Source organism: Schistocerca americana, chromosome 2, assembly GCF_021461395.2.
Source record: "Schistocerca americana isolate TAMUIC-IGC-003095 chromosome 2, iqSchAmer2.1, whole genome shotgun sequence".
Lineage (NCBI taxonomy): Eukaryota > Metazoa > Arthropoda > Insecta > Orthoptera > Acrididae > Schistocerca > Schistocerca americana.
The window spans coordinates 896,876,527-896,948,615 of NC_060120.1; the positions used below are offsets into that span (position 1 = coordinate 896,876,527).

Consider the following 72,089-nt stretch of genomic DNA (forward strand, 5'->3'; position numbering starts at 1 on the left):
ATCCGTTAAGGGGGTTTCTTACATCAAAGTCTTGATGTAACCACAGAGAAATCCAATTCCAGAGGTGTGAGGTCTGGCGCCTGCGCTTGCCATGAGAGAGGACTTTTGTTCCAATCCAACGATGAAGGTATGTGTTGTTCAGCTTCTTGCGGATATTAACGTTGAAGTTGGGTGGTGTACCGTTGTGCTGAAACCTCATCCTTCCGCGGACAGCAAGGGGTCCAGTTTCCAAGAACTGTGGCAACACATCTCGCAGGAACATCAGGTAACGTGGAGCAGCCAAACGGGGAAGCAGCAAGTAAGTTCCTATTAGGGGATCTTGGACAATGTCCGCCAATCCTTTGGTGGTGGCCACCGATGTGGGTGCCCTGGGGATTGTCCTCACTCCAGTCGTGGCTGTTGCAGCTGTTGTAAACACCATCACGGCCGAATGATGCTTCATCCGTGAACAATACAAACTGTACGAAGTTCGGCACTACAGCACTAAAGTGGATAATCCATTGGCAGAAGTGAACCGAGTAGTGAAATCCGCTGCTCCCAGTTCTTGCATACGTTCTTTACGGTAGCAGCGTATTACCTGTTCCACCAGTACCCTCTAGACTGTATCCTTCGAAGTATGCGTTTCAGGGACTTGTTTACGTGTGCTTACTGCTGGGTGATGGACCACAGGATCCAACACCATCTCATCAAAGTCTGATGTTTGCACATATCTTTGGCGGCAGTCTTGGCCGGCTCTCTGTGCTGTGGACGACCCCATCTCTCGTAATCTGGTATCCATGGAGATAAACTTCATCCAGTTAGAATGAGGCCTGTGGAGAAAGCGTTTTCTTTACATTCTTGCTGCTTTAAGGGCATTACATCCTTCCACACCGTAGGTTAAAAGTATATCTGCCAAGTCTCGTGACGAGTAACGTTCCATTTTGACTAAGCGTTACGCACTGTACACAGTAACACACCTCACCATGGACACAAGCTGTCCGATGCAATGGACAATTGGCACAAGCGATAGTGCGGTGTGCGTGCGGCAGAGGTTAATGCGCCAGTACTGTGCATGTGGTCATCATATGATAAGTTGTGTACAAATGTCTGTCTGGTGGTGAGGTGTGTACGCTGCTTATTACCGCTGCATGTTCCAGTGTACAACATACACCCGGGATATTAGCGAGAGTGCGGCAGATCTGCATGCGCCGTTACAATACCAGCAGCGAGACTGTCGGTTGGCGCTTTGAGCACGTACTGTGAACTACGTTACTATTACTCGGTGTGCGCTGTGTATGTCCTTAAGACAATAACTATGCATTTCCCAACATTGGTTCCTTATCTCAATATAATCGGTTGTGGACCCACAATCACCAGATTCAATTTGACCCAAAATGCTTGAGACACCCTGGAAGATGAGTTAGACTTTCCTAGCATTCTCACCATAAACCGAAGTCGGCCATTCGCCTTCGCTACTACTGAAGTCGTATTAATTTACATTTTTCTGTCTTAAGGGCAAGCTGCTACCCACCACACGAACAAGAAATTTTGTCTAAGCCAACCTGTATGCTCCTACAATCTATCAACGACGATACCATACTGTACTGTACGTTGTCCTCGTTGGTGAGTGTTCATCGTAGGTGAGGGTATCATCTGGAGTGCCCCAGGGAAGTCTGGTAGGTCCGCTGTTGTTTTCTATCTACATAAATGATCTTTTGGATAGGGAAGATAGCAATGTACGGCTGTTTGCTGATGATGCTGTAGTGTACGGGAAGGTGTCGTCGTTGAGTGACTGTAGGAGGATACAAGATGACTTGGACAGGATTTGTGATTGGTGTAAAGAATGGCAGCTAACTCTAGATATAGATAAATGTGAATTAAGGCAGATGAATAGGAAAAAGAATCCGGTAATGTTTGAATACTCCATTAGTAGTGTACCGCTTGACAAGTCACGTCGATTAAATATTTGGGCGTAACGTTGCAGAGCGATATGAGGTGGGATAAGCATGTAATGGCAGTTGTGGGGAAGGCAGATAGTAGTCTTCGGTTCATTGGTAGAATTTTGGGAAGATGTGGTTCATCTGTAAAGGAGACCGCCTATAAAACACTAATATGACCTACTCGTGGGTACTAGTCGAGCGTTTGGGATCCCTATCAGGTCGGATTGAGGGAGGACATAGAAGCAATTCAGAGGCGGGCTGCTAGATTTGTTACTGGTAGGTTTGATCATCACGCGAGTGTTACGGAAATGCTTCAGGAACTCGGGTGGGAGTCTCTAGAGGAAAGGAGGCGTTCTTTTCGTGAATCGCAACTGAGGAAATTTTATAGATCCAGCATTTGAGGCTGACTGCAGTACAATTTTACTTCCGCCAACTTACATTTCGAGGAAAGACCACAAAGATAAGATAAGAGAGATTAGGGCTCGTACAGAGGCATGCAGGCAATCATTTTTCCCTCGTTCTGTTTGGGAGTGGAACAGGGAGAGAAGATGCTAGTTGTGGTACGAGGTACCCTCCGCCATGCACCGTATGGTGGATTGCGGAGTATGTATGTAGATGTAGATGTAGATGTACACTACAGTGTTAACAGCGAACAGTCGCAGATTGCCGTTCACTTTATGTGTCAGTTTAATTACATATACAGAGAACAAGACCTGTCCGAAAACATTTCCCTGGGGCACTCCGACGATATTTTTGTCTCTTATGGAACACCGCCGTCCAGGACAACGAAGTGGGTTCTATTAGTTTTCGAGACACAAATCTAGGAACGTGTTCCGTACGCTCGGATCTCCGTTAACAACCTGCAGCTCAACACTGTGTCGGAATCATTCCGAAATAAAGATTATCGATGGAATTCAAGGCATTTTGGCTGTGTTAAAATGTTTATGAAAATTGTCCAACGAAAACATCCTAGTGAAATTTCAATTTTTTCACAACACTCTTTCGCTAAAAGCTCACTGTACACAAACTTCTCGGACATTTTCTGAGTGGTCTTTGTTTTAACAGCAATCCCAGCGTCTCAACACTCCCTTCATTCGTACAAATTCAAAAGCGACTACCGTATTAATCCAAGTGACTGCGTTACCGTTGTTGCATACGTGTTGTCCGTAATAAAAAAATCTTTATTCTGCCTTGTTCTTCTTATTCTTCAGAAGAACTGTCGCGTACGCGATTAAGCCGCCTCTTCGGCCTTTGCACCTGAGTCACGCTTCCTCACAGCTAATTGGGTATTCACATGCGTGCGCCACTATCACTGAGCGGATTCAAATTCACTGCAGGTGTGCAGATTAGCGTATCAGATATCAAGAGACAAATGGGGGCACTCAAAGCCTATTTCCTTTTGTACCAATTTTTAAATAGCTGTCATTCGACACTATAGGCCACAATTACGCCTTTGCGTAAGTGAGCGACCCAGTCTTTAGCAGGCGGTAATGTATGCCTCGCTGCAAAGTGGACAGATATAAAAGCACCTCCGAACTGGACGGACGGGTTCCGGGCCAAAACGAAAATGAGCGCGATCAACTCGTTAGCTGACTTACAAATAATTATACTGTAATGTTTCGGCCAACAGTCCGCCGGCACAAGCAGCCCTCGGTTTTTCTTTTCTCTTTCATTTAGTGCGGAAGTGAGCTGCTATTTGTGCACAACGATTATGTTATTGAGACATAATGTTTCATCACACCGACTAACAGACTTGTAACCGGATAACTGTGACACTCGATCAATCATTTGCATCGATATAAAAAAGGATCAAATATGTTTCACAGTGGGTCTGCACTATTACCGTATGTTGCTCATGAAATTCCAACTGATTTTTGCAAGACGAGTTGTCAATCAAGATCATTACAGTAATATTTTCTGGAGCACTGTCTTTGCGTCTACCATGCGCTGGACATCAAAATTTTATTGCCTCACACGACAAAATATACTGTAGTACAAACAGATATATTATAGTACAAACATGAGGAACCGAGAGAGAGAGAGAGAGAGAGAGAGAGAGAGAGAGAGAGAGAGAATAAGATACCGAAGTTATATCTTTACGATAAATAAATGTGTGACTAGGGCCTCCCGTCGGGTAGACCGTTCGCCGGGTGCAAGTCTTTCGATTTGACGCCACTTCGGCGACTCGCTCACCGATGGGGATGAAATGATGATGTTGACAACACAACACCCAGTCCCCGAGCGGAGAAAATCTCCGACCCAGCCGGGAATCGAACGCGGGCCTTTACGATTGACCTTCTGCTACGGGGGGGTGGACTACTTTACGATAAAATGCATAGAACAATATTTGATTCTTTTTATTTTACGAAACAATAACCAACGGGAGTTCGTATCTCCCAAATTTTCTCCGAATTTTTTATCCTATGACTTTGAAACAATGTCTGTCAAATACACTGACGGAAAAAATTGCAACATCAAAAAATAATTAATGTAAAGTGATGAAACTTCGGGAATACATTTGTCTAAGGTACAATATGTAAGTAATTAACCTTGCAAGAGTTCAGGTTAATGGAAGCTCGATATAAACCATTGCAGATCTGAAATTCTGGTTTATTAATAACCGGTGTAATCACCAGACTGTTAAATACAATCGTAAAAACTTGCATAGGTGCCGGACGTCAGTTTGAGCGATGGAGTTCCATACCTGTTGCACTTTCTGGAGCGATACAAGGACGGTTATTGCTGTTGGTGGATGACACCTGGAGTTGCCGTTTGATGAGGTCCCATATGTGCTCGATTGGAGACAGATCTGATGATCGAGCAGGTCAAGGAAACATTTCAACGCTCTGTAGAACATTTTGGGTTACTGCAGCGGTATGCGGGCGAGCGTTATCCTGTTGGAAAACATCCCACCGGCCGAAGTGGCCGTGCGGTTAAAGGCGCTGCAGTCTGGAATCGCAAGACCGCTACGGTCGCAGGTTCGAATCCTGCCTCGGGCATGGATGTTTGTGATGTCCTTAGGTTAGTTAGGTTTAACTAGTTCTAAGTTCTAGGGGACTAATGACCTCAGCAGTTGAGTCCCATAATGCTCAGAGCCATTTGAACCATTTTTTGAAAACATCCCCTGGAGTGCTGTTCATGAATGGCAGCATAACAGGTCGAATCACCAGATTGAGGTACAGATTTTCAGTCGCAAAACTTCGAGAAGGCTCCTGCTACCATACGAAATTGCATCCGAGACCATAACTCCAGGTGTAGGTCCAGTGTGTCTAGCATGCAGACAGGTCGGTTACAGGCCCTCAAATACCCTCCTTCTTACGAACACATCGCCATCACTGGCACCAAGGCAGAACCAGCTTTCATCAGAAAACCCAACAGACCCCCGCCTGGTCTTCCGACGACCTCTCGCTTGACGTCATTGAAGTCGCAGATGGCCGTGGTTTGGAGTTTGTGGAATGCATGCAACAGAGCGTCGGGCTCGGAGCCGTCCTTGAAGAACCTATTTGTAACAGTTCGTTGTGCCAACTGCCCCTAAAGTTGCTCCTGCAGATCCAGTAAAATGCGACAGAGCCATAGGCCGAACACGATGGTCTTCCTTCTCGGTAGTGCCATGTGGCCGTCCGGAGCACGGTCTTCTTGCGACCGTACATTCTCGTGATCACCACTGCCAGCAGTCACGTACAGTGGCTACATTGCTGTCAAATCTTTCTGCAGTATGCAGAAGGATCATGCAGCTTCTTGTAGCCCTATTACACGACCTCGTTCAAACTCAATGATGTCTTCACAACAGCATCTTTGTCACCTTAAAGGCATTCTTGACTGACATCAACTCGCCACTTTCAGTGTCAAAAGTAACTAACGCTCAATACCGTTACAGTGCATACTTAAAGCAAACCTTATTTGCACCCTCATAGGGAAGCTACTAGTGCCACTCTCATGCGACCGGTGTGAAATTTCAGTAGACAACATGTTTCAGATGTAGACACAAGCCTACCAACTTTAGCGTATGTCGCAAACTCCTTCCTGGTGTTGCGATTTTTTTCCGTCAATGTACAGGGCTATTACAAATGATTGAAGCGATTTCATAAATTCACTGTAGCTCCATTCATTGACATATGGTCACGACACACTACAGATACGTAGAAAAACTCATAAAGTTTTGTTCGGCTGAAGCCGCACTTCAGGTTTCTGCCGACAGAGCGCTCGAGAGCGCAGTGAGACAAAATGGCGACAGGAGCCGAGAGAGCGTATGTCGTGCTTCAAATGCACTCACATCAGTCAGTCATAACAGTGCAACGACACTTCGGGACGAATTTCAACAAAGATCCACCAACTGCTAACTCCATTCGGCGATGGTATGCGCAGTTTAAAGCTTCTGGATGCCTCTGTAAGGGGAAATCAACGGGTCGGCCTGCAGTGAGCGAAGAAACGGTTGAACGCGTGCGGGCAAGTTTCACGCGTAGCCCGCGGAAGTCGACGAATAAAGCAAGCAGGGAGCTAAACGTACCACAGCTGACGGTCTGGAAAATCTTACGGAAAAGGCTAAAGCAGAAGTCTTACTGTTTACAATTGCTACAAGCCCTGACACCCGATGACAAAGTCAAACGCTTTGAATTTTCGGCGCGGTTGCAACAGCTCATGGAAGAGGATGCGTTCAGTGCGAAACTTGTTTTCAGTGATGAAGCAACATTTTTTCTTAACGGTGAAGTGAACAGACACAATGTGCGAATCTGAGCGGTAGAGAATCCTCACGCATTCGTGCAGCAAATTCGCAATTCACCAAAAGTTAACGTGTTTTGTGCAATCTCACGGTTTAAAGTTTACGGCCCCTTTTTCTTCTGCGAAAAAAAAAAAAAAAACGTTACAGGACACGTGTATCTGGACATGCTGGAAAATTGGCTCATGCCACAACTGAAGACCGTCAGCGCCGACTTCATCTTTCAACAGGATGGTGCTCCACCGCACTTCCATCATGATGTTCGGCATTTCTTAAACAGCAGATTGGAAAACCGATGGATCGGTCGTGGTGGAGATCATGATCAGCAATTCATGTCATGGCCTGCACGCTCTCCCGACTTAACCCCATGCGATTTCTTTCTGTGGGGTTATGTGAAAGATTCAGTGTTTAAACCTCCTCTACCAAGAAACGTGCCAGAACTGCGAGCTCGCATCAACGATGCTTTCGAACTCATTGATGGGGACATGCTGCGCCGAGTGCGGGAGGAACTTGATTATCGGCTTGATGTCTGCCGAATCAGTAAAGGGGCACTTATCGAACATTTCTGAATGCCTAAAAAAACTTTTTGAGTTTTTGTATGTGTGTGCAAGACATTGTGAAAATATCTCAAATAATAAAGTTATTGTAGAGCTGTGAAATCGCTTCAATCATTTGTAATAACCCTGTATATTTGACACATTGCAAAGAAACATTTATGGTCATATGGCAATGAACGTGCATCCTTATTCCATATTCTTCTTTGCACAATGGGGAATAAGTCTGTCATCATCAGTAGCAGTCACTATTCTGATGAACCCGACTCCGTAGCCGAGGTCGCTAACGCACATCTATGTGGGGATTTTCGAATCGGAGGTAAACCTTTTAGAAGCTAGAGCTGGATGAAACTGTCACTGACAAATACACACACGGCGCAACTCTCACATACGTGATAGGAAAGGGGCCAATGCGAGCAGAAGAAGAACAGCGCTACCGACAGGTGGCAGAACTCAGCCCGGGGGATACAATACAACTGATAGGCGACACTGAATGTGCAGACAGAAGGACACAACAACTGGTCCCTTTTACCCACAAGAGAGCGTCGCATAAATGATAAAGATAGTGACTTGGCAGGCACCTGAAGACAGATGCAACACTCACGCGAAAGTTCATTTACAAAGGACCAGTGTCAAATAAAGAATGTAGAAATATGCTTCCGTCACACATGTATCGGTCACGCAGGGCCGCAGAAGACTTTATTAGGGTATTTGGAACAAGCACAAAGGCATTGAAGAAGTCATTCTTCCCGCCATCCATACCGTGAAACGAATCTATAAACAACTCTAAGGGCTATCAAGCACTCAAATGGTTGGTTCAAATGGCTCTGAGCACTATGGGACTTAACTTCTAAGGTCATCAGTCCCCTAGAACTTAGAACTACTTAAACCTAACTAACCTAAGGACATCAAACACATCCATGCCCGAGGCAGGATTCGAACCTGCGACCGTAGCGGTCGCGCGGTTCCAGACTGTAGCGCCTAGAACCGCTCGGCCACCCCGGCGGGTATCAAGCACTCATAAACAGTATTTAAACACCTGTTTGTAGCATTATTTTTTTCCCTCTTTTCTACACTTATTTCTGATTCGCAAGATATGCTAATGTGCAAGTACTATAGCCTGGTCTTCAAGCACAAATACACTCACAGTTCGAAAACAACAGAACACCTTGAACGAATAGTGCTAGGAGGTTCACATTCACAGCACATGCATATTAGTATGTTCTGTAGAAAGATTAGCATTTGAACTATGTCCGCCCGCAGGTTCGAGGTCAACATCGATATCACGGCACAACAAACCCTACCGGTAAAATGTGCCAGCGGCCCTCGTTGTGGCTATAGGCCGAAGTAATGGATCAGTGTGACTTGAGCAGACGTCCAGGATGCCTCGCAGTCTTGTGCGCGAACCGTACCGTCAAATCAGTGAGTTTGAAAGAGGGCGCATTATTGACATGAGAGAATGTGATGCACCCACCCAGTAAATTGCTACTCGCGTGGGACGAAGTGTTTCGGCACAGGAACGTGTGTGTGCAGAATGGTTCACGGGAGACCGTAGAACACAAGGTCGCAGCGCCCAACTCTCTTCCCTCCCCAATCGACCTCATCCGAATGGCATTGCAGGATGATCCGCGCCCTCCTCGGCTCTGGCGCAACAGTGGAACAGTGTAACACGTGGTAAAGTAACAGGGACGACAGTGCGTCGTCGTTTATTGCGCCGTGGGTTACGTGCGTGTCGTCCATTTCTCCGCCTACCTTTGACGAATGTGCGGAAACATGCTAGGCGACAATGGTATTTGGAACGAAGTGACTGGTGAGAGGAATGGCATCAGATAGTGTTATCGGACGAATCCAGCTTCTCTTTTGTTTGAAAATGATGGCCGCAGAATGGGTCGCCACAAACAGGGGGAGCGGCATCACAGTGACTGCATTTGCACAAGACACACAGCGCCAACTCAAGGCCTTGTGGTGTGGGGTGCTATTGGTCACACTCACAAATCACAGTTGGTGCGTGTCCAGGGCACTGTGACCTACGAGAATGACATCCTGCGACCTGTAGCCATACCTTTCCTGCACCACACCCCAGATGCCCTTTTTCATCAAGATAATGCCCGACCACATGTTGCTGCACGAACACGTGCCTTCTCGTTGACACAGAATTCAAGCGTTTTGCCATGGCCTGCCAGATCACCAGACTTGTCGCCAATTGAAAGTATGCGTTGCTGCACGAACACGTGCCTTCTCGTTGACACAGAATTCAAGCGTTTTGCCATGGCCTGCCAGATCACCAGACTTGTCGCCAATTGAAAGTATGCGTGATATGGTGAAACGACGGGTGAAGCGCTGTGACTCAGTGCCAATCACCATAGACGAACTTCGGAACCGGGTGAATGCAATTTGAATGGCTATACCACTGAACGCCGTTCACCCATCATAAGCGGCGATGTCGTCACGCATGGAACAAGTTATCCGGGCTCATGGGCGACCCTGTGCCTGGTAAAAAACTTGACACATGCTGAACCGAAGTGACTGAAATGCTTATCGTATCTGCAGAACGTACTAATCTAAATGTCCTGTGAATATGAGCGTCCTAACTCTAGTCGTTCAAGTGTTCTGGTTTTTTGTTCTGAACATGAGTGCATGTAGTGCATTTGCAAGCTGATGTTGATGAAGATGACAACTTCACACACGATGGAGAAGGAAAAATTTATAATTTTCAAGTAGGTAAACCTTAGCCTGGAAAGACTCAGTCTAAATATTTCTTTATACGCTGTAATGAATAAATTAATTAACCACGTAGTTGCAGGGCACGCGCAGGACTGCGTGGAAATCATGACAACAGCAACTACAACTTTCTCATTTGGTGCTGCATTTCTGTTAGGCTGATCCTCTGTTTGTAGCATGTTATCTTTTCCCAGATAAAGCGTGTTCCACCAGGCTCGGAATTCACGGGACTGGGTGTTTGTGTTGTCTTCATCATTTCATCATCATTATCATTCGTGACAGTGGCTAGATTGGACTGCGAAAAAAATGGACTGCTTTAAAATTTGGACTTTGTACGGTCGGTGATGACCACACAGTTGTGCGCCCCACAAACCAAACATCATCATCATCATCTTCTTCTTCTTCATCATCATCTTCATCATCATCATCAACATCTTCATCATCGGAATTCACAATGGACGGCGTTGTTACGTATGGGCCGTTGAGAAACCCCAGACAGTAACGCAGGTAGGCTGTGAACGTGTGGGCAGGCATAATCAGTGAATGATTAATGGATCAGTATTTGCTCCTTCCCCGCTTCACTGTACGCTGTGTTTCTGAACTGTATACGCCAATGTTGTTAGAAGGTAGCCTGTTTGACTTTCGTACTCGCGTGCGGCACCAGTACAATATAATGGAGCCATGCCATATTTACATTTGTTCCTTGTGAACATCTGCTTCAGACTTTCCTTACAGGGTTGACAGTTCGCGGTTCGCTAGTTCACCTGATCGACACATGTCGAACTCCTGTTTGAATAAGACCGTCCACTGCCTATGACATTGTTCGAACAGCGTGACGGTTGACCAGTGGCGGATACAGAAAAACCTCAAGGAGGGGGCGCTGAAGATATTGAAACCTCCCATTAGAAAAATTTATGAATTACTGAGCTGATAAACCTCTTACGTTATTTGATTTTCAAACAGCTGAGCAAAATTGGACGTACTCAGACATTTCTCTCTTTACTTATTCTGGTCACTGGAAATGGAAATGAGCGTTTGGCGTCATTGGCCGGGAGGCCCCTCGCGGGGCAAGCCCGGCCGCCATATCGCAGGTCTTATTACATTCGGCGCCACATTGGGCGACCTGCACGCCGGATGGGGATGAAATGATGATGAACACAACACAACACCCAGTCCCTGAGCGGAGAAAATCTCCGACCCAGCCGGGAATCGAACCCGGGCCCAGAGGACGGCAATCCGTCACGCTGACCACTCAGCTACTGGGGCGGACATTCTGGTCACTAAACTGACACACAATATTTTAGCGCAACGCAATCTTTCAATAATCCGTACAAAAGAATGACCGTGACTGACAATAACCTATACGTTTCACGAATCACTTACCTAATAAAAATCTTCGTTACTCGAACTACTGCAACACAGCGAGCGCCAATACTGCCAGCTAAATAAAGGATTCTAACTACTGAAGGCACTAACTACTGATAGGCATAGTTAGCAAATGAAAGATTTTGATAGATAACAAACAATGTATTTACCTTAATAGTGTTCAAAAGTCATAATATATATAGCAGTTCATGACATCCATTCTTACAAATATACTGTTTCTGATGGACACACGTCCAGATCATCCGCTCTCAAAACTCCGCCATTTCTCTCCCCACATCCACCATTGCTGGCGGCTCACCTCCAGCTGCACAACGCTACGCACCTTTCACATCCAACTGCCCAACACTACGCACTGTTCACATCCAACTGCCCAACACTACAATGGCAAAATTGCAACAATGCCACCCAGCCACAGACTGCACACAGCACAGCCAGTGATTTTCATACAGAGCGCTACGTGACGTTTCCAACATAAAAACCGAAAAAGCCTACTTACAATATCTTGAGCTACCTTTACTTTTACCGTAACAAAAAATAATCAAGTCACATACAAAGTTTAAGAAAGTTTTATGTAAACTGATTACACACCTATACAAGACGTTGAATTACTGCTGTTAATACTTCACAATCAACTGATCACTCTCACTCTTAACTAATCTTCACACTTGCACTTGCTACAACTAAGACTTTTTACTTATCCACTCTTCAGTCTTAATATTTCTGCTTCTGAACGTAAACTAGATTTCTAAGCGGTGATTAATACGTATTGATAACGCTACGTATCGAAGGTTCTCTGTAGAAGAAAACAGTAGAATATTTGCGACATTTCTCGAACAAATGCCAGACAGAATAACGTATCGAGATCACTATAATATCCGCGATTTTTCTCGTATGTATGTGTTAGCTATCTATGTGCCAGACAGAAACGTATAAAATACGATGACGCGGACACGCGTGCTCCATACGAGATTACAACTACTCGATAACTCGATTCAGTCGAGTCGACTGACGAAAGAAACGAACGAACAGCGTGCGGGCCGACTGGCGGGGGGCGGTGCGGGTGGCAATGCGCGCGACCCCATATGTATCCGTCACTGCGGTTGGCAGAGCTTCATGTAACGATTGCATGCCCACACAGAAGCCGTGGGTGTCACACTAAACAACGGTTGTGAACGTATCACCATGTGCAGTTTTCGCAGATAAACAGAACTATCTTAAAAACGCACTAACCTGGATTTTTATCGTCAGCAGACCACGGGCATCTTTGAAATTTCTCATTTTCACTTATCATTTCAATTCTGTCCCTTCTAGATCAGGGTTACAAACTGTCACCCCCAAAAGACTGTATCCTCGTGAGGGAAACCCCTGAATTTATTCAGAACTAAAATTAGAAGCAAGTAATCCAACAGATATGCAAAATTTAGGTCGATTTTACGAGCAGACGCAAATAACTGCGAAACGATAGCGAAAGCATATTGAACACATTTCTGTGAGTATAATGATGTAGATGACCAGCCGAATTATGTTCAAAAGACACGTCCATTGATCTAAATGGTACTCTATAACTAACCATACTCCCACGATTCCAGTTTAATAACAGATTTTGTTCTTCACCTTAGTGCTACTCGTCAAATGAATGAGTGTTCCACAATGAATTTTATAAAGAACGCACTAGTACGAGAACAGTAATTTATAGGAACATGAACGGTATTGTGTTTGTTCGTTTCTTACCCGGCGCCCAACCATGTTTCCCAAAAAGCGCGACGCACTGTGAGCTACAACTAAAACGTTTCACTCTAAAATTCTAATCGTGTGCCTTCTTCCGACGCGGGAGCGCTACGTCATTTTACAATCCAGTTCTCTAGCGTTCTATTCAAATATTGATCGAATCACGAGGATAACTTTTCTGCACGACTGCACCGCAACGCACCGCATCACTGCTCGTAACAAAGAGCTATGAAAGCGGGCGGCCTTAATGCTGCTTCCCTGTAGCCTGTTTTTGGAGGTCAGCGATAACGTTTCTTATTCTTTCATCAGTGGGTGTACTTTGACTTGTTATCGCGTATCTATCGTCGATAGCCATCCAGACTCCATATGAAACAATAACAAAAATATGTAAATAATTGAAGTAGAATACCACAACTTTAGGAATTTAAAACTCTGCAACGACAAAAGGCAGAGCTAAGCACTATCTGTCGGCGAATTAAGGGAGCTATAAAGTTTCATTTAGTTGTACATTTGTTCGCTTGAAGCGCTGTTGACTAGGCGTCAGCGTCAGTTGATGCTAAGATGGCGACCGCTCAACAGAAAGCTTTTTGTGTTATTGAGTACGGCAGAAGTGAATCGACGACAGTTGTTCAGCGTGCATTTCGAACGAAGTATGGTGTTAAACCTCCTGATAGGTGGTGTATTAAATGTTGGTATAAACAGTTTACAGAGAATGGGTGTTTGTGCAAAGGGAAAAGTTCTGGACGGCCGAGAACGAGTGATGGAAATGTAGCACGCATCCAGCAAGCATTTGTTCGCAGCCCATGAAAATCGACTCGCAGAGCTAGCAGAGAGCTGCAAATTCCACAATCAACTGTATGGAGAGTCCTACGAAAAAGGTTAGTTATGAAACCTTATCGTCTGAAATTGGTTCAAGCACTGTCTGCAGCTGATAAGATTAAAAGAATCGATTTCTGTGATTTTATCCTTGCTCAAATGGAAACAGATGAATCTTTCGTTTCAAAGATTGTGTTTAGTGATGAAGCAACTTTCCACACTAACGGGAAAGTCAACCGCCACAATGTCTGTATATGGGGCACTGAGAATCCGCGGGAAACAACTCAGTATGAACGTGACTCGCCTAAGGTGAACGTTTTCTGTGCCATTTCAGCCAATAAAGTTTTTGGTCCCTTTTTCTTCGAAGGTGCTACTGTAACTGGACTACAGTATCTGGAGATGTTAGAGAATTGGCTGTTCCCTCAGCTCGAACAAGAAGCACAACAATTCATATTTCAGCAGGATGGAGCGCCACCACATTGGCAATTATCTGTCCGTAACTACCTGAACGTCAACTACCCGAGGCGATGGATCGGCCGCCAGGCAGCCCGTGACAGAGCACTTCATCACTGGCCTCCAAGAAGCCCTGATCTCACCCCCTGCGATTTTTTCTTATGGGGGTATGTTAAGGATATGGTGTTTCGGCCACCTCTCCCAGTCACCATTGATGATTTGAAACGAGAAATAACAGCAGCTATCCAAACTGTTACGCCTGATATGCTACAGAGAGTGTGGAACGAGTTGGAGTATCGGGTGTGATATTGCTCGAGTGTCTGGAGGGGGCCATATTGAACATCTCTGAACTTGTTTTTGAGTGAAAAAGCCTTTTTAAATACTCTTTGTAATGATGTATAACAGAAGGTTATATTATGTTTCTTTCATTAAATACACATTTTTAAAGTTATGGTATTCTTTTTGAATCACCCTGTATTATGGTTAGGGACTGGCACTTGACTAACGTGACCATTAAGTCCCGATTTCAGGCTGTCTGTTCCGTTGTCCCCAGCCAGAGAAAAAATGTCCCGCTTTTGCAAAGAGACATACCCCTACCTCCCTACATTCACTACTCTCGAAACGCGCGAGTGACGGCGTAAACGTTGGAGGCAAGGAGAAGAGAGAGCTAAGTAGCGCACCTGTCGAAAGAGCCTTTTGTCTAATGGTTAAGATATGGACAAGTGACAAAACATCTTTAAGTGTCGCAGTTTTGAAAGCCATTCTGATTACCAAGACTAACATCAACAAATCATGTGATGAGCTTCATTCCTACTCAACTTTTTCAGTTGATTTGCTCCGCCAACCAATATAAAACAAATTCGTCTGCAACTCCAGTCTAATGTCGATTAATTCAAATTGTATATAATTAATACGTTGTTAGCATGTCCTTGTTTTTGAATAAATTATAAATAGTGAAATTAAAAATTTTTTTACTGATTCTGCAGCCAACACGCTCCGACAATAACAAGGTCGCCTTAGGGATGACCGTTCAACACCGGTTATCAAGATGCGTAGTGGTCATGTCTGTAGCACTGTTCAAGTTATACTCGTACAAATGAAGAGTAGAGGTATTTTAAATCAAATTTTTTGGTTTATTTTATGCGAGTCACATGCTAATTGAAGTCAATTTTCAAGGATACTGCAGACATGAAGTTTCAAGTCTGTTTTACATAAGATTGAGCCGTGTGCGGCTCGCAGTCATGCCGTTTGTTCTTTGGCATTTTGTCACATCGAGTGGCGTCTTGTTTCTTCCTTACTTACTGGCGTAACGAAGTTGCTGGCTTGCCTCCCTGAGTGGCAGCAGCAGCCCTTATCAATACTAGTACTGTCGTACTTTGGTGTGACCGCTAGTATTTCCGGGTGGTGGTGGTGTGCGTGGTGGTCAGCAAGGAAGTCTCCACGGCGCCAGGCCAGGCCAGGCCTGGCGGCATGCATGTGCTGTCGGATCGTGAGGCGCTAGCTGCGAGAGCGACTAAGTTCGTTGCCTACCGAACCTGGACACTGAAGTTGAGTGATCAGTTAACCTGCTATGAAACCTCAACTATTGTGACATCTCTTCGTTCATTTGTGGGTTGTTGCTTCCTGGGCCATTCGGAATAGCAGCAACATATGATGTGTTGGAATCACTGAAATCTTGCAGCCGTCTTCCTATATTGTGATTAATTATTAAATTGACTGTTACTTACCAGTGAAGTGCACCAGCGGTATTTTCTGCCCTGTGGGCATTAACGCCCCAGTTACTTGGCCTGGTCGTTAGCGTAGTTTTCCGGCAGTGTGCCTTTCCTCGTCTGTTGATACTGTCTGGCACGGCGTGTCGTTCCACAGCCTTTTAAGTTGTTTGGTTCATATTTTGCTTAGAGTGGTTGTTGTTCCCTTGGCTGTTATTAGACGCCAACTTCTGAAGGCGTATCGTTGTTGGTATCCTCATCCTCAGCCGATATTTTCCACTGTTGTGCCATTGGTCGAACAGAAGGGAATTGGTTGAATTGTTGGTTGGTTGCTGGGCCGTCCCTAGTTTGGGTTGCCATCTGATTACTTAACTTCAATTCTTGGCTGCCTGCCTCACCTCACCTTACGTTTGAGCTACCTTCTCAAATGGTTCAAATGGCTCTGAGCACTATGGGACTTAACTTCTGAGGTCATCAGTCCTCTAGAACTGAGAACTACTTAAACCTAACTAACCTAAGGACATCACACACACCCATGCCCGCGGTCGCGCGGTTCCAGACTGTAGCGCCTAGAACCGCCCGGCCTGCCCGGACGGCCTACCTTCTCAGGCAGACCGTTGGAACACTTCTGAGCACCATTTGTTCTGCTTGTTTTAGATTGTGATTTTCGTTTTAGTTTGAAGTACTGTGCAAGGGCCTTCGGCCGTGTATTAATTCAGTTTTTTCATATTTTACATAAAGGCCTTCAGCCCTGATAAATTAAAATTTGAAGATTGATTTTATTTTTAAAATATATTTTTTCCTTAAAACTTTGTTCTGTCTGTAATTGTTTGTAATTCAAGCCCTAAGCCGTTAGTTGTTCGATCTGTTATGTGTGGCCTTCAGCCGAGGATTTACGTGAACCCCTTTTAATAAGGCCTGCAGCCCTGTGTATTCTTTAAAGGAGAATTTTTTATATGAAGGAAGGGGTTTATTTTAAATTGGTTGTCTGACTTGGTGTTCAGGCCTTCAGCCGTTGTTCCAAATTTGTTTGTGGCTTTCAGCCATGCAATAAGTTAATATTTCATTAGTTAGGCTTTCGGCCGTTCTGTTGTAAGCTTAAAAAGAAATTTCTTGGTTAGAAAAAAATTGTTTATTAATGTGTTTTTAATTATAGTTGTCTTTCAGTCGTATAGTGTAGGTCTTCAGCCGCAAATTGTTTTCAACTGCATGTTTTTTAAAGATTTTTTTTTACCTTCCATTTTTAATTGCTTTTGATTTCTAAGTTAAGCCTTAGCCGTTTTTGTTTTGATGTAGTTTTGGGCCTTCAGCCCAGAAAGCATCTCAAGTTTTCTTGAACTAGGCCTTCAGTATTATTGTCTAATTGTGATCTTTAGAAGCAATGTGTAATTAAGTAGTTCTTAGAAAAAATAAAGTTGTGTGTTTGACTGTGCAACTCGCAGTAAGTGTTTACAGCCCCATCCAAAATCATAACCTTATCCTGTGAGCTCTCTGAGTACTTACCAACCAGGTTTCAAAGATACTTATAACATTAAAATAATCGTCGTTTTTTGCGATTAAATGCTGTTTAAGGCGTGACTATTCCAAACGGAGAGAGATACCTGCGAGGAAATTGTGATACAGTACGAAGGTCAGAATGACGCTGGCGAGAGATCTGCATGTATACCTCGAAGTGGGAGGCTGGAGTGTCATCTGAAATTGATTTTAGTGTTAACTTTTTATCGTCACAAGAAACACAGTGCTGTATCAAGACAGGCTCACGGGGAAGAACAGCAAGGACAACATTATATCTAGCGACGTATTTATACGAAGCAACGGCAGAATTGGATTTTATACTCTGCTTCTAAAAATGGCAGCGGCGTGGGTTCCCTTTCTGGCTCCTTTGACTGCGACTGGTACCGTCCCTGTTCCACAGGCGTGAACGGTACGCCTGCGGCCTCTCACCACCTTACAAGCTGCGGTTCTCACCTTTCTGGAGCGGCTCCACTTTGTCGGGAAACAAAGAGCCGCCCCCAGTTTTACAGCTGATCCATCCTCGTTAGGCGGCGCTAGAGCATCTCGCAGACTGTCCGACACGTTTACACCTCCCTCCTGCCAAAGGCCATACGGTAATCATCACACCTCTTTACCTGTTGCCTGCTGGCGGAAGGGTCTTGGATACTGCCGCACCAATGCCCAATGAAGGCCTCGTGTCGAAGCAGGCATAGGTCCTTTTTTATTATCCCAGACAGGGGGCTCAAAGCACGTTTAGAAATTCATATCACATACTCTAAAGGCTCGTTTAAGGAGGGAGGGGCTGTGTGATGGACACTACCGCCATCTCCTTGACCAAAAGGAACACGGACGTCCGCAGGAGCCCGTTCAGGTCTACTATGAGCAGTGGGCGGGATGGATTTCCAACAGAGCCCATGCAGGGTAAATTCCAAACACAAAATGACACATATCGAGATGCTATCTGTTTTTTCACACATGTCAGAAAGAACACATACCATCTTCATATAGTTACGGCTAACCGGCTATTGACCTTCTTCTTCTGTGCGGATGCACACGTATTTCCCGAACTCTCACGGGACTCGGCAAGATTGTCTGCCGCGAGTAATGAGTGTAATGGGCAGGGGCACTACGGATGTAGTGTTTGGACATTAAGTTGGGAATGTGGGTCTCACGGGGAGCGTGCCAGGGGTAAATCACTGCAGTCGCACTATCCTCTGAGCCCTCGGTGGCTCAGATGGATAGAGCGTCTGTCATATAAACAGGAGATCCCGAGCTCGAGTCCCGGTCGGGGCACACATTTTCAATTGTCCCCGTTGATGTATATCAACGCCTGTCGACAGCGTAGGGTCTTGATTTAATTATCATTTCAAATGACATATTGTTTATTTGTGACTTGGAAAGTATTTAATAGTACACCAGCCGCGCAGAGGGCAGAAACGTGTTGAAGAAGCCAACAATGTGATGAACTCTACATCAATGCCCGCCCAGCTAGGGGCGCGGTTTAACGCGTTGCTTCCCGAACGGGAAGGCGTGCCGGTCCCCAGCACGAATCCGCCCAGCGGATTAGTGTCGAGGTCCGGTGTCCGGCCAGCCTGTGGATGGTTTATATGGAGGTTTTCCATCTGCCTCGGCGAATGCGGGCTGGTTCCCCTTAATCCCTCAGTTATACTATGTCCTATATCGGCGATTGGTGCGCAAACACTGTCTCCATGTACGCGTACACCATACTTACTCTACCACGCAAACATTAGAAATTTGGGATTACACTAGTCTGGTATGAGACTTTCCCTGGAGGGGTCCACTGGGGGCCGAACCGCACAGTAACCCTGGGGGTTCGGTGTGGGGCGGCGGTGGGGCGTGTGGACTGCTGTAGCCTGTTGTGGGGCTCTGAACCACTGAGGGCTGCGGTGGGACCGAAGTCTCTCCGTCGTTTCTAGGTCCCCGTTTCAATACACAATACACACACTCTACATCAAATTTATTTAAATTATTTATAAATAAACTCATATTTGCATGTCATATCTACCATGGCAAATAGAAAATTTATCGGATTGCCAGTGAAAGATTGTGTTTTCAAAAAGGAAAAAAAATTACTTAACTTCCGACAAAATCACAAAACATATCACCGCAATTTCTCCAACGTCCTTCGAGTGGCTAGGTTTCACCTTTGTCCTGTTCTGGAAGCTCTTTAAAAAACCTATCTAGAGCGACTATAAGCAGTTCAAAATGGTTCAAATGGCTCTGAGCACTATGGGAGTCTAGAGGACTGATGACCTCAGATGTTGAGGTCATCAGTCCTCTAGAAGTTAGAACTACTTAAACCTAACTAACAATAAGGACATCACACACATCCATGCCCGAGGCAGGATTCGTACCTGCGACCGTAGCGATCGCGTGGTTCCAGACTGAAGCCCCTAGAACCGCTCGGCCACAATGGCCGGCTATAGTCAGTTCTTTGGACACTAAACATTCCCTGCCAGAAGCATCCTTATACATGGGAAATCAGATGGTGCCGAATCAGGTGAACAGGATTGATATTGCAACAGTTCGTTCTTCAAATCCCTCAGTATCACCTGTGCCAAAGCAGTTTTTTGGGCAGGTGGACCGCCTTTGTGAAATATGACTAGGAGTAGTAGCAGTAATAATAATAATAGTGGCTACATTTATCTGTAGATCTCCTTTACAAAGCTATTGGACATACCTTGGTATAACCATTTAAGAACAATAAAAATATAGTAATTCAAATATGGAGACATTTACATACTTATAGGTCTAGTACAACAAGGATGACACAGGTAGTCGGTCAAGGCCTTACAACAGCAGTCATTCTGGCTTTTCGCCTGAAGTAATTTAGGGCAACTAAGGAAAAACTAAATCAGGATGGCCAGAATACAAGGGCTGCATTATTCGGTTGGTCCCTAATGTACAATTCTGTTTTAGAAATAAGTTATTCAGTACTGTAAAAGACTAATGCTACAATGTTCGTTCGTTTCCCACTACCAGTAATTTTCATGTCATTTGTAATCCATCCGTCTTCTCATGAAATTTTTCGTGCCTCACGACAGGAAGAGATGCATAAGTGGACTCTTTACAACGTAATTAACCTCTTTTATATTCCAGAAATCACTGGAAAACCTTTTGAATGACTGAAACAGATTTTGCATTGTGACATTTTAAGAAGTCTTATAAATTAATTTTAGTACCGCATCTTAATGATGACATATCTTCAGGCTAAATATTAATCAAGGATTCAAACAAGAATGTGCGCTTTTTCCTACACTTTACAACAACTACACAGATAAAATACTTCATAAATGGATACAGAATAACCTGTAAATTACAAATCTGTCAAACAATAAAAAATTTTTGTGTTGATATGTGTGATTAACTGCTTCAGAAGATTTATTGCAGGAAACAGAACATTTAAAGGTTACAATATGAAAACTTGAATAAAATGAAAGCTCTGGCAATAATAATCAACTACAGTAGAGAAGTTGTTACCGATAATGACACAGTGGAACGAACAAGTGCATCAAAGTGTTTGGGGAGTGACACGGGTCGTAACACATCTGAAATGTAACGTCCACTGTTCAAAGTGCCGTCAATGTGAACAAGAGGTGACAGTCGTGTAACCAATGGCACCCCATACCATCACGCCGGGTGATACGCCAGTATGGCGATGATGAATACGCCCTTCCAATGTGCGTTCACCGCGATGTCGCCAAACACGGATGCGACCATCATGGTGCAGTAAACAGAACTTAGATTCATCCGAAAAAATTACGTTTTGCCATTAGTGCACCCAGGTTCGTCGTTGAGTACACCATCGCAGGCGCTCTTGTCTGTGATGCAGCGTCAAGGGCAGCCATGGTCTCCGAGCTGATAGTCCATGCTGCTGCAAACGTCGTCGAACTGTTCGTGCAGATGGTTGTTGTCTTGCAAACGTCCCCACCTGTTGACTCAGGGATCGAGACGTGGCTGCACGATCCGTTACAGCCATGCGGATAAGATGCCTGTCATCTCGACTGCTAGTGATACGAGGCCGTTGGGATCTAGCACGGCGTTCCGTATTACCCTCCTGAACCTACCGATTCCATATTCTGCTAACAGTCATTGGATCTCCACCAACGTGAGCAGCAATGTCGCGATACGATAAACCGCAATCGCGATAGGCTACAATCCGACGTTTATCAAAGTCGGAAACGTGATGGTACGCATTTCTCCTCCTTACACGAGGCATCACAACAACGTTTCACCAGACAACGGCGCTCAAGTGATGTTTGTTTATGAGAAATCGGTTGGAAACTTTCCTCATGTCAGCACGTTGTAGGTGTCGCCACCGGCGCCAACCTTGTGTGAATATTCTGAAAAGCTAATCATTTGCATATCACAGCATCTTCTTCCTGTCGGTTAAATTTCGCGTCTGTAGCACGTCATCTTCGTGGTGTGGCAATTTTAATGGCCAGTAGTGTACTTGCTGTGGAAACTGAGTTCGATTCTTGTAACGCCCACTAAATTAAATTAGCGTCATAACTGCACTCATGTGCTACAAGAAAGAGTGCGTATTTTCCCTGTCTCGTTACATTGCTCATTAACGCCACAGTAAGAAGCGCGCCGAGTGAATGCACGCTACAACTGGAGGGCTTAATGTGGCTGTAGCCTTGACGGCCGCTGAGTCCCGCAGCGAATGACCGTAACACGGAATTGGGGAGCGCCTCACCGCTGACAACCAGTCCTGGGAGTCGCCGGCTCGCTGATCGCGCAGCGACATTGTAAACAGGTTAGGCCGACTCGTCTCAGCAGATGATATCAAAAATAAGCTCTTGTCGAAGCTCGAGATTAGTGCCTGGACCCGAGCGAGCGATCCCGTCTCTCACATGTCGTAAAAGATGCTATCGTGCGTCGCAATTAACACAGAATTTTACGGCGTCCTATTCACAGTTGTACAAAGGAAAGGAAAACGCCCTTCAGTCCCGTGTGTCAACGAAGCTAATAGAATACAAACTCTGTCCTGTTCTCTCATTCATTACGTCCAATATATCTTAAAAGTGAGAGAGATTAACAATATTCAAATTAAACGCATATAAATTATGGTAATTCAACAGCACACAATTTCGTATCATCGCTTTGATACATCGACGTACGAAATATGTCATCTTGTGAGCATACTTTCTGTAGTTATTCCGAGGATCCAATATTTTAATGATTTCACGGAAATGTAGCCTACTTCCTTTTTTTCAAATTGTTTTTAGTAGAAAAAACTTCATTCATAATTTACATTCTATTCGTTCCCCGTTAGAAAATTCTGGTGTCTACAAAATTGTCTGCGATACTTGTTCCTCTTACTATATAGGATAAACTGGACGTGCCTTCACTACCAGACATAAAGAACACTTGCTAAGAAAAAATGGCACTATCCTCCAAAATTTGTCTTTTGCCGACCATCTTCTAATTACAGGTCATTCACCTAAAGCTATCTGTGATAGCAACATTTTGCGCACCGAAAATAAAGGGCGAAGACTAGATATTCTAGAAGAATTAGAGATTTTCAAACATCTTGCTCGAAAGGATAGCCTCATCCTTAACGAACAGCTACAGTTACGTAACAAAATTTTTTCAACGGTATAAAGCCGTTGCTCGATATTTGACTTCGGGTCTCCTTGTGCAGGTTGCCGAAATATTCTTTGCCTTCTAAGGTAGTCCTATGTTTTCTAATTATCAAGTGTATTTCACGTCAATATTGCTTTCTACAAGTTGTCATTCAGTCCTATCTACATTTTCATAATGATTTTTTCATGTTTTATCTTTCTGTTATAAGCTTCGACGCGGGTTCCCGGGTTCGATTCCCGGCGGGGTCAGGGATATTCTCTGCCTCGTGATGGCTGGGTGTTGTGTGATGTCCTTAGGTTAGTTAGGTTTAAGTAGTTCTAAGTTCTAGGGGACTGATGACCTCAGATGTTAAGTCCCATAGTGCTCATAGCCATTTGAACAATTTTTTATAAGCTTCGATTTTGACACCATGTTATGTTGTACGCTACTATCAAACAAACATTGCTTTCCATTATGTACCAACTATTGTTCATTTATAATCATTTCTGCCTATATTTCAGTGTGAAGTAGCCTAATTGTATCTACGGCTACTAGATGGCGCGCTCGTTGCAGTGCCATGTTCACCTGGCTGCATTTGTTAAAGCGGGCACCTCAGTCCGTTTCCAACCTGTAACTGTATAAGTAACGAGCAGGCCTAAGTGGCTTGCCATCACAATTTTTGTGTCTTAAATATCTTTGTGACCAATGTCCATTCGACATATTTATTATTTTATAAATGACATATAAGTACTGCCAGTCTTTCACGATGATTCTGTACTTATACTCTGTATCATATGTTTTTAGTCATAATTCTGTGACCATGTTATAGACCATTATCTGATTTAAATTCTGAGGAAGACACTCCTAGCAGTGTTGAAACCCGGTTAATTCGTTAAAAATAGTAACCGAGGGCTGTTTTCTTTCAGTTGTAACTATTCATGGTCTCTGAACGTGCAGCTATGTACAGGGTGTTTCAAAAATGACCGGTATATTTGAAACGGCAATAAAAACTAAACGAGCAGCGATATAAATACACCGTTTGCTGCAATATGCTTGGGACAACAGTACATTTTCAGGCAGACAAACTTTAGAAATTACAGTAGTTACAATTTTCAACAACAGATGGCGCTGCGGTCTGGGAAACTCTATAGTACGATATTTTCCATATATCCACCATGCGTAGCAATAATATGGCGTAGTCTCTGAATGAAATTACCCGAAACCTTTGACAACGTGTCTGGCGGAATGTCTTCACATGCAGATGAGATGTACTGCTTCAGCTGTTCAATTGTTTCTGGATTCTGGCGGTACACCTGGTCTTTCAAGTGTCCCCACAGAAAGAAGTCACAGGGGTTCATGTCTGGCGAATAGGGAGGCCAATCCACGCCGCCTCCTGTATGTTTCGGATAGCCCAAAGCAATCACACGATCATCGAAATATTCATTCAGGAAATTAAAGACGTCGGCCGTGCGATGTGGCCGGGCACCATCTTGCATAAACCACGAGGTGTTCGCAGTGTCGTCTAAGGCAGTTTGTACCGCCACAAATTCACGAAGAATGTCCAGATAGCGTGATGCAGTAATCGTTTCGGATCTGAAAAATGGGCCAATGATTCCTTTGGAAGAAATGGCGGCCCAGACCAGTACTTTTTGAGGATGCAGGGACGATGGGACTGCAACATGGGGCTTTTCGGTTCCCCATATGCGCCAGTTCTGTTTATTGACGAAGCCGTCCAGGTAAAAATAAGCTTCGTCAGTAAACCAAATTCTGCCCACATGCATATCGCCGTCATCAATCCTGTGCACTATATCGTTAGCGAATGTCTCTCGTGCAGCAATGGTAGCGGCACTGAGGGGTTGCCGCGTTTGAATTTTGTATGGACAGAGGTGTAAACTCTGGCGCATGAGACGATACGTGGACGTTGGCGTCATTTGGACCGCAGCTGCAACCCGGCGAACGGAAACCCGAGGCCGCTGTTGGATCACCTGCTGCACTAGCTGCGCGTTGCCGTCTGTGGTTGCCATACGCGGTCGCCCTACCTTTCCAGCACGTTCATCCGCCACGTTCCCAGTCCGTTGAAATTTTTCAAACAGATCCTTTATTGTATCGCTTTTCGGTCCTTTGGTTACATTAAACCTCCGTTGAAAACTTCGTCTTGTTGCAACAACACTGAGTTCTAGGCGGTGGAATTCCAACACCAGAGAAATCCTCTGTTCTAAGGAATAAACCATGTTGTCTACAGCACACTTGCACGTTGTGAACAGCACACGCTTACAACAGAAAGACGACGTACAGAATGGCGCACCCACAGACTGCATTGTCTTCTATATCTTTCACATCACTTGCAGCGACATCTGTTGTTGAAAATTGTAACTACTGTAATTTCGAAAGTTTGTCCGCCTGAAAATGTACTGTTGTCCCAAGCATATTGCAACAAACGGTGTATTTATATCGCTGCTCGTTTAGTTTTTATTGCCGTTTCAAATATACCGGTCATTTTTGAAACACCCTGTACAAATCCTTAGAGTGTGACCGTAGTGCAACGACAGAGACATTCAGGTGCTGTTACTCGACGCCAGTGCTACAACTGGCTGCTGCAGTCGGTCCACAATGGGTAGTTGATCGTAAACGCTCTGTTTGTCTGATGAAGCATGGCTGCATTTAAGGGAATGTCTGAGCTCGAAGAATTAATCATCATTGGAGTCCTGAAAATGCTCATCGTCTGCATCAAAAGCCTCTATAACATTTCAGAACCATAAAATCAAACCAGTCTCAGGACTGAAGACCACAACAACAACAACAGCACGATTTTGGCCTTGTGACAAGAGCAGGGGAGATACCAGACATGAAGAGATGCAGGAGGTCTGCAGTAATGTTCACGTGACCCACAGCTGTCCTGGCGTCTTCGGGTTACTACCGCATGTCCCGTGGAAGCCCAGGTGAACATCATACGTAGCATAACAATGCCCCCCACCACGACCTGCGTCTGTGTTGCGGTGCTTGGTTCGAGCAGTCGTTGGCTTGGATGACGGCCTATCCAGACACGACCATCGACCTGTTGTAACGAGAAATGTAATTCATTCGACCAGGTGACACGATCCCGTACTAATTGCAACCGTAATTGACGAACTCGAGTCGACATGGGAAAAGATAAGCTTCGTCTGGTGGTGCTGCCCTGTGTTCGACAGTGAGCGCAGAGCAGTGTGCATCGAAACACTTTTGCGTGCACAAGCATTGTTTTCTGTTCTTAGATCTACCACAGATCGCTGACTATCCCGCTTTACAGAGCGAGCAAGCCTCCGACTTTCACGTGGAGTGATGAGGCCTGCACGTTCTACAACTTGTCATCTACTTCTCTCATGACGTGAACAGCGGACTGGCTTCGCCGTTTCTGAAACGTTCCTTCCCAGGCGTCGGCTTATAATAGCATATCCACCGTCAAAGACGCAGTACTTACCATCGCTCGAATGGTTCCACATTCGTCGCTGCTCTGCTTATATGCCTTGTGAATTAACGTGCTGCTACTGACAGGGGCGGGCTAGGCTAGCACTTGGATGGGTGACCATCCGGTCTGCCGAACGCTCTTGGCAAACGTGGTGCACTCAGCCCTTGTGAGGCAAACTGAGGAGCTACTTGAATGAGAAGTAGCGGCTCCGGTCTCGGAAACTGACATATGGCCGCGAGAGCGGTGTGCTGACCACGTGCCCCTCCATATTCCCATCGAGTGATGCCTATGGGCTGAGGATGACACGACGGCGGTCGGTACCATTGGGCTTTCGTGACCTGTTCGGGAGGAGAGAGTTTACTGACAGGGGACCAATACGTGCTTTAGTTATCGTGTGGCAGCAAAACTTGCTAGATATTCCAATACATTAAAGAGGAACCGATTTACGCTAAAAGCATTGGTTCCAGTTTTGGCTAACAGTTGGAAATCGGGCGCTGTGAATGCAAGAAAGTCGTACAGGAACGTTTCCATATGTAATGGATTAGGAACGGGGCGTGGGCAGATAAGGTAAAGCAAGTGAGAAAGGAATAATGTAGATTTTATTACTAACCGCCGATTACGAAATTTGTTCAGTACGAGCGCCGAAGACGTCGACAAGATGCTGTACAGTTCAAGATTTACGCATGATGACAAAAACTGGAACTAATTTTTTTTCAGTATAAATCGGTTCGGCTTGAAGGCATTAATGTCTGCACATAGTTTCGCTGCCGTAAGGTAATTACAGCCCACACCGGACCTTAGTGAGAACCAGGACTTTTATTATAACCACCCGGTACTTTCCTTGCCGTTTCACGTGCCCACAATGGCTTCATATGGCATTCAGTGTCCCGGTGGGCTGTGGTCATGTTTTGGCTCATCATTGTGTATAGAATGTGCCACGACTGTTAAAAGTAAATTGATCCTATTATCGGAAAAGTTGTAATGGACTGGCGAGCATGAAATAGTGCTATGTTACAACATCAACACAAGGAGCAAAGACTTGTAACTACATTGATATCAGGACTTCCTCACTGCTTTGATCAGATAATGAGTACTCTCTCTGGAAACACCCAGAGCAGCCAGCGCGGAGTTTTTGAGGCGTATCCGCTTGCAGCAGCTCATAAAATGTAGCGCCTTCAGGTGTCTGAGACATCCGAGAGAGTTCTTGCGAGAGGTCGCGTAAATTCTCCGATCGCAGTTCCATCGGGAGCCGGTCACGATCTGCCAACAGACAGTCTGCTCACTTATTGCCCACGTCCTTGTGTCCATCGCCGAGGGTCGGCTACTACAATTTTTGCAGTTGACAGTAAGTGGATAATATTTCACTCGCTAATCTGTTAAATACGATGACGTTATTTTATTCTGAAAATTTAAAATGGCGCAAGCCACTTTAAAAGCACCATACAGGTCTTGTGGGAACCCGCACACCACAAAACACACACACACACACACACACACACACACTCCTAACGGAATGACACGTTCGCCAGTAAAGATTCCACCTTTTCGACGTCCGCTTCGTGATAGTGAAAAGAAATACCATGCAGCATTTTGAAGAGTCTACGGGTGGACTTTAGATGTAAGTTATACATGTCATCTCATGTTAAGATCACTTCAAAGCTCTGCTGTGGCACACGTAACAGGTGCATCTCAGTATGCTAGTGAAACTGCACGGCAATTCGAAACGTACTCCAGCGTTGAAGTGCGCGGGACAGTACGATGCTTGTGGTCAAACCGTCCAACTAAAATGCAGACCGATTCACTGTGAAATTCAGGTTATATATATATATATATATATATATATATATATATATATATATATATATATATATATAATGTCCAGCCTTAGTGGAATGGTGCTGACAGTTTGACAAAGGCAGACAGACGTGAACTGTAAAACGATGATCGGAAGTAAGGCCAATGACATCGACCATAGACGACAATGCCCAGGCAATCGAGGAACTGATTCGTACAATCGCAGATTTTCCGACGATAATTATGTTTACACGGCTGTTCTCGAATGTTTCCTTGACCCAAGGAGCGGATTTCTAAAGACGAGGAATTGAAGGATTGGTAGAAATTTCCGAACACTGCTTACAAAGATTTGGTGACTGTGATGAAAAATAGTGTCATTATGAAGTGTAGTGGAGCATTCAATGAAAGTTACTTGGTCTGCCGTAATAATGTGTATCTTATTTTATCTTCAGTTATCCCTTATCTCTTTTATGTGGATAACCAGTGACTAGGAAATCTTACCATACCAACAAACAAATACCGTCCGAAAAGGCCGTGAAGGCCCAAACGTACCGCATGACACGGCAGCCGGTCGGTACATTTTGGCCTTCAAGACCTGTTCGGGCGGTATTTGTTTGTTTGTGTGGTAAGATTTCCTAGACACTGGTTATCCACATAAAAGAGATAAGGGATAACTGAAGATAAAGTAAGATACAGCCCTTAAGTGTCCCCGGATGCGGATTCGAAGTTGCATGTGATCAGCACTCTGTTCTCTCAGCCGGAGCTTCGAGTCCTTCCTGGGCCATGGGTGTGTGTGTTGTTCTTAGCATAAGTTAGTTTAAGTTAGTTTAAGTAGTGTGGAAACCTAGGGACCGATGACCTCAGCAGTTTGGTCCCTTAGAAATTCACACACACTTTTCCCTTGAAGGAAATTTGAATTGCGTAAAAAGCAGTCTTCTTGAATGATACCGTCCATTACGAAATGAAGACTTCAGATTAATATATCTCAATGTGGACAGCTGAAAATGTGTGCCCCGACCGGGACTCTAACCCAGGTTCTTCTGCTTACATGGCAGACGCTCTATCCATCTGAGTCACCGAGGGCACAGAAGATAGCGCGACTGCAGGGACTTATCCCTTGCATGCTTCCCGCGAGACCAACATTCCCAACTGTCCACAACCTACATTCCTTTAGGAACATTACGAATGTAGGTTGTGGACAGTTGGGAATGTGAGTCTCACGGGAAGCGTGCAAGGGATAAGTCCCTGCAGTCGCGCTATCTTCTGTGCCCTCGGTGGCTCAGATGGATAGAGCGACTGCCATGTAAGCAGGCGATCCCGGGTTCGAGTCCCGGTCGGGGCACACATTGTCAGGAGTCCCCATTGAGGTATATCAACAACACCAGTTGGCAGCTGTGGGTTTCGATTAATTATCATTTCTTTCTAGAGAAGCTGCATGGTCATCATTGGTATCTATTCTTTAGGAACAGATACTATCTTCATATACTTCAGATTACCTTAGCAGACAAAATGACGTGCATGGGAGGTTTCTCTACGTGCACAAGGTAAAGGACTTTACAAGCTTGTGGGTGATCCAACACGCTGCAACAGAGATAAGCGTTGCTGAAGGCAAAGAGTATGAGAGAAAGTTGCTCTTACTCATTCACAGAAATTCGTGGGCTGATAAACTTACAGTTTCGTTAACCGATTTGCACTTGATAGAGAAGAGCGAGAGAAAAATGGATATGAGTTTCAGTTACTGAAGCAAGAGAACGAACATACTGGTAAACCTGAAACAGTACAGTACAATGAATTTAAGTTATGACACACGTGGCAAAGATTTCAGAAATTCGGAAATATTTTGGTACAAAGAACTGTGACTATGAACAAGCTCTGATCGCGATCTAACTAGCACTACGCCAATAAGCAGTTAGATTGCGTGTCGCCAGCATTGCCTCGTTGTACAGTTGCACAACGTGTCCCCACCGTCTCATAACATCTCCAACACGTCCAGACGCAGCTCGCCCTGTATTCAACTGCCCATCGTTTGCTTGTATACACCCCGGAGAGGACGCACTTTATGACTCACATTACGGCCAATCATGGGCCTAGCTTCAAGGCTCAACGCAATGGTCCAGTCAGCTCACCTCAGAAAGCGCGCCCTAGGATTCGCGTGTTCGTCCGTTTAACTGACAGATTTTCAAGATAGAACTCGAATCTTCTACGTCGAACTTCCAGCACTTCCAGCAACCAATGGACATACTCGCCTAAGAATTCGGCGGGGAAGACAGTTCCACCTACGCGATCCCAGTCATACGTATGCCAAGACAGAGAGGGCTGGGGTCCTCTGTCACCATTTCCCTCCTTGTACCTCGATTTTCTCTTGTTACTGTCCTGTCCATTTCATCGATTCAGCCGTCCTTTTCTAAGCTCAGAGAGAGCAGAAAATTGGCTTTAGCCCACAGCCAAACTAACGGATTTCATGCATGATAGGGAGTGTTCATGAAAGAGAGGCGGTCGACCATAAATGGAGGCAAAATGAAGTCTCTCACGGTCTGGTGACATTTCTGCTGGTTAACCTTTCGGGTATAGGCCTAAAGTCGTCGTTCACGAAACTCTGTTGTTCCTAACGTTTTGTCCAGAACTGCGCTGGACATCTTCAGAGGCATTATTCCTCCGTTGAGTCCTGCCGACTGATGGGTCGAAGTCTGAGAGCGACATATATACTGCAGAAAAAGGGGGAGTGGTTGGAGTTACACGTGCTAAGCGGAGATGATCCTTGTCAAAGATAAAAATTAACTATCAGTTGTCGTCTTGTCAAAGATGAAAAATTGTTTAGCGATTCTGTAGAGCTACTGTCCACATGTCGCAACGCTTCATGGTCTCTTCTTTGCCATTAAAGTTATCGCTATACATATAAATACAGAGATAATTTTTATAGGAAAGAAGAGACCATGAAACGTAATGATATATGGATAGTAGCTCTGCAAAATCGCTAAACAGATTTTTATCTTTGACAAGACGATAATTAAGTTTTACCTTTGACAAGGATCATCTCTGCTCATCACGTGCAACTGCAGCCACGTCCCCTTTTTCTGCAGTATATATGTCGCTCTCAGACTTCCGACCCGTCAGTTGGCAAGACTCAGTGAAGGAGCAACGCCTCTGAAGACGCCTAGCGCAGTTCTGGACGAAACTTTAGGAACGGAATATTTTCTTGGAAGACGATTTTATGCCCTGAAAGGTTTACTAGCATAAATGGAGAGTTACGATTAAATAAAACGCATTCCCCATAGATCGCTTCCTATAGGCAATGGTCCGAGTAGAAAATGATAAAGATGGCATATAAAAATGATAAAAGGATGATTATTTCAGCTCTCTCGGATACCAGATTTTGCCCTTTCTTCTACAATATGAGTGTCCTATCGACGCTCCCGTCTTGCAACGATAAGTGAGTTCACAAGACTACATGCGTACGTTCCTAGTTTGGCGAACATTCAGGCACTGTATATCACTTCACCTGGCCAGTTAATCCACCTGACGTTAATCACGCTGAAAATGTCTGGGACTATTTGGAACAGTGCGTGAAACACAGCAATAAAAATCTCTTAAGTTTGGTAGCTCTGCACGACCTACTCATTGCTGACTCGCTTCATCTAGGTATGGGACAACTGAGGAAACTTGCGCTTCCTCGCCGGACTGATTCCATTATCACGGATATAGGTGGTGTTACGCGGTGTTAGCGTGATGTCTGCTGGGGAGCGACTAATTTTTGACCAATATATTTGTATAGCAATGGATATCCATTACACGGTTAATGGCACATTATCACGTCGTTCACTCCAGTACAAGAAACCCTCCTTGACCGTTCCTCATCCGACAAAATATTTATTTCATTTGATCAAAATGGGAAAGGTTGAAAACTGCACCAAACAGGAAGAGTCATTATTTACAATTGCGATTCGAAAGTACCGTTGCTTCGCTGTAAGCCTGAGTTTGATTGCTGCTGGATATGCTCTCCCTTTTAAGCTGGACAGGCTATGAAAACGGACATTCATAGATATAGGTGCTGATGAAACAAAATGTGAAGGAAGAATAAGCAATTAAAAACTTTTAAAAATGAATTATACTGTAATTCTTTTCATTTGCGGTTAATGTCCCTTTAGATGAGCTTTCTTTAATTAGGGTGGTTGAGAACAGTAGTGAGTGCTACAAATAAAGGAAATAAAGGAATATACATGGCATTCAAACTGATGGAGCACAGCAATCAGTCGTTCTTTCTTTTCAGGCTTTATTAAAGCAAATCTAGATTTCGACTAGTGCGTAGCCATTATCAGTCCACTATTTGCTAGTTTCAGTGCGTGTCCTAGTACGTCAGTCCCCTTTCGTCTGAGCTTCTGTCACAGTTCATTTAAGACTCACAGCAATCGGTCTTGAATGAACTGTGACAGAAGCCGGAACAACAGGGGCTGATGTACTGGGACATACACTGAAACTCTGAAACAGTGCACTGATAATGGCTAGGCACTAGTCGAAGTCTAGATTTGCTTTAATAAAGCCAGGAAAGAAAGAACGACTGACTGCTATTCTCCATAATTTTGAAATTCATATCACAGTCGTTTAGTGCATTCCATATTCCTAGCGGAAGGTAATTTGATGAATATACATGGCCTAGATTACTTTTGGTAAAATAAATAGGATTAAGTTTGTAATGTGTTTGGAAATGAAAGTTTCAATGGCTTACGGTACTGACGTGCAAGACTATGAGACAGTCTTTGACTGCATTAGAACTGAGAGCAATCGAGAGGTGCATAATAAGCACGCAGAAAAACAAAAAGTGAAGCAAATAATAGAATGGACCGAGAACATAATTATGACTGATGACAATGAAGTGGAGTTGTCAGGACACATAGCCAGACAATGAATGGAAAATAAACCAAGGAGATTATTTGCGGCTTTCAAAGATAAGAAGCCACCGAGATGACGTCGTAATGGAAAGTGGATAGCTGTTACAGTAAAATTTAGGAAGAATATTGACAATTTTGTCTGAAGACGATGAGGCATGACAAGGTATAGAGAAGTCGAATCTGGAATCCTTAATGACAGCGATCAATTTTTATGAAAATGAAAAATTTGGGGAAAAGGAAAGGTTTCTTTTGTCTTCTGTTGTACGAGATAAAGATCAAAAGCAGAAGTAACAACGCTTCGCCATAAGAAACATCAGAATGACAACTAAAATACGCGAAGAACCCCAATAACACTAAGTCGCAATAAATTCGCAAAGTAACTACAAAACGCTTCTGAGTTACGTACACGTCGCAGCGTTTTTTAAATCCGAAATCCTGTGTTTCGCAAATTTTTTTGGTACATTTCTGTTTATCTATAGACTGGTACAATACTACTCATGCTGTAAAGAAATAATAGGTGAAGTATTAGGGATAACGCATCATTATAAACAAAGAAAGAGAAGTACCTGAATGTAAACTGGAGGCCTTCAACATATCCCTTTTGTGAAGCTTGCAGTGTGCGGAAGGTTGTGCTTAACTGTGTGAAAGATGTTCATTTATGTGAAAAATTTCTTGCAGTGTTTGGGCCTAGTGAACTTGGAATTGTAGTTTATATACATACACCGGAATCAAATTAGTATCCATATATCGTCGGTTAATGAAATACGCTTTTTCTACGACAGAAATTCCTCAAAAATTTTAACTGAAGATGGGGGCTGCGACTTCTAGATGAGTGCAAGGAAAATATTTTACTATGGGACGAGTAACGTTTCTGCCTCAGTTGTCGTCCACGTCATACCTTAAAGACGTCTTCTCAGAGGACTGAGTTTCAGGTAACAAAACGAAGCACAACATAGACGCTTACGACTTGCAAAAAATGGTGACGTCCGCACACGAACGATGTTACGACGTTCTGTTCAAACTAGTGAACAGGCAAACTGTGATTTCCTTCAAGACAGCAAATGCCTGGAACAAGACACGTTCGTGTTGGCAGGCGTGGGTCAGCTTGAAGGTAAACAGAATTGGGTCGCATGGATGGGCACAGAGCTTTTATAGCTTTGAACTTACCGTTCCATAGCGAACTTCCGACCAAAAAATTGGGCTGTTGCCAACTACAGGAAAGAGCAGCGACCTACAACTACCTGCTGTGACGTAGGTAAGCCACTAAGTCTTGTGGTAACGCCATTAACACGTTCTGGCTCAGTTCCAATTATCGAAAAGCGGTCCTTACTGTCTCCCTTCTCCACCACGAGGAAGGAGAAAAAAATCGTTTAACACTTCGAGAGTTTTCAACGGTTGCCACCTATTCTCAGCAACAATCGATATTTTGCCGAAAATACGTGTTTAAAGTCGATGGTAGGCATAAAATATCGTCCGAAGTCGTACTAAATGCTTGCTTTGAAAATTATTTTATACAGTTAGTTCAGAAGCCCACTCGCAGAGTAAATGATTGAGAAATCATGCTCGGCCTCTTGGCAACAAATAATCCCGAGGAAATGGGGACCATTATGACGGATACATGGATTAGTGAACGCATGGTCGTTGTAGCGAAACTGAATACTATAACACCCAAACCCACCAGAAATGAACACAAGATACACCTATTTAAAAAACTGACATAAATTCGTTTGACGTCATCCTAAGAGACAGCCTCTATTTGTTCTGATCTGTCTATGAAGCAATAGACCAAATGTGGCTTGGATTCACGGAAATAGTATCGACAGCAATGGTGAGGTTTATACCAAATAAATCCCTCCCGTGATGCACAAAAGAGATCAAAATATTGATGCAGAAGCAAAGAAAAACATGCCAAATTGAAAGGAAAATTTCCAAGATTGGCGAAGTTTTACATAAGCTCCAAATTTAGCGCGAACTTCATTGCGATGTGCTTTTAACAGTTCCCGCAACGAAAGTCTGCCTCTGGACGAAAAGCCAAAGATATTCTTGTCGTTAGTGAGTATACTAGCGGCAAGATGTGATCAATACCATCACTGCGCGAAACCGGTGACGTGCCACGGAAGTGGAGTTACTAAATACGGTTTTTCGAAATTCCTTGACCAAAAAAGACAACGTAAGTATTCTAGAATTCGAACCAAGAACTGGTTCTGGCGCTGCAGTCCGGAACCGCGGGACTGCTACGGTCGCAGGTTCGAATCCTGCCTCGGGCATGGGTGTGTGTGATGTCCTTAGGTTAGTTAGGTTTAAGTAGTTCTAAGTTCTAGGGGACTTATGACCTAAGATGTTGAGTCCCATAGTGCTCAGAGCCATTTGAACCATTATGAACCAAGAACTAACGGAAGTATTCTAGAATTCGAACCAAGAACTAACGGAAGTATTCTAGAATTCGAACCAAGAACTGCTGCCAACAAGGTGTGACTTAGAAGCAGATATCCTCGATGTAGCAAAGCTGCTTAAAACACTCAATAAAGGGCAGTCCTCCGGTCCCGACTGTGTACCAATTAGACTCCTTTCAGAGAATGCTAACATAACAGCTCAGTACTTAACAATCATATAAAACATCTCGCTCCACGAAAAATCTGTATTTAAAAGACTGGATAGCTACTCAAGTCACACCAGTACCCAAGAAAGCAAATGGGAATAATTCGATAAATTACGGACCCATATCACTGACGTCGATTTGCAGTAGGATTTCGGAGCATATACTGTGTTCGAACATTAAGAATTACATCTAGAAAAACGATCTGTTGATGTACAGGGAGCACGGATTCAGAAAATATCGTTTTTGTGAAACACAATTAGGTCCTTATTCGCACGAAATAGTGAGTTCTGTCGACAGTAGATCTCAATCTGGTTCGATATTTCGAGATTTCGAAAAGGCTTTTAATACTATTCCTCACAAGCGGCTTATAATCACATTGCGTGTCTATGCAGTTTCGTTTCAGTTATGTGACTAGATTCGTGATTCCCTGTCGGAAAGATCACAGTTCGTAGTAGGTTGACGGAAGGTCATCGAGTAAAACAGAAGCGATATTTCGTGTTCCCCATGGATGTTTTATCTGCCCTCTGGCGTTCTCAATCTACATAATTGATTTAGGAGACAATATGGGCATTCCTCATAGAATGTTTGTAGGTAAGCTGTCATTTACCGTCTAGGACAGTCATCAGAAGCTCAAAACCAATTGCAGAATCATTTAGACAAGATACCTGTATGGTACGAAAAGTGGCAACTGACCTTAAATAACGACAAGTGTTAGGTCATCCACATGAGTACTAAAAGGAATCCTTTAAACTTCGATTACACGATAAATCACAAAAATGTAAATTTGTCAGTTCAACTAAATAGCTAATAATTACTATTAGAAACAACTTAAAATGGATCGATAGTAAAGATGATATTGTGGGGAAGGCAAACCAAAGACTGCGATTTATTGGAAGAACAGTTAGAAGATGCAACAGGTCTACTAAAGAGACTGTCTACTCTATGCTTGTTCATACTCTGCTAAAGTCTTGCTGTAAAGTATGAGACCATTACCAGAATGGATTGACAGAGGACACCGCAAAAGTTCAAAGAAGGGCAGCTCGTTTTGCATTATCGCGGAATAGTGGAGAGAGCGTCATGGATATGAGACGCGATCTGGGGTGGTAGTCATTAAAACAGATCTGTTCACGACATTTCAATCTCCAGCGTTCTCCTCCGAATGCAAAAATACTTTGTTGACATGCACCGGGAGAGAGAGAAATAATCATTGTAATAAAATAAATCAGAGCTCACACGGAAAGATTTAAACGTTCGTTTTTGCCGCTCGTTTTTAGAGAATAGAACGGTAAGGAAATAGTGTGAAAGTGGTATGACGAACTGGAAAGCATTTAAATGTGAATTGCAGAGTAGTCACGTGCATGTAGAAGAAATCAGTTTAAGAGAATTCTGGAAACATGAACAGCCGAACGGTATTTGAAACCAGACCCTCCACAGAGGGAGTCCCGTGCCATTACAATTGCACTGCCTCATTCTGTCTTGGAGTAAGTGTTTCCATAAAACTTATTGATTAACCTTCACTTACTTCCCGACAATGGACAGTGCTCAGTGTATGTTAATCTCTTTCTTCTGTACTGGATTTCTTTGGCTGGAATGCTACTATTATTGAAGTTCGGATTACTGTGTCTCATTTCTTTAGAAATCTGACAGCAGACGGTGGAATCTATGATATTGGTATTGCTACCTAACATGCGTAAAGATGACAAGATGGCGCTCTATCACGCGATGCCTGTTGCTCAACCGGAATTAGGAAAACATGACATAGAACCTCTTCACATGAACCAGCTATCGCAGACAGACTGCTTGTTCTCCACACTAGTAATCAGGGGAGAAGGAAGATGTGTATCGTCATGATTTCATGCAAATTTCATGCAAAGAATTATATAAAACAGCAGTTGAGACTATTTCAAACTTGCACGTTTAAGGCTTTGTGGCGCTTTTCAATAAATTTATAGAAATGGGAAAATTTGTCTGGTTCCAAAACATAGCGTCAGAACCATTGTATAGCAACTTGTTGTACATACTCTTGGAATAAATGGTAAAACTACATTTAATCATGGATTCTCTCAAGATTGTTATTTCTTGTGGTGAAATGTCACTGCACAGACTTAGATATACGGCGCCATTTAATGTCAGGCGTCTCCTTTACTGAAAAATGCTGTGCCCACTGCCGTTAAGTTCTGGATTACAACTTTACTTAACTAAAAAAAAGCTGTTTTGACATAAATTTTAACGTAAAAATATCGACATTAAAGCTTCAATAATAAATCAAAGCACTTTGAATGTTTGGGGTCTTTGATAACATTTCAGGTTTTCATAAAGTTCTCTGAGTTTGGGTCCAACAACTGGAGCACATCTAATGGATGTCGCTTCTCTTCTTTAGTGATACTAGGTGGTCTAATATAGAGTACATTTTTTTCGTTTGGCTGACTCATTTACTTCAATTCGAGACTCGTTCCTGAGAAGAGGAATGAAATAAGATTTTCACCAAATTTTCAGACGAATGTAACCTACTGATCTGGTGTAATTACATTTTCCTGAAAACATATTGAGACTCAAACTCAGCTTTGATATCCTTAGCGAATGTAACTTACTTCGTTCGTTTTGATATACATGGACAGATTCATACGATCTAATGTTATGCGTCATTGTCAACTATCAAACATTCTCTTGACTGATACCAGTTTTGTTATAATGTTTTGTCACATTCATGTTCAATTTACATACCTTTAAGACTAGGCTATATTCTTTAAACAGTAAACAGTATCACTGCATTCCATTAAGAAAATAGCTCATAGCCACAGCAGCATTACCGTAGTCATTTACAGTATTATTCCATTCATCTTTTTTGGAAGTTGTTACCCAGGGACCAAACTGATGAGTGCTTTAAATAAATGTCGCAGAGTATCGTACTTCTAATATCTTTCCACTGGTCAGTGTGAAATTTACTTTATCGTATTTTATTCACGATATATTGCGCACTAGGACTGACATTCATACAGCTACTGTTTGCCATGTTACTACGCTATACAACGTTGTTGCAGCGGACACTATGCAAAATACCTTACTGCGGTCACTTGTATTTCTGCACGCAAAGCAACGCTTTTTTAATAAAGGAGGAAATACATATCACTCAAGTACTCAAGCATTTCCGTGATTTTGTTTGACCACCGTGGGTAAGAAGGAGACGGCACTTTATTATAACGACGGCACAGCATAATGAAGCACATTCAGCACATTCTAAATCTACATCTTAGCTAAAGTTTCAGGCCCAGCCCCTAATTTACCACAGGAAGTGTCCCAAGTAACTAGAAGCTGGAGGGATTTTACTTAAATATTATAGCACATCACACTTGCGACAAAATCTTTGCAGGCCTGTTGCTCAATCCATGTTGGTCTGCGTGAAGAAAGCCAGTTCCGTGTACATGCTAACACTACTATTTCAATGCTTCATATTGATTTGTAGAGACACGGTCAAGCTTGTACGCATTAGAAGTTAACTGCAACAAAATGATGTTTCACTCAGCATTACTTATAGGCGAAACCTTGTGCGAAAGGGAGCTTAAGGCTCCAGGCGGAAAAGACTCTGGCTTATTAAGTGCGGCCGCTTCGCGGGAGCACAAACTCAGGCTCGTAATAAGCCCCTTGTAACTCTCGGCGCAGCCATTAAGGCTCTCTCCTTACACCGACAAATGTGTCTTGAGGCCAAAGTGCAAACTTCGTTTTCCTACCTCGCGTTCTACTCTGCATAATATTCGTAAAGTGCTTTTTGTTCATCAGTGTAATCAAACACATTTAAGACTTCACTCTCATCTCATTATAAAGATACACCTTCAGGCCAGTAATGCTTATTAAAATCTTGATATTGCTAGTGAGAATTATTATGTAGCTGTTCTCGTATCTTGCCAACATTCACTTACGAGAAGGCCGACGACATATGTCATTTCCAGCGCAAATGTATATATCACGAATGAAACGTATACCAGATGCCCTACGGAGTTAATATTTTATACCAACGTTGAGACAAATATGTGAACGAATCGAAGATTTTATTTCAGATAAAAATTAGTCAGTCGGTCACTACTGAGAACCACAGGAAAAAGGACAAAAAAGACGCTACGACGCGATGGCTTCAAGAAAGTGTAATAACACTGCAATTTGCGTTTTATCCCGCAGGAAACAGTACAGGATCGTAGATATAAGAAAGCCATATTGACGTGAGGCGTTGCCTGAAAGCATTGAAAGCAATGATTCACAGCAAGATGCTGTGGTCAGAACTGGAAACTTAATCTGGGCACAAAATGTCGAAACATAACGACACTACTTGCTGGGAGACTGATAAACGATTCGTAGCACTGTGTTGAGTTAGTAAATATTGTAAACAAGCATAGAGTAGGAATATCTATATAGTGTTATCTCCGTACATACAAAAGTATATTGCAAAAATGGTAAACTCTATTGTCATACCCTTCATTATCAGGGCAACAGGCATATTCCAGCAGGATAATCAAAGACCCTACAGGTTCCTACCGCAAACGCCTTGAGTAATGTGCGTGCATGGATCCTTGGCTAGCCTGATCGCTCCCCTGATTTTTTCAACCACAGAGCATATCTAGGATAAAACAAAAAGGCTTATAGCATCATACCAGCTTTCAGACAGCAGTCTGTTTGTACAACTGACATGGAATGTGTCTCAGTCATAGAACGATATTAGTAAAGATGACATTCTAGGCTGTTTGCTTCCATGCCACAGTAAGTGCAAGACTGTTAATCAGCTTGGTGGGGTCACACCTCATGCTGACTTTGATGATGAGTATTAGTTCCGAATGAAATGAAGAAATCGTCTTTTAATGATTTATTCATTATGTAACGAACGTCTCCACGAAATTGAATAATGCTTCATGGTGTTGCACTTTCCATTTACGTCAGTGGAATTCCTTCTATTTGGGGTTTTTCATGTTCATTATACTAAAGGTGACTTTCTGATGTGTAAGGAACATCAAAAGAAATGCAAACGTTACTGAAAATATTCTAAATGCTACATAATCTGATATTTAGTGCGTTAGTATTTATTTCTTGTAGTTCACAAATAACAAGCAAGGATAATATACATCATTCATACAAGAAATTGTTAAATTATAAAGAGTTCATTAAGATACTTGGTCCAAACGAAGCACTTTGGAAGAGAAAAAGCATGAAAAGTTTAATCATTGCTAACACACTAGATTCACAGCCGGCGACTTCGTGCCCCATTATTTCCTAATTGAACATATTGTTTCATCTGTAGGTAATGTGAATGCAGGTGCATTTGTATTGAGGATGAGGTAACGCTATGACCTTAACAGCGTACGGGTTCCCGAACCATAAGACTTACTTTTCATTGTGGCTGCCTTTCGCTGCAGCAAACAATGTCTCGGTACAGCAATTGAATAGCACGAACACCAGACATAATGCTGCGCAGCTTGTTTGTATTTATCTCTTACACTGCTGACACCTCGCTGACACCAACGTAATTGCAATCTAAACACATATACTATTACCATACTGAGGCACGTTTAATCTCACCTTGAACCTTTCACAGTCTCAGGAAAGGTGTAACAAGTGAATAAGCTGAGCTAAGCAAGCAGCTGTGCGGTATTTACTACTTCTTCACCCATCCTGCAACTCAAGTCTTTTTATCAGCAGCTGTGTGAACTAAATAATGAGATACAGATGTAGGCGGAAAAGGCTATGGATCCTTGTGGAGGGAAGAAGACGGGGTCTGGACGCAGAGTCTTTGTGCAGTGACTAAGAGTGGGAAATGAATGAGCAGCGTAGCACTAGCCTTTTCCGCTGTGAAATAGCTTCTTTGTAAAGCAGTATTTTACACTAGGGACAAACCGAATGAGGTAGCACTGTTTTAACTAGGCAACCATTGTATAAGGAATAGTGGAGGCTACAGTCTTCATCTGACCATCCCGATTTAGGTTTTCCTAAATTACTTCCGGGACGGCTCCTAATATAATGCCACAACTTGTCACGTCTCCTGGCAAGACATTTACAAAATCGGTATAATACATAAAAATTATAATAAACATTTACCTGTATTATTATTATTATTATTATTATTATTATTTCATTACTGAATGAATGGTTGTAGGTTATGTACAAAAGTAAATAACAATTTTTCATTTTTGTGTTTGTGCAATATTTATGTATTTATATTTCACAAATAACGTCTGTGGTCGGCGAATGTATGTATCGAAGCAGACAATGATAATTAGAAATAATTACAAAGATGCATATTAAATTGCCTATAAATAGTGGAGGTTAAAACATTACTGTCTCTGTCTTCTTGTAGCCGTTAAAGTTGTTAGAGCCTGTGACGCTCCCTTGAATGCTTAGATAACCTTCGTTTGTCCTTTGATCGAGAAAGACGCAATTGGAGGTTGATATTTTTAAAAGGTGTGTACTTTCAGTTTATGTTGATTTTTTGAATATAGAAATCGTTAAAATTATTATCTGTAATAATATGCCCAAGATTTCATTCCACATTCTTAGCCGTTTCCAGCATATTAGAAATTTCTCATGACGCAGAGCCGTGCAGCGATCGCGGTAACCGCTCTCGCGGCAGATTCAAATTAAACTGAATGAAAGCAGTTTTCACGCAATATAGCGGGCATGTAACGGTGCATTAAAATTATCTCTTTCAGCTTCCTGGAGACTTCAGAGGGATATTGTGGATTTTATTATGTCATTTTCTGGTGGACATGGGCAGCTGCTGTTATGTTATCAGTTACGTAATTAATTCATGAGTGATAAAATTTTACTTGTGTGTGACCAAAGACTGCTGTGTTAAACCTGTTCTGGCTAATAACATAAAAATCATATTTCATCCTTTTTTAGTTTCATGCTCTCATGTTAGTCATGGCAGTTAATAGTGTTCATATATTTTTAAAAAATCCACTGCAGCTTTTACGTTTAGTGAACATCACATACTGAAACTTCCGTACAGATATCAGAGTAATTTTCAGTGCATTCAAGAGATGAAATAACGAAAGTCATTTTTTTATTCCATAATTAGTTACAGTAATGATACCAAGTTCCATATCTAACGAGCCAGATCAATGTTATATAAAAATAGTTTGCAAATTAAAGATCGTACGTCCACAGCAGGAAATCTTTCAGTGTTCTGCGTATTCCCACATAATAGGTCAAAATGCATAAAGTGAAAATATTTTCAACTGCAGAAAATAAGAGTGAGAATCGTATTTTATCTGTCGTGCTCGCAACAATAAGCAATATAAAATTAATTAAAATATTATGCCATATAAACTGCATAGAAAGAAAAAAAGGTGTGCGGGGGGGATTACGTGACAAACTGACTACCTGTTTCAACCTAATCAAACTAGACCTGTAAGTGTGTAAAAGCCTCTATATATGAATTACGTAACTTTTATTGTTCTTAAATTGTAATACAAGACACGTCAAATATCCTTGAAAAGGTGATCTATGGGCGAATAAAACTACTACTACTACGAGCTTCGTAGATGTGCTTTTTATTACAGTAGCAGATTTGCTGTGTTAACAGGGGATTGTCACTTGTGACTTTCAAACTCAAGCGCACTTTACCCCAAACTGGTGTCATTATTCGTTGGCAGTTTTGCTCAAGACAAGGGAGCTAATGCTTATGTGAAGGAAATGACAGCTGAAGAAATGGACCTGACGATGTTTATTGAACTAAGAATGAACTCTATCGTTTCCTGGGAAATTGGAGCGTATGATACTGGTGTGACTTTATCACTTTTATATCTTTGAATTGTTACCCAGGAATCATTTTATTTCTTACGATTCCAGGGAATTATGCAAAGAACCTGCTGTAAGTTACACGGAGACTTATAACGATATACGTTTCTAGTTCAGTGGTCGGATCTTGGAATTTACCTACGTTAAGCGCAATAGCTTTGTCTCAAGGAAGTGAACAGTTCTGTCATAGTTCTTGGGACTGATCTTACAATTTCCAAAGATGTATGAACACTGTCGAGCTGCAATCTATCAAAAATCTGCTGGATTTCACTATTATGCGAAATGTATCCATAGTAATCGCATGTATCCATAATAATCCCCCATTAAATTACCAGTCATTAACTGCTTCTGAGATACGCACTCGACCAAATTTACCTCACTGATTATCGTAAATTCGTGAGCTTGTTACAGTTACTTGTGAAATTAGAAATGTGCAGCATCTAGCTCAGTGGCTGGTTACATATCATGCTCAAAAAGCGAGAATAAGGTTGTAGACAACACATGCTTTGTCAAATTTGGCTGAAATTTATATCTAAGAAGACTGTTTTAGGGAGCTGTCACTTAATGCAGACCACACAGGTCTATTCAGAATTCTCCAGTTTTCGTAAAATGTTCGTCTTGTAGCACCAGTAACGTCCTAATTCGCATACTGAACTATATCCGTCTCTTGTGTGAATGATACAAAACAAAGGATTTAATTTGGCGCGTTTGGACAATCCTATTTCAAGACTCTCAAATCTGAGTCGCGATACTCGTATCGGACGAATTGGTGACTATTTACAATGAGTACACGCATCCAAGGAGCGAAATACTCTGGGAGGTCCACGGTGTAATACGTACTCGTATTTTGCCGCTAGAATGGAACTTGTAATGATCGTTGACCCCGGTGACGTTTAGGAAGAATTCAGTCACTTTTTTCTCTCTTGGTATCCCTCCAGTTCTCTCTGAATAACATAACTTTAAACAGTCTAAAGAAACTTCCTGGCAAATTAAAACTGTATGCTGCACAGAGACTCGAATTCTGGATCTTTGCCTTTCGCGGGCAAGTGCTCTACCATCTGAGCTAGCCAAGCACGACTCACGACCCGACCTCACACCTTCAATTCTGCCAGAAGATCGTCTCCTACCTTCCAAACTTCACAGAAGCTCTTCTGCGAACCTTGCAGAACTAGCACTCCTTGAATGTTTAACCTGCCAGGAAGTTTCATATCAGAACACTCTCCGCTGCAGAGTGAAAACTCATTCCAGTCTAAAGAAGGTTTTGATAAGTGATAGCAAAACTGTATTTGTGCGAACAAACCATATGATTCTACCCACCATTACAATGTTTATTACATCATTATGTCTATTAGTCGTTCACTCTGTGAAGACCCTCGGCGCCATGGATGATGGGAGCAGCTGTTTCGATATAAACTGGAAGTCGTATATGACTTCTGCCCAATATTCACTTATTTCTGGTCGCAAGCAGCTTCAGCTCTCAGCAATGCAGAACATGGGACACTGAATTTCTTCAAAACCGTATCTCTATTGTGAACGGACTTTAGTAATATCTCCAGTTCTTTCTCTCGCAGGTAGGAGAGGGTCCGATGTTGCCCTTGTGGTGTCAAATGGTAAGAAGGGGCGCGTGCTGCAGAACGAGATGCTATTCTGTCAAGGAATTGCTCCATTCGTCTAGATATGAATAAGGATGATCGTCCAGTTAACAAATTACAATGCTCATCCCTTACATCTCTCTTACATGATATTACTGCCCTCGCTTCGAGAGTTAACAATCATCAAAGAGTCGTTGCGAAGAGGACATTTTCATCGGAAATTCACAGCATTTACGAGTACAGTGCGGTACATCTTCAATCAATTTTTTTTTTTTGTTCTAAAACTACAAAGCTGCAGAGATCCAAATCTTTCTCGCTGTTTCTTAACAATTTTTACTCCTTGAAACTTTTTCTTTGTATGACAGATAACATCCTAAAGTTAAGTGCGTTTTTACACAGTCTCAACGCCAGCCAGTCTTCATTTTGCTACTGGCTTTGAGCACCCGAAATTTTTACCAGAAGTATTTTATCTACTGTAAAACTACTATATTATTTAAGGTGGGTTATGTAAATGATAGTGAAATACTATATACGATATGACACAGTTGAAAGTAGCCCGCCTCGCCTTTGAATGCGAATGCAATACGATGTGCATTCACGTTCTAAGGCCTCCCATTTTTTCTCTAATTAACTACTCACCTGAAATCGATGTAACTGGCGTTACTTCTCGACGTAATCGCCCTGCAGACGTACACATTTTTCACAACGCTGACACTTTGATTCCATGGCAGCGGCGAAAGCTTCCTTAGGAGTCTGTTTTGACCACTGGAAAATCGCTGGAGCAATAGCAGCACGGCTGGTGAATGTGCGACCACGGAGAGTGTCTTTCATTGTTGGAAAAAGCCAAAAGTCACTAGGAGCCAGGTCAGGTGAATAGGGAGCATGAGGAATCACTTCAAAGTTGTTATCACGAAGAAACTGTTGCGTAACGTTAGCTCGATGTGCGGGTGCGTTGTCTTGGTGAAACAGCACACGCGCAGCCCTTCCCGGACGTTTTTGTTGCAGTGCAGGAAGGAATTTGTTCTTCAAAACATTTTCGTAGGATGCACCTGTTACCGTAGTGCCCTTTGGAACGCAATGGGTAAGGATTACGCCCTCGCTGTTCCAGAACATGGACACCATCATTTTTTCAGCACTGGCGGTTACCCAAAATTTTTTTGGTGGCGGTGAATCTGTGTGCTTCCATTGAGCTGACTGGCGCTTTGTTTCTGGATTGAAAAATGGCATCCACGTCACATCCATTGTCACAACCGACGAAAATAAAGTCCCATTCATGCTGTTGTTGCGCGTCAACATTGCTTGGCAACATGCCACACGGGCAGCCATGTGGTCATCCGTCAGCATTCGTGGCACCCACCTGGATGACACTTTTCGCATTTTCAGGTCGTCATGCAGGATTGTGTGCACAGAACCCACAGAAATGCCAACTCTGGAGGCGATCTGTTCAACTGTCATTCGGCGATCCCCCAAAACAATTCTCTCCATTTTCTCGATCATGTCGTCCGACCGGCTTGTGCGAGCCCGAGGTTGTTTCGGTTTGTTGTCACATGATGTTCTGCCTTCATTAAACTGTCGCACCCACGAATGCACTTTCGACACATCCATAACTCCATCACCACATGTCTCCTTCAACTGTCGATGAATTTCAATTGGTTTCACACCACGCAAATTCAGAAAACGAATGATTGCACGCTGTTCAAGTAAGGAAAACGTCGCCATTTTAAGTATTTAAAACAGTTCTCATTCTCGCCGCTGGCGGTAAAATTCCATCTGCCGTACGGTGCTGCCATGTCTGGGACGTATTGACAGTGAATGCGGCCTCATTTTAAAAGAATACACATGTTTCTATCTCTTTCCAGTCCGGAGAAAAAAATCGGAGGCCTTAGAACTTGAATGCACCTCGTACTTCGTCTTCTGAAATACAGTAAACAGCAACAACAATGGACAGTTTTATGCAATAAACGATTGTCAGCATTATTTTGTCAGCATTTCAGTTTATTTCATCAGTAAAATAATTTTCTCACCAGGAGGAAGAATTGAAATTGTGGAATGATTTGTTAAAACAGGTTCGATTAAGGAAACTCGCGAAATTTTCGGGGCCAAGTACCTGGATAGAGGATTACCAGGAAAAACTGGCGCACCTATGGATCTGTGCACAACGTAAACAGGCACACAATTCCTCCTGTGAGCACACCAGAATATATTGCAGACGTTCGCAGAAGAACTATTCAGAGCCCACAGAAGTTTAACACATGAATTGGCCCAACAGGCACTTGTAAGTAGGAGGAGTTGCCAGCGGATATTGAAGTCTTAATTTGAAGGCATATCGTGTGACGGTTGTGCAGCATTTATGTAAGGATGATAGAAACGTGTAGATTACTGCACGTGGTTTTGAATTACACCAAGGTTGGTTTGTTAGTCCCTTTCCACTATATCATGAGTGATGAAGTATGGTTTTACTTTTCCGGTCATTTGTATTCACAGAACACGAGGTACTGAACAGCGGAGAACCCTAAACATTGTGTGTTAGCAACTGCTCCATGATGAAAAAATTGGCGTTCAATGCGGTGTAACAGGCACGCTCATCATTGGGCCGCAATTTTTTGACTCTGTCCTCAACACGGTTTTTGTATACATTTTGTGCTCGACTCCCTGAATATGAGAGACATTACTGCTTCTTCCGGCAAGATGGGGCAACATGCTACACGTCTGAGGTATCCCTGGATCGACTCCATGAAGTCTTCACTGCGGAACGAACTGTAGAGAAACACTTATGGCCACCAAGTTTGCCGTATCTAACAACATGTGATTTTTTTCTGTGGTGACACTTAAAGAGCAAGTCCTATGAAACAGTTCCACACACAATACGAGAAGACATCAACCGTGAAGTTGCCGCCATCGATATCCGAACTTTCCGCCGGGTGTGTCCGAATACTCGTATGCTTAGACGTGCACAGCTGTGTATCGATGTTTCAGGGGGTCATTTTCAACATCTATAAATGAGCTTTCACTGTATTTTTCAGTGAAAATAAATGGTAAGTCCATTTCTTCGTTTCTGTAATTTTGCTGCATTCCCCTTATACTTTCACGGGCTAATTTTTTTCGCGGCGCACTGTATAAACTGTTAACAGAACAGCTTTAAAAAAAATTTTGGTAGTATCGACAACCTTGGAGCTAAAATTGTACTGCTGTAAAAGAGCCAGTGGCAGTAGAGAAAATTTTAAGACAATAGACGCTCAATCGGTGGCAGCGTTGGCTTGAAAGAAGTGTTTCAACGAAAGTGAAATACGGAGCAAATGAGACTCAGTGATCGAACAGGTAACACGAATCACGGAGGATGAACCTGTCAAAAAGCGTTGTCAGTTCGTGACTCCGGTAAGCACTATTTATCGCAGTGTTCACAACTGAATTTTACGAAGCACAAACAGTAATGGTATATTGTAGATTTGGACTATCTTATACTGAAGTTCACTAACACAAAGCTATTTCCTTCTTTGTACATCCTGCCCGTCCATACTGTCGCACTTTGAAGGTCAGCGACGTTGGTATTACACGCGAAAACTACGTGACTGAACTTGTAGTAGGTGGTGGTCGTCGCTCTTACGAATACATCGGCTGTAAACAGTGGTAACGGAAAGTCTGTGAGGTACAAAGTAATTAACGGTATGTAGAACGTGGTAAGCGCTAAGCTTTGTTCATGGTAGTTGACAGTTTCACGATGAACCAAGAAACGCTGCACTATGTCTAATTTCAGATTCTCATTAATGGTAACTTTGTCAGGAAGTGTGCATGCAAACAGTGGTAAATAAAAGAACTTGACTACCAGTAGTAGTAGCGTGTGGGACTTCGTGCCAGGAAAATGCATTTCACGGAAGATCTGTGCAAATCCGGGAACGGTGTGGATAATTACGACTCAGATAAAGATCCAGAATATGTTCGTGAACGCAAATGCGCCTCGAAAGTTGTCGCTAATCACATGAATGTAATTATTTATGTACGTAAACAATGTTGTGTCCATTATCTTAGTTTACGTGAATTTAAGTCACAGTGTGATGGCAGAAAGGCTAATGACCGTGTTTGACATTGCTAATGTGCTATAGTAAGGTGACAATAAAATCTATTTTATGTTGGGCTGAATCATAGATTAACTTCCAGGTTCTTATACTTTACTACTACAAAAACTGCTAATGCAAATCTTAGTACCCTAAATTGAAGTAATTCGAACTTTTTAAATTTATATTTTTGGCAGGTTTCACGGAAATGCTCTTTAACTCGCCCAGGAAGTAAACAGTGGTAAATCAATGGTAACTCCTGTCAAGTGCACTAAGCTGCAAATCAATGTTATGTACCCCTTGACGGATTTTTAAGAATGAAATTTTGGACAGAGTTTACGATTTTAAAAATATGACTTTACTTTAGAAATATTTGAAAATAATGACTCATCTGAATGAAAAACTTGCAATGTCTGAAGTATGTTTAATGAGATTTTATTGAAATTTACTGCACAATTTCTTGAAACAACTAACTTATCCCTTACTACTGTTAACAGCCGAGGTCTCCTTCAAGGAGATCGCCCGAGTTGAACTCAACATTCCCCATCCGAAAGATCGTCAATCGAATCACTGAGCCTCATCTCATGACAAATTGCGGAGAGGTTAGGCATTTGTCTTTGGCGAACAGTCTGAAACTATATTCATTTTGCTGCCGGATAATATTTATCGTGGAATACTCTTTACATCCACCTACTGGTCGGCTGCAAACTGGAAAGTGTTACTGTCCTCGACCGTGGAGGTCTGTTATAAATGCAGGAAGAGTAAGGTTTTCCGTTCCGTCCACGCGAGGTCATTAGAGACGAAGCACAAAAAGATACTGAACGATTATGGGGAAGAATGGCTGATTTTTCAAAGCGCACATCCCGCCATTTGCCTTGAAATTTTTAGGGACCTTTATTCATTTACTGACACCTCTTACTACCTGATGCTTTATGGTTCTACAACTGGTCGTAATTATCTGATATCGTTTTTGCAGCATGTGAAACAATGAATCAGAGTTTTGTTAATAAATGTAATGCAACTATCTGAAACTTAAATACGAAGTAAATAAACGTGAAAGAAATTTGGAATTAAAGAAAATATACACTCTGTATTAAAAAAAAGGTATAGAAAATCTATAGTACAGATATAGGGTGGAGGCACCTGGGCACTATTGGCTCTTAATTTACTCTGAGCCGAGCAATCCTGTTGGCACGTTGTCTATTAATAAAATTATAAGTTAATGCGAGGTATGTTTGGTATCTTAGACTGCTTAGAGTTGTCTTACCTCGCGTAACCTAATGTTATTTTATACGTCACTATATTTCGTTAGTGAATACAGTATTTAGCAGCAAAGGTACTATATTATTTTATTGTTACTACTCGCGTTTTGCGCTAAACTAGTATTTGTACTATGGGAGCACCAGTGCTGAGACTATTCATTGTTAGTTCTGAAATATGTAAACTTTTGCCGTAACCGTAAGGAATCAACTAACAGACATAATGGAGTGTTAGTTAATGTAATGTGCTGATACGAAGTAGTTCAGTTCTACTACGTACTTATTCTTATAAGAATAATACGGGCTAGTGTGAAAATTTGCCTTTTATAGCGACACAGACTGTAATTTTGTTACGTTTTGCTAAAGGGTCTACATTCTCTTCAGCCCTCAGCATGGCACATGTTTATGATTCTTCCTTCCATTCCAAACAGATACATTCGGTGAACAGATTACTTGATATCATCTATGCTGTCATGTAGAATTCAGTAAATATGTCTGGATCTAGATTTGTGTGTTTCTGCTGTGGTATGTCGTTTCTATCCTCACCGACTATGATACGGGCTACGCGTAGTGAGAAGAGGTGCTCCTAACAAGGGCTTATATCCTCTTGACTGAATGTCAAGTCATGAATATGCATGGGATAAGGGGCCATACGAGGCCTGGAAAGAGAACATACCGTGGTTGGTCTCGACTACTCCATGTACATCTGCTTCCTGATCTGTATCTGCATCTACATCTTTACTGCGCAAGCCACCTTTTGATGTGTGCGGAGGATATTTTGTGTATCAGTTCCAGTCACGTACAATTTGCGGGAAGAACGACTGCTGGTAGGCCCCCGTGTGGGCTTCAATCTCTCTAATTTTATCTTCATGGTACTTTCGTGAGATATACGTATGCTCTCGGAATTATAACAGTAAACTACACCGTGATGCAGAACGCCTCTTGTGCCACTAGAATTGCCTCAGCATTTTTGCGAGCTCTGTTTCCTTTGTCAGCGCTGTCTTGTATGGATCCCACACTGACCAATAATATTTAAGTATTGGTCGAACCAGTGTTTTATAAACTTCCTTTCTTAATAGAGCACATTCATGAGGGTTATTTCCATGTAGCTCTCTCTGGCATCTATCCTACATGCATTCTATTTTATTTGGCCGTTCCACTCCAAATCGCTCAGTACACTTACTCGAAGATATTGTTCTACAAGCTCATAATCGTACGGTACAGGGTCATTGTGTCTGTGTGTTCGGAATACGTTACATTTGTTAATGTTGAGTGTCAGATGCCACTCCCTGCTCAAAGCGTCTACCCCTGAAGGTCATCCACGTTGCCACTTCTCTTCATACGATAGCATCATCCGCGGAAAGCCTCGTGGATAGTACGGCATTATACATATATTGTTAAAAACAATGGTCCTATAACACTCCTCTGGGATACCACAAGGTTACTTTTACGTCTGCAGACTTTTTCCCGTTCAGAATGAATTGCTGTGTACTGTTTGCTAGAAACTATTCGACCCAGTCAAACAGTTGGTCTGCTATTCTGTGCGATCGTACTTTGTTCATCAGGCGACAGTGCGGGGCTGTATCGAACGTCTTCCGGAAGTCAAGGAACAAAGCATCTACCCGTGTGCTGGTATCTATTGCTTTCTGGGTCTCGTTGCCGAATAGAGCGAGGTGGGTTTCACGCGACCGTTGTTTTCGAAGCACGTGTTGATTCCTAAAAGTAATAATGCTGGAGCATAAAACATGTTCCAAATTCTACAACAGACCGACGTCAGGGATGTAGGCCTTTGCGTTTGTTTGACGACCCTTCTTGATAACGGGAATGACTTGTGCTTTCTTTCCAATCATTAGGAGCGCTACGCCCTTCTAAGAGACCTACGGTACACTGCTGCTAAAAGAGAAGAATACTCGGTGTAGAATCGTATTCGTATCCCGCCATGTCCACTGGCCTTCCCTCTGTTCAGAGATTTCAATTGCCTTTCTATTCCTTGGTCGATTATTTCGAAATATCTCGGTTTGTCATTCGTGCGACTATTTTAAAGAGAACCTACAGCTCGTCTCTCTGAAACAGTATTGGAAAAACACGTTCAATATTTCTGCCTTTGCTGTGTCATTCTTTGTTTCACTGCCATTATGGTGACAGAGTCTACCCACAGATGAGTTCGACCCACTTACTGATTTAATGCAAGGCGAACACTTGTCAAGTCGGTTGATATAATTTCGGTTTCGAATTCGTTAAATGCTTCACGCATAGACTTCCTCACGCTAATTTTGGCTTCGTTTAATTTTTGTTTGTCTGTGAATCTGTGGCTACGTGTAAGTTTGCAGCGAAGGGCTCTTTGCTTTCGTAACAGCTTTCTAACACGGTTGTCGGACCACGGTGGCTCGTTTCCATCCCTCACAATTTTGTTCGGGACATACTTGACAAAGCAGTTTGCTAAGATTTTCGTGCTGATCTGTCAGGAAATCTGTTTCATGTCATTACTGCTAAACAGAAAGATCTTCCTACCTTTCTTTGCATTCCTATTTCTGTATTAGACACTTGGAACAGTTTCACTCGGTCCTCCGTCCCTGCTACCCTTCCTAATCCCTTCAGACTCCCAGTCTGTAACTGCTAAGCTAAAATCTCCACCTAAAACTATAAAATTACCAGGAAATTTACGCGAAATATTTTCTAAGACTCCCCTCAGATGTACCGCCACTATTGCTGCTGAGGCAGGGGGTTCATAAAAGCACCTCATGACCATGTTTGGTCCACCTTCAACACTTTCCTTTACCCAAATGATTTCACATTCTGAATCTGTACTAATCTCACTACATATTACCGTAAGTTTATTGCTGCAAACACGCCTCCACAACCAGCGCTCAGCCTATCTTTGTGACATACATTCCAGTCGGAGTTTAGGATACTGACATCTTGTTTCAGCCAGATTTCTGTCCCTAGTTCTATGTGATCATTGGTTCCATTAATGAGCGAGACTCGTTATGTGACCTTTACTTACACACTCTTGCAGTTAACTAGCACTATATCAATATTTTCTTTCTCCGATATCCTGTGACGGCTGCTACCCTGTCTTACGGAGCGTGTGGAGGGATTTCTCTATCCTAAAAAACCCACATGTGCACGTCACACGTACTCCGCTGCCCTGGTACCCGCTTCCCGCTTGACGTGCATGTCTGATATATTAACGGAGTTGCTACACTTGCGATGTCACATAATGGTTTGCTGCTGAGTAGTACCTCTCTAACCAGCAGTTCATTCGAGCAAGCCAGTTGCGACTTCACCTAATGTTGCCGGACATGAGATAAATGGACTATGCACGGCTCTGCTTAAAAGGAATAGCTTGATGTGGTCGTGGGGTCGAGGCAAACACGTCTGCTTTCATGTCCATCAGCTAACCCTCTGCAAATCATAATCTGTAGCAGTGACATTGCAATCAAATAGTCTATCCATTGCCTAGAATTCCCAATTAATAAAATACACAGGAATATTAAATAAAAAATAAATGAATAATTAATAAAAAGGTTATATTCTAACATCTGTAACTGATTTAGACCACACCAGAGAATTATATTGAATAATATTATTATGAAAGCATATCTGAACTAAAGGGAAAGTTGTCCTACGATTTCCAGTTAAAATACGGACAGAAAATAATCTTGTCAAAGGCAGTAAAGTTGCATTCAGAGCGTTGCGAGAATGGTAGCAAAATTCCCGAGCTAAATTGTCATCCAAGACGCATGAAAACTAAGTCCATTTCGTGATCGCAGTACGAGAAATATTCAACAGCTCAAAATAGTTTAGACTTCAACATGATTAGGTGGAAATGAACAACTTCAACATGATTAGGTGGAAATGAACACATGCATGATAACGAGTAGAAACTCGTAATCTGCCTAGTCTCAAATCCATAATGCAATCGGAAAAGTGGGAGTATTGTAGCGGCCGTTCACCGCCCGGAATTTATCTCCTACACCAGGTCCTCCCAGGGTGTTTGGGCAGGGGCATCGCGCAGTGCAAAATGCAGAAGACGGCTTGGCTATGTTGAGGACGGTGCAAACCCTCACTCTTCGACTTTGCGCAAAAGCACTGTCTCTCTCCTTCCTTACTCTTGTCTCTCTCGGTCCTTCTGTCTCGACCTTTTCCAACATTTCATTTTCTTCGTCATTGCCAAATGTTTATGAGCAGTTTGCGAAGAGCTTAGTTTAATGGGACAGATTACCGGTGCCAGAGGTATCTGATTATTAATAACAATAACCTTAAATTTCGTTTCAACAGAATATCATCTCTTCTATTTTTTCCTTTTTTATTTTCAATTATGCTGCTAAGATGTGGAACAACTGATAGCAATTTTTAGAGAATTTTTTTATGTTACAATCAGAAATACTTGCACACGGTCTAGTTTCTCACAAGACAAAACAGAGAAAAATCTTTCACTTACATATGTGGAACTATACACAGAAGCAATCATCGCTGTCTCTCTGTGCAGCCTAGGAATTCTTCCTTCGACAAATTCTGGCGAATCCGAGCAAACCTTTGTTACTGTAAAATAGATTCATTCGGTGATCATCGGTTTGCAAATCGATTAGACCGAAATGCGAATAGGAAGGCGCACTTTCAGTTGCTATCGAAAAGGGCTTACAAGCACTTCAGCTATTGATCGTTAAGTTAATAATTTCCTGTAACAAAAGCAAAACTAAATTTTAATAAATGAAAGTAATACATAAAGTTGCTTTGAAGTACTGAAAGGCGATACGTATTAATAAACAGGTACTATGCACTATTGTCTTTGACGTAATGTTACTTTTGTACGTTTAACAAAGTCGATTTTATTTTGCTGTTGGTGACACACGAGTACCTTTCCGGGAATCTGTCGGTAAACTTATATTCAAGGGATTGTAGCACCTCGACGTATTTTTGAAAGCGCTCTCCTTTCCGCACAAATGCTGTCAATCAAAACCATGGTACCTGTGTGAACAAAGCACTCATAAAATCAGGATGCCTTCTTAAAGGTAAAATTTATATATTGCTCACCTAGCTCAGGAAAGGGTTGCTTACTTTTCTCTGAAAGGTTGTCTTTGAGGAACTGAAGCTTACGTTGAAAAGCTTTTACTTTGCCGATATTATCGTTGATGAGATTATTTTCCTATTGGAGTTTCAGACTTCAATCATTTCGGAGAGCCACAATGCTTCCAAAAATCCTAAACCAACTTCCCATTCAGTGCCATTCAAAAATGGCTCCGGACGTCCTTTATCCTCCAAAAACTGAGCTGCCTTCGTGACGTAGTCGAAAAACTCAGGAAATCACTTCCTTTGTTCAACTAGCATACCTCAGGGTGGTAGGGGTATCTGGATACTCCTCTTCAAATGAAAGAAAAAAATCCTTTGATCTGATGATGAACTAGCCCGTGAGAACGAATATAGTTCACGATACGCACCGCTACGTCCATCGTGTCTTGAAGGCTGATAACTTTTGCACAAAGTATCTCTTGGTGTCCAAAACAACTTTACCGCTCATTGCTGGCGTACCGTTTGCGCTCACGGAAAAAAGCTTTACCCGAGTGAGCTTTGTTCCTTCAGCTGTCATTTCGACCACTTCTACAATATCCCCTGTATCAATGCCCTTCATTAGGATTATACCCAGGAGCTCTTGCGCTACATGTGGGTCGTCGTCCACGTTACGTAAAAAGTGATTTACTGAACTGCGTCGCTAATGTCCGTGGACTCATCGAGTGCAGGGGGAGGCCCAATTCTATATCAACAATTATTTTGATTCTTTGGACACCCAGAAATTTACATATTAATTCTACCAGGATTTAGTATTATCTCACATACTGTATGCCAAGAAAGGGGGAAAATTGAATCATTTGTAATACGGCAGGAAGATTTCAATTTCGGCTGTCAACTGTTCGTGCAAAATCCTGGCAATGTCGCTGATTCGGCAAGATATTGTCATATTGGAAAGTGATACTCTGCTGCACGCGGAAGTTAACGTGGGATTCATCGTATCTATTACGTCCAACAAAATATTCTTTATTAATGGCCCTTCCACAAACGGCTTCCCTGTTCTTGCTAAACGTAGAGCAATTTTATAACCAACTCCAACAATCCTTTCGGAGCACCTTTCCTTTTCTTCGCTCAAAATTAGACATAAAAAGATTGTGTTAGGAATAATACAAGTGAAAAGGAAAAAGAATACACACTTGAGAGGAATGAAAACAAACTTCAGTTCATTGATTGGCGACTCCACGGAGCGTCCTGTGCACCACGACCAGATAATGGATATACTTAGAAGGAGAGACAGCATTGGTCGTATTTTTTTGTTTTATTAACTGCAAAATCGATTTTCGGTGACAGCACTGAGGATGGTCACTAAGTGACCAAAAATCGATTTTGCGGTTAATAAAACAAAAAAAATACGACCAATGCTGTCTCTCCTTCTAAGTATATCTAAACTTCAGCTCGTTTTGCAAGACCTTTAACCAAAATATACATGCTAAATTACTGGTAAAAACCTCATTCGTTGACACAGAATTCTCTTCTGCAACTTCCTTAATTCTTCCTCTCTGGTGTCCTCTGTGATTTTACTGTACTCTTATGAATACAATTTGCTGTAGTGTCTTTCAATAGACGATTTTCTTACACACATAATTACTGTATTACAGATAAAACATTTGACTTCATCGTTGCAACTAAGAAAAAAGTAAGAAACTTACACTGCAATTTAGATGGACTGTCGGAAATCTTTGCTTTTTTTGGAGTAGGTTGTTCCATTATTCTAGTAAGTGCTCATCTATTTCAGAGTTGAATAAGCCGTCTATCAACGAACTCGGAAGCGCACCAAGGCGGACATACCAACCAAGCCAGCCCGAGAGGAATTAAGTCGAGACGCTCCGTGCAAACATTCTGGGCACCTCTCTTTGTACGTGCATGATTTTCCGTGTATGGGAAGCCCTGACCCACACGCTCAAATACATCTCGTTATCATAGGAAGATCTGGCTTCCTCAAGCACAAACGTAAAAGTGCCCAGGATCGCTCCCTTGAGCACACCAATCGAGAAAGGTGTTTTTCCGCCACTGTCCGCTCTTCCCTTAGCTGAAGGGCATCCCTACCCACAATACGTTGTTCTTAAGTTCTACAGACATGAGTTGACTCAACTTGTCCACTTTCCACACTAAAATAATATATTACAACAATATTTAAATAAAGCAATGTTATAAACATTCGATCACATTCACATAACTTACAATAAATATAAATAATAGTTTCTTCATAAATAAAGAAGCTAAACAATGAAGTGCACTCACATTAGATGACAACAGATTGTCTTTAGCCGGCCGGGGTGGCCGAGCGGTTCTAGGCACTACAGTCTGGAGCCGCGTGACCGCTACGGTCGCAGGTTCGAATCCTGCCTCGGGCATGGATGTGTGTGATGCCCTTAGGTTAGTTAGGTTTAAGTAGTTCTAAGTTCTAGGGGACTGATGACCTCAGAAGTTAAGTCCCATAGTGCTCAGAGCCATTTTGATTGTCTTTAAATATTGTTTAAATATTATTTAGGTCTGTCTAACAGATGTGCTTCGGCACTCTTTACAATAGTGGTACCTGCTAACATATATGACTGACCACTTCTTAAGTAACCACGATTTTGTATTAGCAATTGTAATCAATAGTTAAATAAATATCTGCCAAAAAAGTAAAATGTTCATTAAATAACTACATAAGTATGACAAGACATGAGATATTCATGCTGCATTCATCCACTGTGTTCTTGTGGAGATTACGATGTTCTGACAAACATTCGCGTAGTAAAAACCAATATAAAAGATATCGCAAGTCAATAAGTAAAATGGATACAGATACACAGCTTCCAGGATGATAGCTTTAGTTCAGTGTTATCATCTGAGATGCTGTTTGCTAAAATTGGATGAAGCAACCAATAGTTGTTAATTCAGTGTGAATAGTTTAGTCACTGTAAGATATTAACTTTTGTAGTTTTAAAGCGCACCACGGTAAGTATTTCTGGTCAAATGTGTACAGGGTAATACCAACAGCGGCAGAAACTGGTATAACGGGTGTAGGTTTCGTTATGAATAGGAAGGGAGGGCAGAGAGTGTTACTGTGAACAGTTCAAATGGTTCAAATGGCTCTGAGAACTATGGGACTTAACATCTTAGGTCATCAGTCCCCTAGAACTTAGAACTACTTAAACCTAACTAACCTAAGGACATCACACACATCCATGCCCGAGGCAGGATTCGAACCTGCGACCGTAGCATTCCCGCGGTTCCGGACTGCAGCACCTAGAACCGCACGACCACCACGGCCGGCTGTGAACAGTTCAGTAACAGGGTTGTTCTTATCAAAATCGACAGAAAACCAGCAACGACAACGATAGTTCAGGTATACATGGCGATATCACAAGCTCAATATGAAGAGTTGAGAAAGAGTATGAGGATATTGAAAGCGTAATACAGTATGTAAAGGGAGATTAAAATCTGATACTCATGGGGGACTGGAATGTAGTTGTAGAGGAAGGAATAGAAGAAAAGGTTACAGGACAATATCGGCTTGGGACACGGAATGAGAGAGGAGAAAGACTAATTGAGTTCTGTAACAACTTTCAGCCAGTAAAAGCGAATACTCTGTTCAGGAATCACAAGAGGAAAAGGTATACTTGGAAAAGGCCGGGTGATACGGGAAGATCTCAGTTAGATTACATCATGGTCAGACAGAGATTCCGAAATCAGATACTGGATTGTAAGGTGTACCCAGGACCAGATATAGACTCAGATCACAATATAGTAGTGATGAAGAGTAGGCTGAAGTTTAAGACACTAGTCAGGAAGAATCAATACGCAAAGAAGTGGGGTACGGAAGTACTAAGGAACGACGAGATACGGTTGAAGCTCTCTAAGACTATAGATACAGAATAAGGAATAGCTCAGTAGGCAGTACAGTTGTGGAGGAATGGACATCTCTAAAAAGGGCCATCAGAGAAGTTGGGAAGAAAAACATAGATACAAAGAAGGTAACTGCGTAGAAACCGTGGGTAACAGAAGAAATACTTCAATTGATTAATGAAAGGAGGAAGTACGAAAATGTTCTGGGAAACTCAGGAATAGAGAAATACAAGTCGCTGAGGAATTAAATAAATGGAAAGTGCAGGGAAGCTAAGACGAAATGGCTGCAGGAAAAATGCGAAGGGATCGAAAAAGATATGATTGTCGGAAGGACAGACTCAGCATACAGGAAAATCAAAACAACCTTTGGTGATATTAAAAGCAACGGTGGTAACATTAAGAGTGCAACGGGAATTCCACTGTTAAAGGCAGAGGAGAGAGCAGATAGGTGGAAAGAATACATTGAAAGCCTCTATGAGGGTGAAGATTTGTCTGATGTGGTAGAAGAAGAAACAGGAGTCGATTTAGAAGAGATAGGGGATCCAGTATTAGAATCGGAATTTAAAAGAGCTTTGGAGGACTTACGGTCAAATAAGGCAGAAGGGATAGATAACATTCCATCCGAATTTCTAAAATCATTGGGGGAAGTGACAACAAAACGACTATTCACGTTGGTGTCTAGAATATATGAGTCTGGCTATATACCATCTGACTTTCGGAAAAGCATCATCCACACAATTCCGAAGACGGCAAAAGCTGACAAGTGCGAGAATTATCGCACAATCAGCTTAACTGCTCATGCATCCAAGTTGCTTACAAAAATAATATACAGAAGAATGGAAAAGAAAATTGAGGATGCTGTAGATGACGATCAGTTTGGCTTTAGGAAAGAAAAAGGCAAGAGAGAGGCAATTCTGACGTTGCGGTTAATACTGGAAGGAAGACTAAAGAAAAATTAAGATAATTTTCATAGGATTTGTCCTCCTGGAAAAAGCGTTCGAAAATCAAAAATGGTGCAAGATGTTCGAAATTCTGAAAAAAGTAGGGATAAGCTATAGGGTCATATACAATATGTACAACAGCCACGAAGGAATAATAAGAGTGGAGGACCGAGAACGAAGTCAAAGTGAAGAAGAATTACATGACCTGCTGAACAGAATGAACAGTCTAATGAGTACAGAATATGGATTGAGAGTAAATCGAAGAAAGACGAAGATAATGAGAGGTAGTAGAAATGAGAACAGCGAGGAACTTAACATCAGGATTGATGGCCAGGAAGTAGATGAAGTTAAGGAATTCTGCTATCTAGGCTGTCAAATAACCAGTGGCAGACGGAACAGGAAGGACGTCAAAAGCAGACTAGCACTGGCAAAAAAGGCGTTCCTGACCAAGAGAAGTTAACTAATATCAAATATCGGCCTTAATTTGAGAAAGAAGTTTCTGAGAATGTGCGTCTGTAGTACAGCATTGTATGGTAGTGATACATGGACTGTGGGAAAAGCGGAACAGAAGGAAATCGAAGCATTTGAGATGTGGTGCTACTGACGAATGTTGAAAATTAGGTGGACCGATAAGGTAAGAAATGAGTGGGGTTGTGCGCAGAATCGGAGAGGAAAGTAATATGTGGAAAAAACTGATAAAGAGTAGGGACAGGTTGTATAGGACATCTGTTAAGACATGAGGCAATGACTTCCATGGTACTAGAGGGAGCTGTAGAGAGCAAAAACTGTAGAGGAAGACAGATATTGGAATCCAACCAGCAAGTAATTGAGGACGTAGGTTGCAAGTGCTACTCTGAGAAAACATTGTTGTGTTCCTTGATGTGCCTCATGTTTCTGAATTCACAGATGAATTCAAATTTCCTTTTAAATTTGACTTTGAATTATTATAGATTTTCTAAGGGTTGTAACTTAGCTATCTTTCATGTTGTCTCATAGTGAGCCACTGGTGGCGCATTCCGCATTCTGCTAAGAGAGCGACACTTTTCAGCTCTGTCTTCTGGGATTTTCCCAATTTTCAGCCACGCTGCTCGACTTAGTACTTCTCTGGCCTATACCAGTCGCTTAGGTGGGCTGGCTGCGGCGCGTGTTCGGCCCAGGGACCATTTAGCTTCACAGAGAAATTCACCCCACCTTGTACCAATTCTAGGCAGCTGATTTGCCATCAGACATACGTGTAACTTTACCCATTTGTCCATCCCGACAGCAGAGGTTGAGAAATTTGACTCTGATATCATCATAGAATCGTCTGTGCCTCTAGCGTAGACTTTCCACTCTGCTTCAAACAGAGGACCACAGTCGGTTCTGGGAACAATGTTGAAAGATGATAGCTTTGGTTCAAATGGCTCTGAGCACTATGCGACTTAACTTCTGAGGTCATCAGTCGCCTAGAACTTAGAACTACTTAAACCTAACTAACCTAAGAACATCACACACATCCATGCCCGAGGCAGGATTCGAACCTGCGACTGTAGCGGTCGCTCGGCTCCAGACTGCAGCGCCTAGAACCGCACGGCCACTCCGGCCGGTGATGATAGCTTTGCTTCCACCCTGTGAGCGAGGTTATCTGTCTTTAGCAACTGATGATGTCTTTAGGAACTGATGATGGCCTCTGAACCAAGGCTGTAGACCTCTTTCTTGGCTACATACGCCATGATTTGCAGCTGGGTGCACGCAGTGCGCTCAGTCTCTGTCGGCAGACCCTGCTGCACCAGAAGAGACCTCTCGAGCAGGCAATCAGAGTGGACACTGACCTTCTTTCGCAACCTGCTTACTCTTTTTCCGAGGATCTCAATCACTCGCCTAACAAGAAGCAGTACCACCTTCTGTGCTTGTCCAGATCTCTCAGGGAGATCGGCCACAGTCGCGACAGAGAGGCAACCCGTGATGGCTCAGATGTACAGTACTTTCAGCAGTGAGTAATACCTAAATCCTGTTTTTGAGGCGTAAGGGTTTAGCCGTGCGGCTGGCACGCACTTCCGCCTCCCTCACAGAGACACACGTCCCTACTACTATGAGCCAATCACTGTCGGACAAATGTTTACCATCAGGAACGTGCGAATTGGAGGGCGCAGCGGCGTCAAGGATCCCAGGAGGCGGAATAAGTTCCTGAGATAACAAAGCATTCGCCTCAAGTGCCCCGACGCTGCAGCAGCTCAGGGAATTAACTTGAAGCCTGTCGACGGTGGCCAATGCAGCTTCCAGCTGTTTACAGACAGTGACCAATTCCACCTGAACCCGTACACAGCAATTGCAGTCACTATCCATTTTTAATCAAGTTTCTTCTTTTTTGTCTGTATCACAAGCAACGTGACACTAACATGGGAACTCTCTGGTGCAATCTAAGCTGTGCTTCTACACTACCTTTAGACTATACCACATGAGAAGTCGTCTCGCGAAAAGCTAATGCAATAAAATTTACGCAAAAAATTAGGGTAAGTTAGTAAACACTAGTCAAAACAGCAAAATTCACAGCTACATTTCACTTTTTAGCACAAGTACATTTGAAAAACGAACACTAAATCAAATTACTTTGTGTTGCCCAAAGTACCCCAGCTATGGGCACGTATTCTCATCCCCATGATAGCTGGTGATATTGAGGTAAAAGGAATATCACTTACATCCCATTTCCATGTCAGATATTTACCAGCCAGTTTACAAGCCAGTCTATAAGCCGGCGCTCGATATCAGCATATTTGCTTGTAGTGACCATAAATTTTTAGAGTTAATACACCTTTAACCAGAAGGCTGCAACACTTTATTCGATGTTAGTATTCATAATGTTAGTCCCTAGCACTGTGCACACATCCACTGACACGGTGTTGAGTGCCTCTAATAGTCTTAACATCACGCTCCACTACCAACGCATTACAGAAGACCTCGGCTGCAAAGGTAAATCTGTATCTGCACATGTTGGTCATAAAGTAGCTATTGACTGACAGAGTCAGATTGCAGTGTTCTAATACAAGTTAATGGTAAACTTTAGTCTGATGTGGTAAGATTTGAAAGTTTATTGGTAATTTTACTGTCTTATTTGTTACAATTCTAATACGTGAATAAAGTTTTAGTCTTTCGTTAGTGTGTATTCCTAAGTAATATTTTGTTTAGTTTCATTGAGCGATTGCTGCTAGGATACCTTTCAGTATGAAGTACGTTCTCTCGCTGGCCCTGAGGGTTGAGTTATTTGAAAGCAACACTGCATCACATTCCCTAATGTACCGTTTGCTTTGGGCTCCAAGCCCTTTCTTATGTCTGCGGAGACCACAACTAGGAGATTGGCTGCATATACCACATACTAAGTTTCTGCCGTTACGGTGATCCTCATACAGTATACATAAAAGACTATTTAAATAAACCGTGGAATATTCAAATTCGCAGTTCGCCCGCCCTTAATACAAGGCCAGTGGCCAAATAACTAAGTAACTGTACGCCTCAATCGGGAAGATTAGTTTATAAGCACTGACAGTGGAGAATGGCAGCTACCATCATATTCATACTGTACTACATGCCAGAACAATACCTAGTCTAGATAGCGGCTCATACCATCGCTCTTTAAACAGATCAGAGCGTCTGATTGGGTTTTCGTTCATACTTTTTGTTCAAGAGACTACAACGATTTTTCTGTTTTCTTAGTTACAAAACAGGTATTGGCAGTATACCTTTAGAAGCTCTTCACTACATTTCAGTAAGACATAAGTTGTGGTGTGGTCTAACGGTTGAGTGCATTATTGGCAGGCTACACTGCTTTGGATTTACAACTTTTTCTCTAGGAGTTAACGCCAGTTTTATTTCTAGCAAATTATTTGTGCGACGGTCTGATTCCACATCACACAATCCTAACCTACATCTATATTAGTCGTCTCGGGGAGCATCGCTACTCAGTAAAGAACGCATTTGCGATTTCGAGTCTTGCGGCGTGTATGATATTGAATAAATAATCCAGTTTTTCTGAAATTGTGGTCATCTGCTTGTATATGTACACCACACCTACCGATTTTGCGTTCCTTTCTGATAATTTCTTCGTGGTACGTCGTTTTTTCTTTGTCTTAGAGTATTTGTCTTAAAAGGCCATCAGATTATGATAATATGTACCAGTTAGCTGTAAGGTCTAAGGATCATAAAATTACGTTACTAGAAAAACTAAATAATTTACCTCACCTGGGAGAGCGAACCGGACTCTGTCTTTTGGGGATGGTAAATACATGTCACCTTCAACAGGACTATACCTAGTAAAGTACTGAGGTGTTAGGGTCTACCTCCACGCTGATGAGTTTTTTTCAGTGTGCTCATCTAAATCTACGTGGCTATACATGATTACTCTGCAATTCATAATTATGTGCTTGGTAGAGGGTTCGTCGAACAACCTTCAAGCTGTTTCACTAAGGTCCACTCTGGAACAGCGCGCAGAAAAAACGAACGCTTAAATATTTCCACGCGATTTTATTACGATGACCATTTCTCTCAATTTAGGTGGGCGCCAACGATATATTTTCGCATCCGAAGGAAGAAACTAGTGATTGAAATTTAGTGGAAAGGTGTCACCATAATGGAATACGCTTTGGCTTTAATGACTGCCACACCAGTTCTAGTACCACATCCGTGACACTTACTCCCTTATTTCGTGATAACAGAAAAGGAACTGCCCTTCATTGAACTTTTGTGATGTCCTCCGTCAATCCCATCTCATGCGGATCCTATACTTTGCAGCAGCACTCCTGAAGAGGACGGACAACCTTAACAGCCGTGTTCGGTTAGAGGGCTGGTTACCGACTGCAATAAAAAAACTGAGAAAAGGAATCAACGATCAACGTGAACGGATGTCATGTGACGTCCTGCCAGACCAAGCGCAACGAAGAATACCGAACAAAATGCACAGAATTTAAAAAAAGAAAAAAAAAGAAAGAAATGTGGTCAGCGCGACAGAATGTCAATCTTAAGGGCCCGGGTTCGATACCCGGCTGGATCGGAGATTTTCTCCGTTCAGGGACCTGGTGTTGTGTTGTCTTCATCATCATCTCATCCCCATCGACGCGCAAGTCGCCGAAGTGGCGTCAAATCGAAAGACTTGCACCCGGCGAACGGTCTACCCGCCGGGAGGCCCTAGTCACACATTTATTTTTATCTTCTAAGTTTTCCGCCAATGAAATGAAACCTTTAGTTCGTGATCGTTCCAATTCCAGTCATTTATAACTGCAATCCCTAAGTACTTAGGTGAACTTACAGCTTTTTATTTGTATGATTTATCATGTAACAGGTATCTAACGGATTCCTTGTAGTACTCACGTGGAAGACCTAAAACTTTTGATTATTCAGATTCAATTGCCAAATTTCGAATCTTACAGATATCTTGTCTAAATCATTGTGCAGTTGGGTTTGATCTGCTGATAATTTACGAGACGGTAAATGGTAGATGTACCGATTAGGAAAAACGGGGGATCTGTAACATTTCCTTTGGGAACGCCAGATGATATTACTGTTTTACTCGATGACTTTCCATCAGTTCCTACAGACTGTGATTTCTGTAACAGTGTATACGAATCCAGTCTCACAACAGACGATACTCCACAGGCGTGCTATGAGATTGTAAGTCACTTGTGAGGAACGGGATCAAAACCCGCCTGGAAATTTAGAATTAGGTAATTATTTTGAGATCTCCTTTCTGTAGCACTCATTACTTCGTGTGAATAAAGATCTTCTGGAACACTAAATGGCCCTGTTGAGGCTCCGTCTCCGCCTTCTACAGCAGGACAGTGATGCGACTACTCGGCCCCGGACTCTTCGGTGGGAATCACTTGTTGGAATCTATTGTTGTCGTTAGGTCCATTAGACACGGAGCTCTAGCTGTCTGTCAGAGAAGTGGAAGAAGTCATACTCTGGTCTTCTGGAAATAATATTAATTATTTTAATTGTTCTTCTCAGACGATATTTAATAAAAAAGAATAGATTCGTGGGGCAGGTAGAGATGTTTCTTCTCCTCTTCGTCTCACATTCCACGTAAAATAAGTCTCCGAAAAATAAGAGAATTCATCAAAATGCTTTTCTCGAAGTGCCTGTCACCGATTGTTTGCATCACTGTTCCTTTGCTAAAGGCAGAGTTGAATACTTGGTAGGGTCATTAAATTCCAGACAGTCTGAAACACGTATGTATTCATTACCAGCGATGGCGAGGTATGATAGAATCTCTGACCAGAGAGTTATTTATCGTTGCTAGTCTGCGCTTGACCGCGCGAGTGTTCAGCAGTACCATGTAGCGAGTCGGCAGGAGCAGTTGTACTCTGTCGGCAGTAGTAGTCAGTCGGATACGGTAGTAGCGAGTGGACGGTTGTACTGAGCAGGCGGCGGCATGCGTCGGAGGCGTGCTCTTTTCGCGACTCTGGTCACGATTCGGGACGATATGTATTGTTGTAGAAGGTAATGAAGCAGCATTGCGCACATCTAGTAATGTATGTTAATTGTAATTAATTTGTTCAAAAAATGCCCCAATAATAATTTTTTTTATAAAGTAATTCTTTTAAAGAAAAAACATTCATTTCAATTTAAAGTATTTTTCCTATGCATTCCTTGCAAGAATAAAAAATATATATATATATGCCAGCATTGCACGAAGCCGGCCGAAGTGGCCGTGCGGTTAAAGGCGCTGCAGTCTGGAACCGCAAGACCGCTACGGTCGCAGGTTCGAATCCTGCCTCGGGCATGGATGTTTGTGATGTCCTTAGGTTAGTTAGGTTTAACTAGTTCTAAGTTCTAGGGGACTAATGGCCTCAGCAGTTCAGTCCCATAGTGCTCAGAGCCATTTGAACCATTGCACGAAGCTGTGTCGATACATAAGAGCAGATATAGATGCAGATTTTTTATTGAGGTAAGAATTTTGCTTTTGTTATTGAGAATACAGGGCCGAAGGTCAGCGCTGCCCCTTATAAAATTTAACAGGTTTAATTATTTCACAGGGCAGAAGGTCAGCGCTGCTGCCCTTATAAAATTTAACAGATATTATTATTTCTGCTGAGAGATTCCATTTGGGTCATGGTTCACTATTTAATTAACATTGTTGTTGGTTTTTGGTAAATTTTCATTTATTAGTTTTGTGGGGAGTTAACATTTGGCACATTTTTATTACCATTTTCCTATTTTTCATTTAATAATTTCTGCGGGGAGGTTACAAGTCAACACAAAAACCCGCATCATAGTTAGGTATGTTCGAACACTGTGCTGCATTACTAGGCGATATACGACGTGTGTGACATCATTCTGCGAAGTAGTTATACCATGATCAGTAAAGTAAACAAGTAATTGGTGGATTCCGAGTAACTTCTTACACTTTCAACATAAGAATTATTTTCATAGGTGTCCTGAGCCTCTCTTTGAATCCGATAAAAGACTAGTTTTTCACTACTCCCATACCACTGCTTCGGGCGTTGTTGCGATTTGAATGCACTCAGGCAACCCAAGATCCGACCAGTGAACGTCAGTCCGTTTCAACTCCCAGTTGATTCTGTGAATGATCCTCTAAAATCTTTAAAAAAACTCGTTTGACAAGTGTTAAAAGTTAGAATTAGTACACAGTCAAACAGAAGAAAATATTTTCTTTTCCGCGGAAACGACACTTCATTTTCACCTTACGAAATCTCGCCACGTCAGTTCCGTCCTACTACACCTCCTCCGAGCACCTATTACATGAATCCTCAAACTTAATCTAAAGCACTATATTGTATCTTAAGCAGCATAAAAAATTTGCGTCTCCATTCCGTGTCACACAGGGCGCCAAAACATATCGCTTGCATTCTGCGACAACTTACAACACACTCAGCAAATTTTTGAGTTTCAGTACTCCCAGAAAGTATTCAATATCTGATCTTTCAACCAATTACTCTGTGGCAACGAAATGATTTCCTTTGTCTCAGCAGTAAGTATGCCAATTCCTAAAACTCCTTCTTGTGCTAACTGTACCTTTCGTCCCGTTGCTGCTGCCTCTCGTAGTATGTTTTAGCACCTACTGTTGAGAGAACATTTCCCTGACTCCGATGTAAAAACATGTCACCACTTAGGCCATACCGGAAACAGTACCTTCTGAACAGATAAACCCTGAGAATTAAGCTGTGCTTCAATCTGAGAAATCCAGCTTCCTCTATGTAGTGTTTCAGAGAAATTCAATATGCGTTTCACAGTGGTTTCGCTAAATCACTTAAAATAACAGCAGAGTGGTTCTTTTGAATAAAAAAATGCGGCTTCGTCAGTACTACTTAATACGAGCAGGTCTCCATCTCTAACGATCTTGTCGCTGACTGGACGTAAAATCCCGATCTTCCTTACATGAAATGTGTCGATAGAGATCCATTATCTATGGCTGATTGAAGCTTGTTGTACTGAAATTCACTAAATACACTAGTACCTGTGACAAGATACACAAATAACACAAAAAACTCTCACCCCAAGAGACGTTTCGCTTATATCGTGTAACGACGCCTCAGCGACGTACAACGTCCACCAGTTTGTTTAGGCATGCCACTTCTTCTACTTCTTCTTCTTCTTCTTTTTATTCTTCTACGTGATCAGGCGCAGTGGACCGCACGCTGTTACAAGTTTCCTCCTCCATTGTATTCTGTCCATTGCTGCTCTCCGTCATCCGTCCACATCTATTGATACCTGGTTTAAATCTTCATGGAGGCCATCCCTCCAACGCTTCTTGGGTCTCCCTGGGGGTCTCTTTCCTGTAGATGTGAAATCCAGCCGGCCGGAGTGGCCGAGCGGTTCTAGGCGCTACAGTCTGGAACCGCGCGGCCGCTACGGTCGCAGGTTCGAATCCTGCCTCGGGCATGGATGTGTGTGATGTCGTTAGGTTAGTTAGGTTTAAGTAGTTCTAAGTTCTAGGGGACTGATCACCTCAGATGTTAAGTCCCATAGTGCTCAGAGCCATTCTGAACTAATCTCCTCCTCCTCCTCTTCCTCCTCCAGGAAATGGCAGGTTGCAGTATAGCAAATCCCATTTCAGACAGTAGTTTTAGTTCTACTGTGGCACTCTTTGTTTATTTGTGGTAACGGCCTTGCCGCAGTGGATACACCGTTTCCCGTGAGATCACCGAAGTTAAGCGCTGAGGGCGCGGCCGCCACTTGGATGGGTGACCATCCAGCCCGCCATGCGCTGTTGCCATTTTTCGGGGTGCACTCAGCCTTGTAATGCCAATTGAGGAGCTAATCGACAAAATAGTAGCTTCTCCGGTCAAAGAAAACCGTCATAACGACCGGGAGAGTGGTGTGCTGACCACACACCCCTCCTATCCGCATCCTCAATGAGGATGACACGGCGGTCGGATGGTCCCGATGGGCCACTTGTGTCCTGAAGACGGAGTATTTTATTTATTTATGGCAGCTGGGGGCAATGAGATATTCGCTGGAGTGTCTGGGGGACAGCTCTGAGTGACAGTGGTACACTATCCTTTTCAAGCATACTGCACGGTATGCTTTGATACACCAACAAACAGGACAACTTTCTTCATGGTGTTGTATGGGCACTTCAAAGGCGACAGATCTTTTCAGTCCCTGTGTCGCGTCTCCACCTTGGTCATCATTCTGTGATTACTACATTCAACCGACTGACAAATACACATCTCTTCACTGCGATTAATTATGCAGAACTACAGGATCACATGACCCAGTCCTACACCAACGACAGATCTACAACGAGTATTATCCTCTTTTAAGGGGGTGACTAACACTTTGTCCAGTGAACTTCTACATCTACATACATAAACCGAAAGCAATCGTATGGTGCGTGGTGGAGGGTACCATCCATCAGCACTAGTCTTTCGTTTCCTGTTCCAGCGAGGTAAAAGGGCTATCTATATTACTCCATACAAACCCTAATCCCTCTAATCATACCTTCAGATGCGTATTTGAAATGTACGTTGGTGGCAGTAGAATCGTTCTGCAATCATCTGATATGCCAGTACTCTAAACTCTCTCAAAAGTGCTTCTCGAAAAGAACTTCGCCTTCCCTCCACCATTTCCCATTTGAGTTCCCGAAGCATCTCCATGATGCTTGAGTGTTGTTCAGATCTACCTGAAACAATCTAACAGCCCACCTCTGAATTGCTTTGATATATTACTTTAATCCGACCTTCTGCGGATCCCAAATACTCGAACAGTACTCAATAATGTATCGCGCTAGTGTCCTGGATGTGGTCTTCTTTATTGATGAACCACACTTTCACTAAAATTCTCCCAATAAACTGAAGTCTATCGTTCACCTTCCCTGCTACATTCTTTACATCTACATCTACATCTACATGGTTACTCTGAAATTCACACTTAAGTACCTGGCAGAGGGTTCATCGCACCATTTTCGTAATACTTCTTTACCATTCCACTCTCGAATGGCTCGTGGGAAAAAGGAACACCTAAATCTTTCCGTTCGAGTTCTGATCTCTCTTATTTTATTATGATGATAGTTTCTCCCTACATAGGTGGGTGTCAACAAAATATTTTCGCATTCGGAAGAGAAAGTTGGTGATTGAAATTTCGTAAATAGATCTCGCCGCAAAGAAGACCGCTTTGTTTCAGTGACTGCCACCCCAACTCACGTACCACATCAGTGACACTCTCACCCCTATTGCGCGATAACACGAACGAGCTGCCCTTCTTTGCACTTTTTCGATGTCATTCGTCAGTCCTACCTGGCAAGAATCCCACAGCGCGCAGAAATATTCCAACAAAGGAGGGACAAGTGTAATGTAGGCTGTCTCTCTAGTGGGTTTGTCACATCTTCTAAGTGTTATGCCATCGAAGCGCAGTCTTTGGTTCGCCTTGCCCACAATATTATCCCTGTGGTCTTTCCAATTTAAGTTGATCGTAATTGTAATTCCTAGGTATTTAGTCGAATTGACAGCCCTTAGATTTGTGCCATTCATCGTATACCCAGAGTTTATCGGATTTCTTTTAGTACCCATGTGGATGACCTCGCACTTTTCTTTGTTTAGTGCCAATTGCCACTTTTCGCACCATGCAGAAATTCTCTCTAGATTATTTTGTAATTGGAATTGATTGTCTGATGATTTTACTAGACGGTAAATTGCAGCATCATCTTCAAACAATCTAAGAGGGCTGCTCAGATTATCACCTAGATCATTTATGTAAATCAAGAACAGCTGAAGGCCTATCACACTACCTTGCAGAATGCCAGATATCACTTCTGTTCTACTCGATGATTTACCGCCTATCACTGTGAACTGTGACCTCTCTGAGAGGAAATCACGAATCGAGTCACACAACTGAGACGATACTCCATATGCATGCAATTTGATTAATAGTCGCCTGTGAGGAACGGTATCAAAAGCTTTGTGGAAATCCAGGAATATGGAATCGAGCTGAGATCCCTTGCCGATAGCACTCATTACTTGATGGGAAAAAGAGTCAGCTACGTTGCACAAGAACAATATTTTCTGAATCCGTATTGTCTCTAGGAACAGACATGCTCACTCTAATTCATGTGCTTTGTAGCGTTGCCGAAGATACGAGAGCTATTCAGAAATTAAGTTACGATCGGCCGCGAAATGGAAACCACTGTGAAAATCCGTTGAAGCTTTGCACAGGTGTGTTGACCAGTGTCTGTAGAATATCCGTCGATCGCGTCGCGTCGCTCTTTACAGTTCTGATTGCACAGTGAGCACTTTATGTCTAGGAAATAGCGTCTCCCACC

At 42.6% G+C, this 72,089-nt stretch overlaps 1 non-coding gene across 1 annotated transcript; it reads left to right on the forward strand.

The window, feature by feature from the left end:
* Window positions 1–29,592: 29,592 nt before the first annotated feature.
* Trnat-ugu lies at window positions 29,593–29,667 on the forward strand. The gene has a single exon. It is a non-coding gene; the product is annotated as a tRNA-Thr (tRNA).
* Window positions 29,668–72,089: the final 42,422 nt, after the last annotated feature.